Source organism: Magnolia sinica, chromosome 11 (genome assembly GCF_029962835.1).
Source record: "Magnolia sinica isolate HGM2019 chromosome 11, MsV1, whole genome shotgun sequence".
In the NCBI taxonomy this organism is placed as follows: domain Eukaryota; kingdom Viridiplantae; phylum Streptophyta; class Magnoliopsida; order Magnoliales; family Magnoliaceae; genus Magnolia; species Magnolia sinica.
This window is the reverse complement of record NC_080583.1, coordinates 72067799-72130647: the sequence shown is the minus strand read 5'-3', so window position 1 is coordinate 72130647 and position 62849 is coordinate 72067799. Positions and strand designations below refer to the sequence as shown.

At 39.7% G+C, this 62849-nt stretch overlaps 2 protein-coding genes across 2 annotated transcripts; both read right to left on the bottom strand.

Moving 5' to 3' along the window:
- Positions 1 to 8909: 8909 nt before the first annotated feature.
- On the bottom strand, positions 8910 to 21710 carry LOC131219329 (protein CANDIDATE G-PROTEIN COUPLED RECEPTOR 2-like). The gene is made up of 6 exons (XM_058214410.1): positions 21189 to 21710; positions 16276 to 16467; positions 11336 to 11498; positions 11120 to 11222; positions 10913 to 10994; positions 8910 to 9255 (listed from the first exon to the last, which is right to left on the bottom strand). Exons 1-6 carry the CDS (start codon positions 21486 to 21488, stop codon positions 9178 to 9180), a joined length of 918 nt encoding a protein of 305 aa, XP_058070393.1. The 5' UTR covers positions 21489 to 21710; the 3' UTR covers positions 8910 to 9177.
- Positions 21711 to 43009: 21299 nt separating this feature from the next.
- LOC131218168 (subtilisin-like protease SBT4.3) lies at positions 43010 to 58998 on the bottom strand. The gene is made up of 11 exons (XM_058212847.1): positions 58832 to 58998; positions 58592 to 58667; positions 52530 to 52621; positions 51257 to 51348; positions 49758 to 49995; positions 47694 to 48204; positions 47072 to 47157; positions 46062 to 46277; positions 45238 to 45349; positions 44929 to 45142; positions 43010 to 43596 (listed from the first exon to the last, which is right to left on the bottom strand). Exons 1-11 carry the CDS (start codon positions 58996 to 58998, stop codon positions 43010 to 43012), a joined length of 2391 nt encoding a protein of 796 aa, XP_058068830.1.
- Positions 58999 to 62849: the final 3851 nt, after the last annotated feature.

The following is a 62849-nucleotide window of genomic DNA, read 5'->3' as shown; positions in this document are numbered from 1 at the left end:
TTTTAGAGAAAACTATAAGGCCAGATAGGAAGGATTGGTCCCTCAGACTATCTGACGCTTTATGGACTTATAGGACTGCTTATAAGACCCCGATTGGAATGTCTCCATACAGATTGGTGTATGGAAAGGCTTGCCACTTGCCTGTGGAATTGGAACATAGAACCTGCTGGGCAATAAGGAAATTAAACTTTGATATGGATCAAGCAAGTGGACAAAGGAAATTAGAGTTGAATGAATTAGAGGAGCTGAGGAGAGACTCCTATGAAAATTCTAAAATTTACAAAGAGAGGACCAAAACTTTTCATGACAAAAATATCCTGAGGAAGAATTTTGAACCTCAGTAAAAGGTCCTATTGTACAATTCCCGTCTCCAGTTCTTTCCGAAAAAGTTAAGATCAAGATGGACAGGACCCTTCATTGTGAAGAATGTTTATACTCATTGGGCTGTTGAAATTGAGAATCCACGTAATGACAATGTGTACAAGGTTAATAGTCGGAGATTGAAGCCTTATGTGGAAAACTTTCATTTGGGAGAGGAGTCCGTCCCTCTTCATGAGCCAGAATATTTATATTGATGCTCCTAGTCTGACGGAGCATTTGTGTAGGATTTGTATCATATTCAATTTTTTTTAGTGTCACATAGCAGGTGAGTTTTTCATGGCAGATACTATCCACCATTTCTTTTATTTTTATTGTTCTCTGCATTACATTGGGGACAATGTAGATTTTAGGTTGGGGGTGTGGATAGTCATCCATGTAAATGTTTTTTTTTTTTTTTAGGTTTCAGTTTATTTTAATATTTTTTTTATTATTTTTACGTTTCAATTAAGTTTAAGTTTTTTTTTCTCTAGTTTTTTTTAGGTTTATGGAAAAAAAAATTTCAACATTTTCAAAATAATATGTTTATATACAAGAATGTAAACATGATATTATGCGAATTCCAAAGGCAAAGTTAATATTTATTCTAGGATGATAGTAGTCAGAATTCTTATAACTGAAAATTATAAACTTGAGTTCAATTATCTAATTACTAGTTTAAAGTAAGTTGTAATTTGATGTACTGAATTCATAATACACCCTATCTAACTAAGTGAGAAATATGATATGTGAACTAGATTAACAACTTTTGATTCAAACAAGGTTGAATGAACTAGTACCATTGATATATGTTTAAAAGAGAGAATATTAAAGGAAAAAAAGAGTGATAGAAAAAAGAAATTTTTATTTTAGAGCATGAATGCAATGACCATAACAATCGTGTCAGTAATCCAGAGTAAGGATACATAAGTATCCATTACTGTTACCACTACAAGTACGATACCTTATATTATGAAGCAAACCCAGTGGGAATCTTCATCTAAGGGTGGTCTATAATAATGAGGATATAATGATAAATGAATAAATAATATGAAGAAAATGAAATAACTAGAGATCTCATATTCTTGGAATGATTGAAAGGAATTATGATAGAGAACATGCATATTTCTCAAAGTCAGAGTAATGTCATGGAGCACCTAAGTATATTGGATCCTAACTATTCTAAATTTTGATTAGGTCTCTAAACTCAAGGATGTAATGGATTAGCAAATTGAGATTCTAACTAACTTCAGACTTATGTTAAGTATTGTTTTGTTTTAGAATTCATATGATGAATGTGGGCATAATTGTATAAATTTTTTAGTGTTGAAATATTTTTCTTGTTTTCAATGTTTATGGGTAATATTTTTAGAAACCCTTACAAGACTATAACTCGTCCACTAGGGAAAACCTAGGGATTTAAAGGCTTGTTACATATGCTAAATGCAATCGAGATTACCTGTGAAAGTGGTGTAGTTAGAATTTTTTTCATTTAAATCTTATTTTTTAAAAAATAATTTTTATTTTTATTTTTATTTTTATTTTTCTTCGCTTATTTTGCTCGGGACTAGCAAAATGCTGGTTGGGGGGTGTGTTGAGACTCAAATATTACATAATTTTTTCTATTTATATCTTAGTTTTATGAACATAAATCATTTTAATATTCTATTTTACTCATGTATGTGTTGCAAAGTGAATTTAAGAACTTGGATTGAAAAATAGTACTAAAAAGTAAGAATTTGATGCTCAAAAATCACCAAGGCAAGGGATGGATCTTAGGAAACTAAGATTGAAGAATTCACATGCCAAAGATCCAAGAAAACCAAGTAGGGAATGAAAAGAATCGAAGATTTGAAGTGAAGAATCCTGAAATCGTCCTGAAAAGTGTATTCTAAAGCTCTGAAGTCTATTTTGGAAAACTATGCAGTAGAAAGTCTGTTTTAAACGAATTATGCAGCGAGAAGTCTATTTTGAAAAAATACGTATATTTGAGGCATTTTCTAGGATTTTCAACTTTGTACGAAAATTAGAGTTCCCTACTTATAAATAGGGCCTCCTAGGGCATTCTAAAACATCATTAGAAGCACTCAAGAGCAATATTTAGGGTTGTTAAAGAGTTTTTACTTTTATTAAAGCTTTATGAGTTGTTTTTTTTTTTTTTTTTTTAGATCTTTTCTATTTGCATTTTTTTTCTTTCTTTCTTGTTGCTTTTTATTTCTGCAATTTAATTATGTTTTTCTAAGTTCCTTCTAACCCAATCTAGAAGGGAAGCACATGGGTTTAACATTTTTTTAGGATTATGATGATTGATTGTTTTAATGATGAGAAGAATGGTGTATGCATGTTATCTATTATTTAGGTTTTATTTTTTTATCCTCTTGTGAGATCCATATGTTTCCAGCATATGAGATCCACATTGATGGATAGGCTTACCCTATATCAATCAGATTTCCTAGATAGGAGATATTCTCAACTTGTTATATTTCTTTGATATTCATTATCCTATAGATATTGAATACTTAAAATCACTGGCGCTTGAGAATATATGTCAATGGTACAAATCCATCATTTTCTAATCTTTTATATCATTTATTAAAATATTTAAACTGTTTTATTTTTCAATTAGGCTGACCATATTGTTCAGATCCTAGTTGTGTTATCCAAGTCATTATGATTTTGGAACATTAACCTATGTGTGGAACTTTGAAGCTTGAGTGTTATTTTATTCAGTTCAATTACATCCATTCAAAAATCCCAAAATCAAATCATCAGATTAATTTTTATTACTTAGTTTGTTTTGCATTTGATTATTTTTTTCTTCTCACAATTCATCTCCCTGTGGGATCGACCCTGTATTCATGGGATACTACTTACGAACCTCTGCACTTGGAGGCAAGCAATTAGTGATTGGTGAGATCTCTCCTTTTTTTCTTTTGTTCTCTTATTGTTTATCCACTCCTGCTTGAGTGAAGAAGGTTTGATCCAAGCAGTGTGTGCTTGTGATCAGTTGTAACATTCTACTTTATAGTGGATTGTTGATCTGGATGAGGTCCCATGGTTTTTACCTCTTTGAGAGTTTTTCATGTAAAATTCTCTGGTGTCGTGTGGTTTATGCTTTGATTTATTTCATTATTATCCCATAATTCTGGTTTGTTTTGGGACACTAAATCGTAAGGTTTTGTGCAAGGCCCCCAACATCCCCATCCCCTTAGAAGCTGCTCTACATCGATCACTCCCCCTCCCCTCATATGACATGTTACGTGCGTGTTTAGGTTTTATATCTTTATTTTGAAGATCCTAGAGTCATATAGTCTTAATGTATACAACCTTTAACTACAATTTTCTATAAGATATTTAATAGTGTATCTTTGCTTATTTTATTTCAAGGCCATGTATTAATGAAAGTGGTTTCACATCGCATACTTGCTCATAATATCCTTTAATCGACTCTTATCCTTAAACATTTGTCTAACGGCAATTTCATTAGGATCATTGACCAAATTTGGATAACTCAAAAAACTTACGTTAATGAATGCAACATCATCTACATGTATATCTAATCGCAAAATTGTGGATGGCACCACCATGACATTCAATGGAGTATGACTCGATTGAGTTGGTGATTCAGGAATATTTGCATATTTTTCACTTATCGGTAAACTAAAATTCAGGTCAAAGGTTGATGACCGCTCGCAATTGTCGACTCTTGGATTATGTCTCAGTGCATCAGTTGATGGCCCAGAGATATTTGTACAGTCTTCATTATCCAATAAGAAAAAAGCCGCTCATAACTGTTGACCCTTGGATTCAGTGCATCAGTTGATGGGTTGAGGATAGGGTTGTAAATGGGCCAGCGGACCCGATGGGGTACCTAGACCCGACCCGTTTGTTAAATGATAAGGGTCTAGGTCCAAGAACATACCCAAATGTTGAACAGGTGGATCTATTTTCCTTTATATTAGACTAGACCCGACCCGACCCAACCCAAACCTGTTTAATAAATGGGCGGGTCTTGTCTATGTTGTAAGGGACCCATCCAGACTCGAACCCGTTTAGACCCGGTAAAAATGCTTACATAACTTGACAAGTAACATGGGAAAACGAGAAATCTACCCCATGTCCAGCTGAGAATATGAGGCACCATGGAATCCGAATCAACGTGCCGAAGATGGTGGGATTAGTGAATTAGGATGTATGCATATTGCATGTAAAAGGATTTTGTAAAAAGTCCTACGTTCGGATGCTAAATGGGGCCCACTGTGATGCTTGTGAGAAATCTGCCTTGTCCATCCATTTTGCCAGCTTAGTTTAGGACATGATACCCGTTAGACCTGTTTATAAGTGGGTCTGGTTGAGGATCTAGATATCCCTTAACTAGACCTATTAGACCCAACCCATTTATAAATGGGTCCGATGGGGTTGACTCAGACCTGCCCATTTAGTAAAAGGGCTTGGGTCTAAAATTTGGACCTATACCCATTTAGTAAATGGGCGGATTTGGTTTTTGGCTAAACCCGCTTCAAACCTAGCCATTTACAGCCCTAGCCGAGGGTATATGTACAATCTTTACTATCCAACAAGTGAAAAGATGATTGCTCACAATTGTCGACCTTTGGATCATGTCCTCATGCATCGATTGATGACCATGGATATTTGTATAGTCTTCACTATCCAACAAGCGAAAATACCACCACTCACAACTGTCGACTCTTGGATCATGTTTCCATGCATTGGTTGATGTCTTAGGTATATTTATACAGTCATCACTATCCAACAAGCGAAATGATAGGCACTCACAACTGTCGATCCTCGGATCATGTCTCAGAGAATGGTTGATAGGTCAAGGATAGCTGCACCGACTGGTGATAGAACGAATGCCCATCCCTAAATTAGTATCCACTGTTGCTCATTTAGATTTACAAACATGGATTCTTGTACAATAATTGGAGACCCCACTTTCTATATATATAATGGTATCTAAAAATTGAGGTTCTGATTGGAAAGAAAAAGAAAAAAAAAAAGCATATATGCCCAGGGCATCTTCGTTGTCTCTACTAATGCGTTGAGGGATTGATTTGCAACCATGTCCGATGTATACAACCTTCAATCTAACGTCATATTCCTTGGATGTAGTATTAGTAATCTTGTGCATTTTAAGTATGGGCTCCTATGTAATTTTAGTGTTCACAATGACACATTTAGATTCTCCATTTTTATACAAGAATCTCTCTTTTTCATATACAAACTCTCCATCATAATAGCATAGAATGGGTGGAAGAGCCATGATCTTCAAATTTTGACATACCTGAAAAAGAAAATGTGAGGCTAGTAGGCTTAAGGAAAATAATATTAAACACAAATTAGAAAAAAAAAGTTGGTTGCCGTTGTTAATTTTAGCGGTCACCATTGTCATGTATAATGGATCATCGTTGTCTTCTACAATAGGTCGCCATTATCATGTACTATGGATCGCCAATGTGAATTTCAGAGGGTCGTCGTTGTCATGTACAACTAGTCGTCGTTATCATGTACAACTGATCATCATTGTCATTTTCAGCGAGTCGTTGTTGTCATGTACAACCGGTCGCAGTTGTGATTTTCATCAGGTCACTGTTGTCAACTGTACAACTCCATCTTCTTACTTTGCTAATATAGGTTACACGTATGTACCTTCTTATTTCTCATGACGATATTGTACATGTAGATGAAAGGCCAACGAATAGTCAAATAGAATAGAGAAGGCCCTAACGTGCTTTTTTCCATAGCGAAATAATCCCAGATAATGGAACGTGGGCCAATGGATCGCCGGAGAATTAAATGAAAGCCGGGGATTGGAATGCTGGAGAATGTAATGGCCGGAGAGTGATGATTAGTCCCATCAAGGAAGCTTCTAATGAAGAAGGGTTTTTGTCGGTTTTCGTTTCAACAAAGAAGTCAAATTTTTTTTGAAAATGGGGTCATATGTTACGACTTAGCCCACGAAAGGAGATTCAAACAGCTTCTATGGGGCTCACCATGAGTTATGTATGAAATCCATGCCGACCATTCGGTTGGGGTTTTCGTTTCAAGCCATGAGCCCAAAAATGAGGGAATAACACATCAAAGGTGGACCATACCATAAGTAGTTTGGAATTAACACTTACCGTTATCTACTGCTTTGGGTTACGAAGGGCTTGGATCATGATGAAATCAACACTTCAAGTGAGTCAAGGACTAGCCGAATCAAATAAGCGGATTGGATTTCCCAAGGAGTAGACCAAATCGTAGTTTGATGGGACCCACTCCACAAGTTTGTAAAGTCCTTAATTTTCGTGGCACTCTAATATCGTACGGGCACTAGCCCTGCAAGAAAGGCATTTTAGCCCATGAAACACTCGCATTGGTCAAACCTTTAAGTGAAAAATATCTCAAAATCCTCGGATTAAGAAGATAAAACATGGTAACTATGCACATTCATCCGAAAAAATAGATAAATAGAAGACCCAAAATTGGTGTTTATCGAATCAATAAATAACTAAAAGATCCAAATTTAAGTTTACAACCCTCTAATCTTGGAAATTTTAAGACGTTTTTCACCCTCATTGACACCCAACAAAATAAACGGTCACATGTACAAATTGAAATTCCAACTAAAATCCCTTACTCATTCATGACGGTGCCCACCAACTAAATAGTTAATATCAATGTTTTAAATATTGATAATATCAGGTAATATATCGCACAATATATCTTGTATCCCACCTCTGTGATACGAAACATACCGATAGTGCCGATATATCCCACTTTGTTTGATATGATGAGCATTTTCGAATTTTGATTCCTTTTTTTGTTAAAATTATGTCAAATGGTTACAAATTCATTGGTTCTTAATGATTTGTGTGAAAAATCATTGAGTTGGAACTTTGACTTCGATATCCATTGGTTCTTCCTGTTTTCCATTTTTTGTCTTGAAATTTTCATTTAACCAATTGTTAATTGATACTTATTTCGAAGTGTTTACAAGTATTTGATGAAATGATCATCACGTACACTCTTATTTTGAAATTTAGGTGTAGTGATTCGATTTGGAGAAAATTTGAAATTTTTTTAAAAAAATTCTAATTTCTCCCGAATAACTTGTAATGTTGCACTCTAAACATAAAGTCAAGCATGCATGAGAGATGATCTAGTGATTTGTTAAGTCTTTACCAATTTTCAAAAAATAAAAATTATTTTTACTTTAAAATATTAAATTTTTTTTTTTTTGAAAATTTCCTTCATTTAGTTGTCAATTGAGACTAATTTTGAAGTATTCAAGAGTGTTTGATGAAATGATCATCACATGTACTCTAAATATTATGCATTCAATTTGAATTTAGTTACATTAATTTAGTCAAACACCGGAGGACCCTATTCAAAGGAAATTCAACCATTTTACCATTGTTTCCCATTGATTCTCAAAAAGTGCAATAAATTATCTGATACAAAATATATATTCCATCTGATAACTGATACGTATTTATATTCCAAGGATGCAACATATAACTCAATACCAATATTTTGAACACTGGTTAAGATATAGTCAACGTAGACTTGGGGATATGTAAGCCATATAATGGAGCCCACTATTGGGACAATCTAGATTCATGCAGCATGCCATGCATTTTCGCCGCTTTTGTGGAAATTTTACCCCAGCATCCCCTCGTGAATACTGATTTTACGAATTACTTAGAAACGACTAAAGTGCTTTGTCGGAGATGAATTGACCAACACTCGTCAGTGGGCCCCACTTGGCGTGTGCATAACAACCAACTGGTCCCTCAGGACAACGAAACCGTCAACACAAAACAATCCAAACCACCCAAAAACCTCCCAATTCATGCGTGCTCAGATGATTGGGTCAGCCTTATCTTAGGCTCATCTAATGGGTTGGATGTCATACATGAACACATTTGTGCCTCGTCAATGCTTGTCTTCACCACATTATAAAATAAATAATAATAATAATAATAATAATAAATAAATAAATAAATAAAATAGACGCAGGAATTTTGGTGATTCACCTGAGTTTAAATGGTAAAATCAGGGATGCGTCCGTAATTAATATCAGTTTTCCATTCTCATGTAAAAATCACATGCTTTATCTCTCTAGACTCTCGCCATCTTTCCCTATCATTCCAGCCACCACCAACCACACATGTAGGATATCCATTGTTCCCACTGAAAAATCAGGCCGATCCTGTCATCAAAGCCACGATGAAGGAACCAATGGACAACCAACGGCCTGACTCACAGGCTGTGTGGGCCCTTAATTGGCCAATCTGCCTGATGTCCATGTCCGGTGATCTTCCTGGCAGGGCCCACAGGAGGCACCAAAAAAATAAAAGGAGAAATTGGGATTCCATTTTCTCAACTTCTAATTATATTGTGGCTTCCTTTCCAAATTTTGGGGCTTTTTTTCCCCCGTTTTACACTCTTTTAAGTTAGTTGGCAGCTTCGAGTTGAAGCCGCTTCATCTAAATGACCCCTTATAATTCCCCCCGAGATGCACTTGCAAACACTTCCACACCAAATTGCTTCAAGACATACTTTGTTTCATTCATTAGTGATGAGAGATTATGAATAGTAGCATCATGCTTGTAAGAGGCACACATTTGGCACGAAATTTCATACAACGGATTAAAATCCAAATTCTAGTCACTACTGCAGCTTTCATTTTACAAGGGTATCAGAGAATTGACCATAACCAGAGATCACCACCAAGCAGATATTCACAAGTTGGAGGGATCATGGTCGGTATTTGACAGGGCTATGCCATGAGATACGTAATGATAATGATGACTAATCCCAATCAGCATCAAAAAAACCGGCATCTTTCATCTCAGAGTAGTATGCATTCTCCAAATGCAAATCTTCCTCCTATCACACAAAACAATCAGCATTTACCATGAAAATTTAGTGAACGTATAAATGCTGATGATTTTTTATTTTTAAAATTTTTTTCCATTCATCTGAAGAAGGGAAAATATCAGAAAATAGAATACTGCTGAGAAGTGTAGTATAGAGAGCTTGCAATACAGAAACCGTTGGGGCCAAAATGTTCATCCAGATTGGACAGAAAGCAGTAAATCCAATTAGCATAAGACGACAAAAGGTGAATTATTGCAGAAAGACTTTCTTCTATCAGCATTTGATTGACATAGCAGGAAATACATTTTGTTATTTTGTGTATGCTTGCGTATCGTTTTACATGCATCCATGAGGAGCACTATTCTATATTCCATTAGTAGTTATAAAATGTTATATCCCTTACGGCAAACACCCAAGGACTATTGGAATTCCATAACGATAACAGTGGCCCATAATGGCCACCACTGTTACCTTTATGAAATGGGGTATAACGGCTGTTATGGAGGCCATAACGGCTGTTACGGTCTCTCTTTTTTTATTGGGAAAAAAAACCCAAGAAACTTGTGTCAGCCCCGTAGTAGACCATTACGGGGCCATTACAGCCTTTATGGAGGCCATAACGGGGGCTGTAACGGCCTTTATAGGTCATTTTTTTCCGTTACGGACTTTACAACCCCATAATGTGTAACGGTTACCATCATTACCTTAACGTAACGGCCTTTATGGCACACCATGGCTAAACCTCTCTCTCTCCTCTCATCTCCTCTTTCCTTCTTTCCTCTTCTTTCCTCTTCTTCCCTCTTTTTTTATGTTTTGTTATTTTTTACACACCCACCCACCCACCACATGGGCACTCAAACCCATGACCTCATCATTGAAATGCATTCTTTCTACCACTGAGCAAGGGTTGGATCCCAAACCTCTTCTTCTCTCTTCTTTCTTCCTTCCTCCATTGATAATATTGATCAGGGCTAGACTCCTGTTTTGATTTAGCACCACCATTTTTTAGGGCTAGATTCATGTACTAGTTTTGCACCACTTAAAAAATGGTGGTGACTCATCCCCCTCACATGTGGCCCTTATGTACAGCTACCCAGACCATCCAAGTACTGGGGTCCCATTGTGGATGGAGCATACCTCTAACATCCCACTGATCAAACAATCCTAACCATCTGATTAATGGCCATCAAATGGATGGTTAGAAGTAAAATCGTGAGCAGAATCAGATAGTTAATATTATCTTCTCAATGCAATTTTTTAGTTATGCTCTCTATCCACAGGTGGATCAGCTATTTGGACAAGTTTGGATTTCCTTACAACTTATGCCATGTGTTCAATTGAAGGGTTACTAACATTTTTTAAATCGTGCAAAACTAACATAGGATTCTAGCACGACTAATTATTAATGGAAGAGAGAACTAAGGTACAAACTACAGTCGGGACAGCCATGTTCTGTCACTGAACAGAAAATAAAATTATATAATAATAATAATAATAATAATAATAATAATAATAATAATAATAAGTGTGGCCCACTAAATGAGCCTTAACAGTGGCCAGTGGCCCACACCATGATATTTAAACTATCACTGAAATCAACATCCATCCCCAGGAATCTAAATAAATAAAAGACAAAAACATAGCCATGGAAGCAAAGAGAGCTGACCTGAAAAAAATCTGCTAGGAATGTTACATAGAGAAAAGGAAGATAGAGAGAGTGATAGCAGACAGTCGTAAGGTCGTACAACCTGCATCAAAGAAAAGAAAACACTTGGAAACAATGCATAGATAATCGTCAAAATAAGACATCAAAGTTTTTGTTCCATTCTTTGTGTGTGTGTGTGTGTGTGTGTGTGTGTGACTGAATTGATACCAGAACCCGAATGCAGCTCCATTTCCCAATAGTGCACATGCAAACAGCGCTACTGCATTCATTATGAACATCATGGAGATGTAGTTGTAAAATGCCGGTCTTGCTGCAAAGGAGAAAATAATAATAAAATGACAAGGGACACAGGTAGATAGAAACAGGTATCTGGACTTAATATGATGATTAGAATTTGGATGTAGGAATGAGCAAGAGGTTTACCAGGCAACCTCTCTCGCCATTTCGTATGGTGCATGAACAAGATGAAGCCATAAACTGCAGTGAGCAATAGCTTGTGGACAACCCACAACCCCCACTTCACCCGATGTGTCGATTCATCACTGTCTATGAAGAAAGGGACCCCAAAACCAAATACGTAGATTGCCTGACAAAGGTATTGCAGATAAGACATAATATGTAAGAGAGAGGAGTACACTCGGAGATCCTTTGAAAGATATTGGAAACATAAGCATGCATGTATCAGCAGTAGGAAAGGAGAAACCATACAGTAAGGAATAGATTACAAATTTCAATTTCATAACAGGTTTTAAAATTTATGGTTATTGAAAACATTATGATCAAGGATCCCACCAGTTGCAACTGCAGCTAAACTACATCCAGCTAGCATGGTAACTGAAGCTAAGGAGATGAAAGTGAAAGTTGTTTCTTTAATAAGGCTCATTTCAGAAAACATGAGGTTCTCATTGTCTGGACACTACATCACTCTTGAAGAATTAGAATATATATATATATATATATATATATATATATATATATATATATATATATATATATATATATATATAAAATATGTACATGTGTCAAAATATGCATTGCCTTACCATGTTATTGCATTAATACTTCATATGAACTTTAACTATCTGGATTTGGAAATGAGAGATTTCGAAAAAGTTAAATATATTCTAGTTAAGGGCAGTCTTGATCGAATGACTGTAACCACAGTAGGATCAGTACCTAGGGAAGATTCCAGCTACCAAAACCCTTGGTTAAGGCACTGCCTACGTAATTTGGACACAAACATGAGTCAAACATAAGCACCCTAGAAATCAAAAAAAAAAAAAAAAAAAACTGGAGCATCTTGCTCCTCAACTACCACATTTGGTTGACAATTGTGCAATTATTATGATCGACTCTTATCCATTGCAAGTGGTGATATTCATTTCATACTTCAATCTCTTTGGGATGTCATGTGTTACCAAAATAGTAGGTTTTTTTTTTTTTTTTTTTGTTTTCCTTTTTATTATTATTATTTTTTGGGGGGGAAATAGTAGAAGTTTTTACAGCGTTGCATCTTCAAATGACATTACCAAATATTCGCATAGAAGATAATTCCGAGCCATCCACCACTTGCAAAGGAATTGGAAAGTGTTTGTGAGGACAGGGCCAAATCCACTGGTAAGATGGAAAAATAATCACCAACAAAGTGGAAGCTCAATTTCAATGGTACTTAGATAAGGAGACTGGATTTATCTAGCACTAGCAGAATGTCCCAATATGACGAGAAATATCAAAATGCTCCTTTTTCTCTTCTTTCTTTTTTTCAGGATCGGCAGATATACCCAAATGAATCAGAAATTTGGGGTTTAGAGGGTCAAGAATTTGTCATGCATCTTTATCCATGCTTGATTATGGCAATTGGTGAGAGACCAATCAAGTGAGCCAAATCACAGGAGTCTGAGCCATTACAACTACATTTCATGGTAGATAAATTAAAGAATTGGTTCCAAGGATGCTGCTACATCTTTACATATTTGTGATGCTAATGAAATTGACGACAACCTATCAAAGGAGGGTGTCTGAAGAGCTCTAGTTATTTTTGGAGCTTCATTTATATTCGTTGATGCATCTTTTGTATCTTGGTAAAATTAAGAAAATGGGCAAATACAACATAGGGCTTCTTCAGATACGAGGAATCCATGGGAAAACAATCAGTTTTCCCCTGATTTGACGTTTATGGATGCTTGAATTGCAAGGCAAATTGTGGATTCCATGTACTTAATCTTAGACTTACCTACAATTATTGCAAGATGCAAGGTGACAGTTGTCTAATGAAAAATGGTGATTCCATGTGTAATCACAAAGAAATATGGTATTGGGCATGGAGGATGGTGGAACTAAGACTAATTTATATGGTGTGTCCCTCGCTATCAAAGGCGGTCACCAAGTTGACCAGTAAATTTAAGGGATTGGGTTCTCCTTGGGAGATGTATTTACTTTTTGGAGGATGTTTGCTGTGGTAGAAAGTATTGTGCAACTCTTTTTCGAGGTTAATGAGGTTATCGCTGGAGGCTACTCTCCCATTTCTCGGTGCTTCGTAGTCTCAGGTCCTCAGGCATGGGCCCTCAATGCCACAGGAACCTATAGAAGAGTAGGTGGAAGAGTTTATTTGTTTGATCTTGGTGCTTCAAAGCTATCCCCCTACTTTTGGCAAAAGGGACTCCTGGGTGAGGAACCAGGAGAAATCTAGAAGATCCTGTCCAATCCTTTTACATAATGATTGGGGAGAGCAATGCTCCCACACAAAGTTTGTGTTGACATATGGGATGTTAACCATAGATGGAGGCAATTGCATGGCTGGTAGGTAGGAACAAGGTGCTTGCCGTCAACGACCTTCAAAAAAAGAAACCGTTTCCCAACACTTGTGTGCAGTGCCTGCAAAATGTGTAGGCAGTTGATCATCTTTTTATGCATTGTGCCTTAGCTAGAGAGATTGGGGACAAATTTTTTTTTTCATATACCAAGTTGGGTGATGCCAGCATCCATCAAGCACTTCCTCCTAGCATGGCATGGGGGCCACAATGGGCAGAAGGGGAGGAAGGTTTGATGGCACTCTTCTAGCTGGTCTATGACAATTTGGGGGGAAGGGACTAAACAATGTTTTCGGAATAGGCGCCGGAGGAGGTTTTTAGAAGAGCAAAATTGGAGGTTATGGGTTGAGCCTTGTGTAAAAAAGATCTAGTCAATTGTCCTCCGGATTCTTTACCTTGGTCCTCTATGTTGTAATTTCAGCATAGATATCTCACTTGTGTTTTCTCAATAAAAAATTTCATTGACTTTCAAGTTTCAAAAGAAAATTCCAAACAAACCACCCTTAGGGCTTGTTTGGATTCATTGAAACACAAATTGAAGAAATGCCATTTCCATGAATATGGCACGTGCATTGTTTGTTTCTATAAATTTCTTGAAAACACCATTTCCATTTTCCTCTTATTTATTTTTTTTAAATGTCCCTTTTTCATTTCCTTGCCCAGACTTGCAAAACATTATTTCTAGCAAATATAGAGAAATGAAAGAAAATGACCCATCTTTTTATAAAGTGCCCCACATGGTAGCCACATGTACCACCACCCATCTTCTAAGTGCCCCACATGCAGTGTTCGAAATATCGTTATCGCGTTACGTATTGCATCCTTGGGATACATATATGTATCGGTTATCACATGGGATATATTGTTTGTATCAGGTAATTTATCGTCCTTTTTGGAAACATGGGGAAACACTGCAAGTGCCCCACATGCATTGTTCGAAATATCGTTATCGTGTTATGTATCGCATCCTTGGGATACATATATGTCTCAGTTATCGCACGGGATATATCGTTTGTATCGGGTAATTTATCGCCCTTTTTGAGAAACATAGGGAAACATTGGGAAAATGGTTGAATTTTTCAATGAAACTTCAAGGATTGTTTAAAAAGACCTTAATACACACTTTTAAATCATAACATCTCAAAAAAAGAAATGCACATAATAGGTTTCCTTTGTATAGGTCCTAAGTTATGCGTTGTTTGACTGAACTAATGCAGTTATGATGATTTCATCAAACACTCCTAAATACTTCGAAATTATTCTCAATTGACACCTGGTTGAAGGGAATTTTAAAAATATATATATATGTATATTAATAATTTTTAATTAAAAATTAATTTTTATTTCCAAAAATTGTCAAGGACTTAACAAATCAATTAATCAATCCTCATACATGCTTGATTTCATGTTTGGAGTGCAACATTACAGGCAATTTAGGAGAAATTGGAGAAATTTCAAATTTTCCCTAATGTTCCCCAAATCGAGCCACCTACACTCGAATTTTGAAATTAGAGTGTAATAGTGTATGTGATGATCATTTCATCAAATACTCCTAAATACTTCGAAATTGGTCGCGATTGATAGTTGGTTGAAGGAAAATTTTAGAAAAAAAAAAAAGAGGAGAACATTAAGAACCAATGGATATCGAAATCAAAGCTCCAACTCTATAATTTTTCATGCAAAACATGAAGAAGCAATGGATTTGTAATAATTTGATACCGATTTAATGTGATTTCAACAACAACAAAAAAAGAAAAAAAAAAAAAAAAGGATTGAAAATTGAAAATGCTCACTGGATCGAACATGTGGAAGATATCGATACGACCTATGCATTTCGTATCGCATAGGTGGTATACAAGATATATCGTGGGATATATCGGTTGATATCATTGATATTTAAAACATTGCCCACATGTACCAATGAGCCACTTGTGCATCATGTACTACCATCCATCTTAAAGTGTCACACATGTCATTGTGTCACATGCGCAACATGTGGCATTGCGCCCCACATTTCAATATGCCACACACACAATGTGTCATGTGCCATGTGCAATGTGTCACCCTCATTTTCGAACACCCTACATGTGCCACGTGCTATTGAACCACATGTACTACATGGCCGTTGTCCATCTTAAGCACTCACATGTGTGACACGTGCCAATGTGCGAAATATTTAACATGTGCCACGCATGTGCAACATCCATTCAAGTGCCCCCACCATACACATGCCAATGGATGAGGGTGGCATATGTTGCACGTGCAGCCCCAAGTCCTCTTTTTTTTCTTTTCCGCATATCCAAACATACCCTTATGGAAATCCACCAATGAATACCATAATCATTAAAGTTATCCACGTCCAGACGTCCACACCATGGATTCATCATAACCAAACAGACCCATGGACAAAGACACTTTTGATATCATAAAGGAAAATTTCCACATTGGGCTTATAAGATATATTCTTGTTTTCAAGCAAACTATGGCAAATATGTTTATACTAAATTCCTCTAGTGCACAGAATGCTTTAATGAGCAAAAAAGTAGAGAATACCTTAAGAAGTATATCCACACCAACAATGACACCTGAGATAATAAATGTTTGTGTTAAAGCTTCCAACCCACCAGCCGGGCTTCCTTGAAGTAGAAAGGCCACCAAGCTAATTTCCAAGAATAGCATCCCAGAGGTTGTAAACAGAGAAAGGACATTCCATGATAATTCCTTCCCAGGACTGCACTGCCAAACCTAATATCCCAATCCCAGCATTATATAAAAAGAAAAAAAAGGAAAAAAGTATCAGATATAAATTGCAATTGGTATGGAAAGAAGACAAGATAATCAGAATGACAACTTCATTGTTGTCTATACGAAAGCCTAATAGTTGAGAAGTGAAACATCTTCTTTTATTTTAAAAGATAATTGAAATCTCATCAGGAAAAAAAAGAAGTAACAACTGCAGGGGGAAATGAGGATGCCATAAAGAGTGGCCCTCTAATCACTCCTCTTGTGGTAGAATCAGCAATCCCTTTGGCATCACTTGATACAAAGGAAACAATAGAATTTGATCAAGAAGCAAGGGCTCAAATCTCCAAAATCACAAATCCCACTTTCCAGGCCCTGGCTTCAAAAGAGCATACCGCCCTGGACCAAGAACTTTTTTTTGAAGCTCCTTCAGTTACCAAGGCCCTGGGAAAAAAAAATAGTAACCAGTAATTCTCACACCTTCCCAAAGCATTACAATTTTTGATTATTGGTAGTTTCATTAAGGGTCGTGGCCACTATAAACGAATATACGTAAAAATATATTTTTTTTTTTTAAAGGAAAAAAAGAAAAAAAACACCAAACTAGAACTAACCCACTGGAAGGAGAGTCGAGGTACCCCACTCCGGTGCCCAACCCAACACATACAAATTTAGCCCTGCTGAAAACATCTATCGCCCTCCCATTTTTTGTCTTTGAAACATCAAGCATTTCTTTCAAACCAAAGAGCCCATAAACCTGCTAACAAACTCATCCTCCAAATCCTTTTTCTTGGGATCCCTATATCGTCTCCATGCCAGGATAGGAGGAAGGAATCTATCAAGCTTGGAAATGCCGAGAGCGCTCCAAAAAGTTGAAAGAAGTGACACCACACCTCTCTAGCAAAAGAACAATGAATGAAAAGATGATTCACCAAAGCATGACAATTGCTGCCTCAATCAAACCGACAACAGCATCATTCCTAGAAGATGGGCAAAGCAATGTCACCTCCATTGCTCCAAAGAAAACACCAATCCCACACCACCAAAATTAAGCTTCCAAAAACTGACCATAGGAGGCTTCCAAGATTCATTAGCCTTTTGACTCTTAACCCTACACCTAATAGGCAAATTCCAGACCTGAAGTAGTCGCTTCTATCAGCCACCTTGAATTTCAGTCTAGCACAAATTGAAATCATTTCTAACAATTTCCTTGAACTTGGGTCTAGCAGATGCCCAAACAAGAAACTTATCAATAATTCTTCACTTGAGAACTTCCCAAGCCATGTTCTCGAAGATTCTATGATTACTTTACTTCCACAATCCTCAACATGATAGCACATGCAACCGTAACCCAAATAATCTTGCCTCTAGCCATGAAAGGGCCATCCAACAACCCTTTAATTAGATCCAACAAACTTTAAATAGATCAAAGAATTTATCCCACAACTTGCTAAACTATCATGGAGGAACAAATTGATCCACAGTTTCCTCCTCCCAACACAAGAAGCACACACTCAGGAACACAAAGTTTCATTCTTCCAACTTATCAGTTGTCGAATTTTTATTTGCAATGGCCGTCCAACGAAAAACTCAACCCTTGCTTACGCCACGCTTCTGTGCAGGGAGGACGCTCATCAGAACCGTGTGTCATAAACCAGAATAATGCCTACGAAGAAAGACAGCCATTGGAGGTTCCCTTTAAATTGTCTAGTCCATCTCAGTCAGATCACAGCCATTGGAGGTTCCCTTTAAATTGTCTAGTCCATCTCAGTCAGATCAATATGAACTTCCTCCAGAGTCCTCGCAAGCTCTTTGAATCAAATGGAGAAGGGATTGAACTGGCAAGGGACTCTGCACCAATCCAAATGTCCTCCCTAAAACACACTTTGTTACTAATCCCAACCCAAAAAACAAAAGCCCTTGCATGAAGCCCCTCACCTTGCCTTTAGTACTACCATTATCCCCCAGGTTGCTAATTGCTTTCCTAACCACCACTACTTGCTCAGGAGCACCCACTTGCTTCCCTCAAACTCCAACCACTCCTATAGCCCATTCTAAATATTTTTGCATATCAACAAACTTTATGCTTCTCCCCTCTACCTTCCCCTAAGAAGTTCTTCTTCTTTTTTTTTGAAGAGTGAAAATGATTTTATTAAGAAGACCCCCCAGCAAGCTCGAAAGGAAATGAATACAAAAAGAAAAGAAAGCAAAAGACCCCAATAACAGAAAGCAAACACAAACAGCAAAACGCTTCTAAGCAGATCACTCTGACAACAAAGCACACATTCCTGTCAGCACCGAATGAAAGGAATGGGTCTGATTGCGAAAGCATTTACGGTTCCTTTCACCCAAATGGACCACCAAATCTCAGCAGAGTCAGCCTCCAACTCGAAGAAAGGTGCTTGCTACCTACACCCCCGTGCCAAGCCCATAGAAGATCCCCCACAGCTCCTGTCATTATCCAAGCTGCACCTTGCGCTGCTAGGAACCAATCCTAGATTTGCTAAACAAACAGGCAAAAATTAAACAGATGGTCCACTGTTTCTGCATCACACTCGCACATGCAGCACATATTTGGAATGATCGAAGATCTTTTTTGGAGATTATCAATCGTAAGAACCCTCTTTCACCCAACCAACCATGTCAAATCTGCCACCTTCGGAGGGGCTCCACAATACCATAAGTGATAGGCGTAACTATCAGTGGAGGTGGAAGAAGAGGCCTGGAACATAGAGTAGTGGGACTTAACCCAAAACCTTCCCAAACTAAGCAATCTCCAAACCATGGAATTGGAATCCCCAGCTGCGGCTGTAGAATGCAAACTCTGAAGGAGGGCAGTATACTCCACTGTCTCATCATCTGAAAGATTTCTTCTTACAAAGGCATCCAAACTACCTTTGAGCCGCATAAGGAGTAGCAATCTACCACCTTCACATCAGCCGGTGGCGAAAGAGATGCCAAAGAAGGGAAATCTGACCTCAAAGGCCTCTCGCCACACTAGATTTCCTGTCAGCACTGCATGAAAGGAACGGGTCTGATTGTGAAAGCATTTACAGTTCCTTTCGCCCCAAATGGGCAACCAAATCTCAGCAGAGTCAGCCTCCAACTCGAAGAAAGGTGCTTGCTACCTACGCCCCCATGCCAAGCCCATAGAAGATTCCCGTATTACCCAAGCCACACCTTGCACTGCCAGGAACCAATCCCAGATTTGCTGAACAAACGGGCAGAAAAATAAACAGATGGTCCACCATTTCTGCATCAAACTTGCACATGCAGCACATATTTGGAATGATCAAAGATCTTTTTGGGAGATTATCAATCGTAAGAACCCTCTTTCGCCCAACCAACCATGTGAAAGTTGCCACTTTTGGAGGGGCTCCACAATACCAGAAGTGATAGGCGTAACTATCGGTGGAGGCAGAAGAAGAGACTTGGAACATAGAGTAGAGTGACTTAACCGAAAACCTTCCTGAACTAAGCAATCTCCAAACCATGGAATTTGAATCCCCAGCTGGGGCTGTAGACTGCAAACGCTGAAGGAGGGCGATATACTCCATTGTCTCATCATCTGAAAGATTTCTTCTTCACAAAGGCATCCAAGCTACCATCACGTCGCATAAGGAGTAGCAATCTACCACCTTCACATCAGTCGATGGCACAAGAGATGCCGAAGAAGGGAAATCTGACCTCGAAGACCTCTCGCCACACCAGATATCCTCCCAAAATCTGATATTGGAACCATCTCCAACTACAAAAGACACACCTTTCCAAAAGATTAGAGCCATCACCGATCTCCATATGAATGAAGCTCTATACAAAGTACAACTCTTAGTATGCCATCCCCCATCCTGGATCCCATACCTGGCATCAATTACCTCCTCCCAAAAACCACATGCTTCTGTGGCAAATAGCCATAGCCATTTACCCAGAAGGGCTGAATTCTTGTTTCCAGGGGCCCTTAATCCAACACCTCCTTGATCAACAGGTTTGTAGACCTCTTCCCACTTCAAAAGATGAAACTCGAAGTTGTCCCCGGCTCCCTTCCAAAGAAAGTCCCGCTTTAATTTTTCAAGTCTTGCCAGAACCTGTGGAGGACATTTGAAGAGGGAAATGAAGTACATCGGCATGTTAGTAAAGACCACCTTGATCAGCGTGAGACAACCTCCCAAAGAGAGATATCGATTCCTCCATTTCAATCTTCAAAGAACTTCTTATGTCTTTACCTTACGTTTGATGGTGCCACCAGCCCACCCCCCCCCCCCCCCCAATTGATGGTGCTCCTCTCATAAAACTCATTGAAAATCCTGAACTGAATTGTGCCTAACCACACACTTCCGGCTCATGTGGCCAGACCCAACCATCCAATTCTGCCCTGTTTTTAAACACTGGTTTCAACCAAACTCAAATACAAAATTTACACCACGTTTGGATTTTACAATACACAGAATTTCAAATGTGCTGAAAATCACATCATGTGAAAACCCGACCTTCCAGTTCTGCGCAACCAAATCGAGACCTGACCACCCAGTTCTGCCCGGTTTTTAAACACTGGTTTCAAACAAACTCAATTAAACAATTTAGGCCACGTTTGGATGTTGCAATTCACAAAATTTCGAATTAGGTGAAAAATCATATCACAAGACACTGCCCAAGCCGGAATGACATCCAATCCATAGAATCCAAATTTCCAAAATCGAACAAGAACAGGATTGGAATCGCCGTACCTGAAGGACGCACCACGCGAGATTGAGGGCGCTGACGATCCACAGGAGAGCGTAGTACGCGATCATGATGTAGGACCGGCCATGAGAGAGCTTGGAAAAGCTCTTCCTCGCCTTCGACAGCAAGAAAGCGACAAAGAGGGCCGACGGAACAATGAGGGCGAGGTTGTACCAGAGGCCATGGCAACCAAAGATCCACGACGGGGATTTTGGATTAGTATCCGCACTTTGAGAGGAAGGATCTGACGATGATGGAGCGAATGAGAGAGGAATCTCTGCGATTTGTAGCAGGTTTCTTCTCATTTTCTTCGACCGTTGGTGGAGAAAAGCATCACAGAAACCCTAGAATCTGAGATCGCAGAAGCAAAACCCTAAGAGAGAGAGAGAGAGAGAGAGAGAGAGAGAGAGAGATTTGCGGGAGAAATCGCCCGAGGAAAGCGACGTCGTTGGGGAGTTGATCCTCGTGTAGGACCGTCAAAGGGTCATGCTCGGGTCGGATCCCCCGCTACCCGATGCGATTTTCCCGTAAGTCTGCGCATACGGGAGCAGATTAGGTGAGACCTCGGACTCACCCAAGACGGTGCAGCCCTTACCGTGGGGCCCACCTTGATATATGTATTATGTATCCACGCCGTCCATCCATTTTTCCAGATAATTTTAGGGTATTATACAAAACATGAAGCAGATCTAATCATCAGGATTACTATACCATACGAAACAGTTATGATTGAACTCCCTACCATTAAAAACTTACCTTAATGCTTACGTGTTGTTTATTTACCATCTACTCTGTTTATAAGATCACATAAGTATAAATGAAAGGAAATAATAAATATCAACATGATCCAAGACTTTTATAGTCCATTAGGGCCTGTTTGGCGAGACCGACCCCACAGTATTAGGAGGGATTGGAACCACGATGTCCCGAATACGTATAACGAGCCAAACAAACCCCGTGAACTTGTCCTGAGATATAAGCAATCCCATGAATCTTAAAACAATCCACTGATATCACCATCATTACCTTAAATTTGATCGTTGGATGGATTGGATGGTAATGCCAGGCGTGCCAAACAGACCCAGTGAACTTGTCCTGGGATATAGCAATCCCATGGATCTTAAACCAATCCACTGGCACCACCATCATTACCTTAAAATCCATCCCATCCCTCCTAATCTCATAGGATTGGCCCGGCCAAGCAGGCCCTTAATGGTCAATCACCACTGTTTCCTTTGGTGTGGTCTATCTAATAATTGGATCTGCTTCATTTTTAAAATAAGTTCCTAAAATGATCTTGGAAAGACAATTGAACGGTGTGGATACCGAATAAATACATCAAGGTGGGCCCCACGGTGCGGCGGGTGAGTCCACTCACACCCCCGCTTAATACAAAGTGACCGACCGACCGACCAACTGGCATCTTTAAAAACTCTGGATTCCAGTCTACATTAGCCCTGAGAGTCCAATCCAAACTGACAAAGGGCCTCGTTAAGACCGTCCAAGCCTCAGGACAAAGGGAAAAAGCTCCATATGTGCGAAAATCTAAAATTCATTAGCACCCTTTTTCCTTTTGCTAATCAAAAGCTGTCACATGGCATATAGGGGGTTGAGGGACCATTCACACCTCGAAATTCAGTTCGAGGTGGGCACTGGAATTCAATTTCCGCAATCCCATCGAAAGTCCCATGTAATGTGTATTGTAATTGGAGCTGGTCAGATCACTAGTGGAAATGTAACTTTTACTGAGTAAACAGCCCATTAATTTATCTTGGTTTTCTTCTAAATTAAGAACTCTACCATCCTGGTTGTCAATTAGGAAGTTCTAAGTGTACCAAGACTCCCAACAACCAATTATTAAATTAGGAAGTTCCACTAAATTTTGCCCTCTAACTTCCCTTCATGTACCGAAATGACATTACGGTAATTATTCTCAACAACACAAAATCTCTTTAAAAAAAAAAAAAAAGAATCCTCTATTCTTTGTTCCAAGAGAAAGAGGGAAAAAGAAAGAGAAAGTGAGAGAGAGAGAGGAAGGGAGGGAGAAGCATTCCGGTCATCCATCCTACTCACTCAAGCCATCCATCACATCCAAATCAATCCAACCAATCCCAGGCACACATCTAATTAGCATAATTCATTACAGCGGTTCAAATCTTACCGAGTAGAGCCAATGATTAAGTTTTTTTTTTCTTGAACACACTCACACACACACCCACACACTCACACCGTAGTGGGATTTCACCACCTATGGGTACTCAAACCCTTGACCAGGTTTTGAAACTCCTGAGAGTCTACCACAGGAGCAAGTGTAAGGACCCAGCCAATGATTAAGTTATCTGATCATCTCTTCCATAAAGAATGCTTGGTCTCTTCTTCCCCCTCTCACATCTCCCTCGGTTATTTACATTGCAACTCTTTTCTTACCTTTTTTTTTAGTTGCTAGTATACTACAACGTATTCTTTCTCATATACCTTTCTACGCATTTGCTCGTGATCCCTTAGGCATATGCTCTGTCTTGATGAGAGATTAGATCTTGACGCATCAAAACACAAGATTTTCTAATCTTTTCTTTTTCACCTTTTACACATAATAATATCCTCTGTCGTGATTGATACGTGTTACTTATCTACATGACTGTAGTTGAGATAATATTAATTTTATTTTGTAAGTAATGCCGTCTCCTTGATCACGATTGTGGTCAAGCTATTGCGATCTCCTTAATTATGATCATAGTTGTGCAAAAATTCTTTTTGACTTTGGATCTTGTCCACAATCGGGTTGCGCAATAAAATATCTATAATTTTAAACTCTTGAAAATGTTCAAATCTCGCAAAGTAGAGATTGCATGCTAGTATAAGGAAAGAATTCTTCTCCATCATATAGGCCTTACTCGGAATCCTTGATCACAAGCCAACCATAAAAGCCACCTAAATTGAGGGGCTCCTTGGCCTGTTGTGATTCTACAATGTGTGTGTGTGTGTGTGTGTGTGTGTGTGAGAGAGAGAGAGAGAGAGAGGGCACCCCCATGAACACATCCATAAATTGGCAACTCCATTGGGGACTTGGTAGCCACTAACTACGCTTGACTTGAAATGTGAGATTTTTTTATTTTTGAATAATTTTGGTTTTGATTTATTTATTTTTCATAGCACACTACTTTTTAGAATTTTCCTTCAATTAAGATTTTTTTTTTTTTTTTTAAGCAACTATACCACCGGTTGTCATGTCCCAAACTCAGTGAATGAGCTTATAGAATTTTCAAGCTCCGAATCTGGTGTCGATAGCCTCCATAGTAATCGACTTCCTTAGCGCCTATACACCAAGTTCCGAAAGCAGTGTCCCACAGAGAATTTTAGGGTGAACTTTTTTTAATTGAGCATAACAATAAGAACTCCATAAGCAATTTCAGATCTCCACTATACATAGTAGTTTAGTATAGTATTGTGAAAGAAAATATATATGATAGCAAAAGAGCAAAAGTAAAGGAGTGTGCTTTAGCATCACCATTGTTGCGCTCTACAATGACCTGAAATGTAAACAAGAGAGCACGAGCTTCTAATGAAGCATAGTAGAGTGCATGTGTGCATGCACAATACTAATGTATACAACAAGTATATCAACATTTGAGTAAGCCAAAAAGGACAGAGGGCCATGATGCCAAGTCCATGCATGTAATCAGTTGTACCAATGCTATGTACATATGATATTTAAAGGCCTACATGGCCAAATGTTTTATGCAACAATGTGATGCAAATATGTCAATCCTCATATCTAATCCACATCTCATAATGGTTCCCCGCTAGAACATCATTGTAGTTTAATACATAGGCAATGCTCGTAACTCGAAACCATGCAATGGCAAAGACCTCACTACCCACCTCAACAGTGGTATGTTAATGCCCACCTAACTTTGCTAGTAGCAGACCCATTTCCAAGCTAGTCAGACTTGACCTAAATCGCCTACAACCCTTTAGGCAGGTGAGGCCAAGTAACCCTCTTCTAATCGACCCCGACACAGTGGGAGATGTAGACTACTATGGCATTTCGCACTTTGGCACTTATGAATCCACTCGGTCTAGACATTAGAGCATCCTGCCAAAGGGTTTAGGAACTTTCACCTATGGACATTCTACATGGCCTGTAAATCAAATTCAAATTCCAATGTCCATATCCGCCAACTACGATGAAACTGTAGTGGCCATAACCCTGATGTTGCTAAGGTGTCCATGCAAGTGTATCATTCATAATGTTAGAATGCATGAGTTCACACCTCCAAGTCATGCAATCTGTGCATATATGTGGGGCGACCCTATCTCATATGGGTTCCTTGAATACCCTACAGTCTTAGGGTTTTGAATGCAAGTTTTCTATGCATTAGGAAAGCTATTACTATGGCATGCGTGCCAACAATGGCCCCACAGCCGGGTGTACTTTATAATGATCAGCGTCATCATCCACTAGTCAAGCACTCATGATGTAGATGAGGTGTGAATGGTGTATAGCAACCAACAACTATGCATGTAGTATAAGTGGAGTGCCACATCATAGCTAGACCAATCGGCCTAGCAAGTCATCAAATGGAAGCTAAGTAAACTGTAACACATGGGTTAAATCATAACAGAGAGCACAAATCAAATAAAGAGGTGAGCCTACTTAGAACCAACTATAATGGGCCCCCACAAGCTTCTACGTGGGTGGGCTTCGAAGTCAATGGCCCCACACCAAATCAAGCTATGTGGACACGTTAAATCATCCATTGGAACCTCATATAGGCATACACATATGCGGAACTAAGCATGCCAATAATGATATCCAAATATGGCAAAATAGTGGGGTCCATAAGCAATTCATAGTAGGCCCAAGAAGGGCATCAAGGCGGGCCCAAAAAGGGATACAAGGGCAGTAAATCTTAGGGACAACACGTGTTGTGTGTGACCCGAATGGTGGGCCCTACTCATTGCCCCATGGATGGGCCTTGCGAACAAAACAAACCCACAAAAATGGGGTCTATAGTGGGCCCCACATTTGGACATGTTTGGGTGGCAAATAAACACTATAGTTGGCCCCCTGGATGAATGTCGTGGATAAAATACAAATATCACAATGAGGTCTATTAGATGGCAGCGTGGATAAGATACATATAGCACAGTGGGCTAACGCCACTAGCGGTGGGCCCTATCTGTTAGGACAACAAACATAGTCTGAATTGTATAAATCGGATGGACAGGTAAGATAAATCATATTAACCCCAAATTTGGTACATATATTCTTTAAAAAATGTAGGCCATTCAGAAGGGTGTCAATGTTGACCACTGTATTGGACAACAAAATTAGCTTGAATTCTATTAATCAGATGAAGGCGTTAGATGGATCGGATTGACCTCAAATTTGGTACACATACACTCTATCAGGTTTAATATTATCACGCAAATTTTAGGGTTCCCTCTAGTCGAGTTTCGGCGACCCGGGACGAGTAGATAGCATTGGCGCATGCTCTTGAGTCACATCCTGTAAACCCGAGCCGACTCAAAATGAGACCTATGTCATTTTGACCGTGCCGTCGCCGCGGTTCCGACGATGCGTCTTGTGCGTCAATACGATGCTCAGATTATAAGATCCGGCCCGTGCATTATCTAGGCCGTTGATCGCTTGATTGTGGGACCCACCTATCCCTATTGTTGTACTTCCCTAAAAACATTAATTACTATGATGTCACCCTAGGGTGACATCACCATACCATACCACCTTACCTTCCCTTTTCCCCATAAGTCAACTCATTAATTCCCATTACCTCACCATCCCTCTCTCCCATCACTCCCTTACATCATTTCTCTCTTTCACTTTTCTTCATTCCAAGCAATCCCTCCATGGAGCAACCCACGTCCATGGCTCCCATGAGAGAGCTAGTGTGGCCCACCTCCCTATCTCCCATCTCCACCATCCAATGATCATCTCCGCCATTGAAATTGTTTCTTTGGGGCTCTATCATGCATTGGCGGAAGAAGGAAGAAGAGATTTCGAGGTGGGTGCTCCTTTCTTTTCCTCTCATTTTTTTTGTGATGTGTGGCCCACTTGGATGAATCCCATCTTGAGGTATGTTTTATCCCAACTGTACAAGTCATGTGGACCCTACTTTATAGTGATGGAAACACACAAATATCAAGTTGATTTAAATATGGTGGGCCACGTTCATGTGGGACCCACCTTGGTGACACGTGGACCACCTACACGTAGGACCCACTATGATGATTGTGTTATACCTATGCTGTCCAACGTCCAAGGGACGCTGGACAGAGAGTGGCTAAAGTGGTGTGCGTGCATTGAAATGGTGGTGTACTAATAAGCAAAGGAGAGGAAGAAGAACAGTGTTTGGAGGTGGGCTGCTCATGCAGGCCCCACCTTGATGTATGTATAAAATCCACGCCGCCCATTTCACTTCTCATCTCATTTTAGGCGTTGATCCAAAAGATGAGGCTAATCTGACAATCAAGCGGGCCATACTGTAGGAAATGGAAATTTTTACCGTTGAAAACTCACCCAACGATTCTACATGCTGAAAAATACTCAATATTGGTCTTGTTTGGTCAATATTGAGCCGTGAGATGCAATGGTCAGGATAGATTTTCCTGATGAGGGCCCCACCTAAGAAATTCCCTAGAAAAAATTGGATTTAGAGAAAAAAAAAATACAAAATCATAAGGCAGCAACGCTGCTGCTGTCAGAAGACTGCATGGGCGGGCGGACGGCCTGGCTGGACCTCACGGCTCCAGCCGTGGGCCCCACGTGATGCGTTTTGAACATCGAAACCGTGCATTTGATGGGTCCCCATGGACCAGCCGTCCATCCCAAAAATCAGCCATATACGGAACTCAGGTGGGCCATACCATCTAAAATCATGTGATAACATGCCTAAAAATATAAAATCATCTGGTGGGGCCTCCTTGAGTTTTGGATGTGATTGAAACTTGGTTTGGACCCCTAACTTTATGGGACAGATATAATGGACGGAGTAGATCTGGTTAATGTGGGTCCCACCTAGGATTAAAAAAAAATATAAATATATATGCATGCATGTACATTGACGTCCAGACTCTCTGGACGTCCAACGTTAAGTAGGGAGGATCCCATTGGCCCCAATGGTGGACCCTACCATGATGTATGTTCTACATCCACGCCATTCATTTGATAGGTCCCTTTATTTGATACGTTGGTTCTAAAAATCAGTTATAAAACGTTCTCGTATGGCCCACACCATCATCTTTCATGCGGTGGTATGTCAAGCCACATGGAATCAACTGTTGGGGTCCACATGCAGCTTGGATCCACCTGAAACTCTGTTTGGACCCTTAAATTGGTGGGACACACACAATGAATGGGTTGGATTTGTGAACTACATCATGGTGGACCCCAAGATCACATAATCGTACCAAAAGTTTGGTGGACAAATAAATATTACAGTGGCTTAGTCCACGTGACTTTATAAAGAGGTTGTATGGCAAGTAAACATTGCGGTGGGCCCTTGGCCCATGTGACTTTATCAACAGATTGGATGCAAGTAAATGTTGTAGTGGGTCCAATGTCGTGTGACCCTATCAACAGGTTAAAATAATAATAATAATAATAATAATAAATAAATAAATAAATATTGTAGTGGGCCCCAGGTCTATATGACCTTATTAACAGGTTGGATGCAAATAAATATTGACCTTATCAACAGGTTGGATGCAAATAAATATTACAATGGTCTAGGTTGGATGCAAATAAATATTATAGCGGGCCCTAGGCCCATGTGACCCTATCACCAGATTAGTTTGGATGGAAAATAAACATCATGTTGGCCCCAGTTTGGATGGACAGTATGTTGGGCCCTAGGATGGGTGGAAAATAAACATTTTGGTGGGTCTTACTTAAGACCCATTTATGCATGTGTTGTGTCCACAATTGTGGACCTCCATAGCGGACTATGTGACTTATCTATGCCTTCCATCCCAATGGGACGCACCACGATGCATGTGTTTCATCCAACCGTCCAACCATTTTTGGAAAAATGATTTTAAGGTTTAGGATGAAAATAATACGATTTATTTATCAAGTGGACCATAGTGCACGGTGAGGATTGAACGGCTATCTTTGAAATCTTGAGACCTTATGATTAGATTAGATGGGAAATAAATGTTATGGCGGGCCTTGAAAATTTTAGTAGTGAAAATCATTATCACCACTTATATTTGAGTGTGGCCCATTTGATATATATGGGGCCCATTGGTGTGGCCCATTTGATGTATGTATGACCATGTTATGAGGCCTACTTTGATGTATGTTGTGGCCCATTTGTCAGGCCCACTTTGATGTATTTTTATCCACGCCATCCAGGGTAGGCACCCCATTATGATATATATCAGGGCTCAAGGGTCGAGGCCCATTAGTGCTGCCTATTTGATACAACCCACTTGATGTGTACGAGGCCCATTAGTGCGGCCCATTGATGCAAGGCCTATTGTGACATGTATTGGGCCCATGACGCGTGACCCATTTGAAGCGTATAAGACCCATGGGTAGGGCCCACATATTATGTATTTGAAGCCCATGAGCAGGGCCCACCTGAGGTTTATATATGGGCCCCATTAATGTGGCCCACTTGTATTTGAGGCCCACGGGTTGCGGCCAATGGGTCGTGGCCCATTGTGATATATACTCGGCCCATACGTCGTGGCCCATTGAGATGTGTTTCCGACCCATTTAGTGAGGCCATTGTGAAATATTCCTACTCTTGTGATGAGGCCCATTGAGATGTATTTACTGGCTCATTGATGCGGCCCACTTGTTGAATTGAGGCCCATTGGTGTGGCGTGCGGCCCAATGTATCGACCCACCGTGATGTGTAGGTCCACGTGCTGTATGTGTAAGGCCCACCTGTGATGACTATTTGAGGCCCACTTGTTGGATATTTGGGCCCATCTTATGTTTGACTCTATGTGGACCACTCCTTGGGAGCAATGTTGGTTAAATGTCCACATTGCTGGGCAGTGATGGTTGGATGTCCACATTGTGACCCTTCTTTAGGCCTTATCGGGCCCATTCTCATCATTCTCTTAGTGGGTTAACCCAAATAAGTGGGCCCCATTTACCATGGACGGATGGCTCCATGCTACCAGATTTGATAAAACCATGGTCGAGGGCTGATCTTTATATTATGATTGATCAGATGTTCATCTATGGACCCAGTCTTGTCTATGTGACCGGTCGTCGGTGTTGATTATCGAAGCTGATTGTTGGTGCTAATTATCGATGTAGATTATCGGTGTTGATTTGTCGAGGTCGATTGTATTGGCCGGTTCCGATTGTCGAGGCCGATTCTGAGTATCGAATTCGATTGCCATGGCCGATTGTCGAGACCTGCATGATGTATATGTGACCCGTAGTTGAGGGCCATTGTGATATGTATTAAGCCTATGATGCATGGTCCATTTAATGAATTCAAGACCCATGTGTAGGGCCCACATGTCCCGTGTTTGAGGCCTATGGGCAAGGCCCATTGTGATGTATTCATGGCCCATGGGCAAGGCCCATTGTGATATGTATTAGACCCATGAGCAGGGTCCACCTGTTGTGTATATGTGGCCTTTGAGTAAGACTCATTGTGTTGTATATTAGGCCCTTGTGTGAGTGAGGCCGTGGGCCCATTATATGTTTGACTCTATGTAGGCCATTCCTTGGGGGCAATGTTGGTTAAGTGTCCACATGGTCGAGGTCGATTATCGATGCTGGTTGTGGATACCAGTTATGAGTATGTGACAGCATAGCATCATGATACATGCCCATACGCATCATCTGCATGTTTGTTATGAGAGGTGGTTGATCATTGCATATGTCATTGAGCATGTTGTTATGAGACTCCTTGGTAGGTGGAGGTTATCTCACATGAGCACACGGTATGTGCGGGATTGATGCATGACGGATTGTATGACTCATGCATCTCGCATTATGATTACTATACGCCCTAGCGACATCGGTCGTAGCCTCCACAGGCATATCGTGGATGGCCAAATAGACACCGAAATGTTTGGTTCTAGCATACGGCGCCATAGATGTCCCGGTGAAAATCCCTAAACCTCCGTGGCCAGGAGACGCCCCAACGTCGAGACCGAGTGGATACATGAGCGCCCGAGTGCCAAATACCAGGAGGCCGCGTCTCCCACTGTGTCGTGGTCGGTTGGGAGGGGGTGTGGCCTTACTCGCCCGAGGGTAGGGGGCAATACTAGGCTGAGTTTGACCAGCTCGTGAATGGGTCCGCTATCGACGTGCCGGATAGGTATTGGCAGACTATTGGCCAGGCGGATAGTGAGGTTTCTTACGCTCACTTGGACTGTGCGGCTGGGAGAGCGGCAGTGCCATTTGGAGTGTACTAAACCCCGGTGATGATCCCAGAGATGAACCGTACTGATATGTGGATTTAGTGAGCAGGAGTTGCATACTCATTCATGCATTCATTCATTCACTATCTACTCGGGTTGGTGGTATGCAACTAGTTGTTACGTGTGCCTTCGCAATGGCCAGGATTTCGGTTGGGGCGCGCGACTAACCTGAGATCAGGAGTTTACCACATTGAATCTGACTATCCAAATTTAGGTATGGGACTGGTTTGGATAGAAGTCCCTTGTGATAGACCCCATAGCCTGTGATACTACGCACTACCATCCCGACTTCACACTCCAGCATGGTCATTCCATTCGCACCGCATATTGCATTACATCCGCGACATACGACATCTTGGGTTACTGTGCTTCTGCATTTATATGGTCTAGATATGGATGACGTATTTGTGAACAAATAAGGAATTATATACCCCATTGCATTCTCGGCATTTGATATTTGGCTCTTTATGACTCCTCGTTTGCGTAGCTGTTATATATTGCGTATTCTGATATTGATTGGCTCATGGACTTGCTCGTATTTCCGCTTACTCTGTTATCGTATGATCTATGATCTTGTGAGTATTTCTGTTTACTCTGATAATTCCTGCTCTTGTCAGTATTTCTGCTTACTCAGATAATTCATGATCTTGCTAGTATCTTTGCTTATTCCGATATTGTACGATTTATGGATTACCAGTACTTCCAGTTTTTATGATAATGACATTGTATTGAATACTTGGCACTTACCTTGTGCACACACTTACACCACCTCCTAAGCTTTCTATAAGCTTATGCACGATAGATGCGTGCAGGTGTTATTAGGTTGCAGCTTCGTTGAGCTTTGAGCGTGCAGTTGTATTCTGGAGCTTTGATTTCGATATATGTATTTTCCCTTTCGATTGTACTCAAATGATTATATTAGTGGATATGTGATGATGATGTTGCCTTTGTCAATTGGGTAATCTTGTGGTTATGCTTATTACGAGTTAAATGTATATACAAAAAAAAATCCTCCTTGTAGGATCCCAGGATCGGAATCTGGCAACAAAATTAGCTTGAATTCTATTAATCAGATGAAGGCGTTAGATGGATTGGATTGACCTCAAATTTGGTACACATACACTCTATCAGGTTTAATATTATCACGCAAATTTTAGGACCAAAAGCATATTTGAGGACCCCATAAATCTGATCCATTCAGAAGGGTGTTAGTGCTAACCATTGCACTGGACATAAAACTTGATTCGAATCGCATAAATTGGATAAAGGATTAGACGGATTAGATTAACCTCAAATTTGGTACACACGTGCTTTGTCATGTTTAATATCAGTAAGAAAAATTTGGAACTAAAAGAATATTTGAGGACCCCACAAATCTGGATCGTTTAGAAGGGTATTAGTGCTGACCGTTACACTAGACAACAAACCTGGTCCGAATCGCATTACTCATATAAATGGGTTAGACAAATCGGATTGAACCCAAATTTGGTAAATATATGCTCTATCAAGTCTAATATCATCGCATAAATTTTAAGACCAATTAAATATACATGAGCTCCATAAATCTTGATTATTCAAATAGGTATCAATGATGACTACCACATTGGACAACAAACCTATTCTGAATTACTTTAATTAGATGAAGGGGTTTAGATAGATAAGATTGGCCCTAAATTTGATATAAACATGATATATGAAGTATACTATCATCACACCAAATTTGTGATCAAATAGATATCTGTGGACCTCGAAAATATGGGTCATACGTTGCTGTCTAGCAGCATGTTACATTTTGTCCAGCTGCGTGAGGGCCCACACTTTAGGTCCCCAAAGAGGGACTATGTGGATATAACACACACATCATGGGGCTACTTAAGGCCTGAAACTAGGGAGAGAGAGAGAGAGAGAGAGAGAGAGAGAGAGAGAGAGAGAGAGGGCCCCAACACTAATAGGGCCCACTGGTTACACTACACACAACAAGGTGGGCTGCACCTGTTGTTCACAAGGTCCATATTGTTGGACCGTGGGATCTACCTTGGAAGACCAAAGTGAGGTATGTAGTGGCATCTAAACCCCATAATTCAGAGGTGGGGTCCACTTCCTTGCCTTCGAAATAAAACAAAAGAAAAGAATCATGCCATACCATGAGTGTACCATGAGTGTACATTAATTTAAAGCACTCACACTATTTCAAAACAAGGTACCAAAAGTCTAAAGATGGGTTCTCCTTCAAGGTTAAAAGTGGATGTTAGGCTTATGGAAGCATAAGATGCTCACAACCAACTCCTCTTTACCTCATACATGTCCTCTCTTCTTCTCTCTTTTCCTTTCTTTTCTCTCTTTTTCTTTCTTGCTTTTCTTTGGATTTCTTTGCAACTCTTGGAGAGATTGGAAATGAGAGAGAATGAAAGAAGGGAGAGAATGAGAGAAGGGAGAGAGAGTTGTAGGGTTTTTTAAAGGGCATTAGGGGTATTTTACTTAAGCATTGGGGTTAGTGATGCATGGGGGTAGAGAAAGGAAGGGTATTTTATGGATGATTTATGCATGGAGGGTTGGGACCTTGACTTTAACTTGTCCTTGCATAGGGGAATAGGAAAGAAGGGGCATTATGGTCATTTGGGATGGGTAGAATGGTAATTGGTGATGGTATTTAGGTAATTAGGGAGGGGCTTGTTGGGATGTGGAGTCACATCTGGACAGGGCTGCTCAACCAGTCGAGTACCCTGCTCGACCGGTCGAGTGGCCCAATCGACCAGTCGAGGGCTAGCTCGACTCAAAGTCCAGCGAGCATTAGTTTTTTTTTAGTTTCGAGGTGCTCGACCAATCGAGGCACATGCTCGACCAGTCGAGGTTACACAGATTCATTTTGCGGATTTGATACGGACTGCGAAAATTTGAGTCGGTTTTGTAAATGTGCAAAATGGAAGTTGCCTAAATTATAAATATGGGTCCGTAGGGCTTTTTTAGATTTATGAGAGTTATTCTAAAGTGTGGGCAAATGGTTCTCTCTATACATTTAAAGGGAAAAGGTTAGTATATTGCTTGTAATCTTGTTTTCTTCATAATGGAAGTTTGCACCTGTGGTTTTTTACCCTTGTTGGGGTTTTTCCACGTATATCTTGTCTTGTGGTTTATTTGGAATGCTTTGATTCTTCTTCTAGATTATATTTCTTTCTGTTTATCGTTTGTGGGTGAGACTAGAGATTAGATCTCGGTTCACTAGCGTTGTTGGCGTGTTGCGCAACAACTGATATTGGAGTTATTGGTTTAGTTCAAGTGGGAGCGATGACGGAAGAAGGAAAGACTAGAATTGAGAAGTTTGATGGTTCAAACTTTACTTTCTGGAAGATGCGGAAGGAGGATTATTTGTATCAGAAGGACCTCTATATTCCTCTAGGAGGAAAAGAGAAGAAACTAGAGAAGATGACAGATGATGAATAGTTTTTATTAGATCGAAAAACTTCAGTAACGATCCGACTCTCTTTGTCTAAGAGCGTGGCCTTCAATATATCCAAGGTGAAAACCATAAAAGAATTAATGAAAGCCCTAACGACGATGTGTGAAAAACCCTCAGCATCTAATAAGGTTCATCTCATGAAACAACTATTCAACATGAAGATATCAGATAGTGGAAGCGTGGCTGAACATCTAAACAAGTTCAATACAGTCACGAGCCAGTTGGAATCCGTTAGCATTATTTTTGAGGACGAGGTTAGGGCGTTATTGATCATGTCTAGTTTGCTAGACAGTTGGGATGGTTTAGTAATTGTTGTGAGCAATTCTTTAGGGTTGACAAAGCTGAAATTTGATGATGTGGTCAATCTAATTCTCAGCGAAGAATTTAAAAGAAAGGTATCAGGAGTTTCAAGGGATTCAGGGAATGCTCTAAATGTTGAAGGAAGAGGAAGATCGCTGAACAAAAGAGGCAATAAATATGGACGTTCTAAGTTGAGGAAGAAGTCCAAGGGACCGAAAGACAAAGACGGGTGTTAGCATTGTAGGAAGAAGGGGTACATGAAACATGATTGCAGGGCGCTTAAGAAACAAGAAGGAAGCACTCAAGGTAGGAAGGATTTAGTGAATCTATTTGAGGAGAGTGACACAGAGGCATTGATCTTGTCTCTTGATGCGATGAATGAGACTTAGGTCATAGACTTGGGTGCTTCATTTCATGCCACTTCATGTAAGGAAGTTCTTCGTGATTATGTGTCAGGTGACTTCGGGAGAGTCTACCTGGATGATGATGAGCCGTGCAGTATTATTGGAAAGGGAGACGTTCATATAAATAAAAAAGATAGAAAGGTTTTGAAATTGAAGGACGTCAGACATGTACTGAGTTTGAAATGAAATTTGATCTTAGTGGGGTAGTTGACCGATACCGGATATGTGACAACATTCACTTGTAATTCCTGAAAGATCACAAAAGGTGCCTTGGTAATATATCATGGTAAGAAGGAAAGTATTTTGTATGTGACATTAGGATCGTATAGTTCACTCGCGTCGCATTAACTGGAGTGAATGGGCAGTTATAGCATCAGAGGTTGGGACATATGAGTGAGAAAGGGATGAAAGTGATATTGTCAAAAAGGAAGCTACCAAGGCTGAAGTCTATTGACTTGAAATTCTGCGAGGACTGTGTGTATGGTAAGCAGAAGAGGGTAAGTTTCAAGAAAACAGGACATGCTCCAAAGACACATCTGTTGGAGCTTATACACACTGATGTGTGGGGACCGGCACAGGTATCATTTCTTGGTGGCTCACGTTATTTTTTTTATTTTATTGATGATGGTAGTAGGAAACTACAGGTCTATTTCTTAAAGCATAAATCTAATGTATTTGATGTATTTAAGAAGTGAAAAGTAATGGTAGAAAACGAGACAGGTAAAACAGTAAAATGGCTCAGATCAGATAATGGAGGAAAGTACCTTGATAAGAGGTTTGAGGAGTATTGTGCAGCAAATGGAATCAAATATCAGAAAATGACTCCAGGGACAACACAACAGAACGGTGTGGCTGTGCGCATTAACAGGACCATCCTTGAGCGCGTCAGGAGCATGAGATTACATGCAGGGTTGTCCAAGATATTTTGGGCAGATACCATGGATACTTCCGCATATCTCATCAATAGAAGTCCCTCAATACCATTGGATGGTGGGCTACCAGAAGAAACGTAGACTGAAAAAGAAGTGAACCTTGCATATCTTAGAGTGTTTGGTTGTACTTCATAAGTTCACATTGATGCAGAGCACAGAAATAAGCTAGATGCGAAGTCCAAGAAGTGCACATTTATAGGCTACGGGCAGTATGATTTTGGTTACAAGTTTTGGGATACAGAAAACAGAAAAATCATCAGAAACAAAGATGTAGTCTTTAATGAAAAATTGATGTATAAAGACTGTGCAGCAAAATAACGTCAATGAGAAAGAATTCGTAAAGTTGGAAGAGTTACCAGACACAGATGTTACAGTGCCACAGGATGATCATATACAGGAGTATTATGAGGCAGAACCACAGACACCGGTTGTGAGCAGGTTTACTCGTGAGAGGAGACCCATGGTTCGATACTCACCCTCCTTACATTATCTACTGCTGACAGATAATGGTGAACTAGAGTGTTTTAAAGAGGCATTACAATCAGATACATAGTTAAGTGAGAGCAAGCCACGGATGATGAGATGGACTCTATTGAGTCTGATCGTACATGGGAGCTAGTCACTCTACCTAAGGATAAGAAAGCTCTTCATAACAAGTGAGTTTACAAACTGAAGGAGGAGCATGATGGTTCGAAATGGTACAAGGCTAGATTGGTTGTGAAAGGGTTCCAACAAAAGGCAGGTATCGACTTCACTGAAATATTTTCACCTGTGATGAAAATGTCTACGATTCGCATGGTCTTGAGTATAGTGGCTACAAAGGACTTACATCTAGAGCAGTTAGATGTTAAGACAGCCTTTCTTCATGGGGACCTTGAAGAAGAGATATATATATATCAGCCGACAGGATACGTGGCACCAGGAAAGAAGAACAAGGTGTGTAGACTAAAGAAGAGTCTATATGGCTTGAACTAGGCCTCGAGGTAGTGGTACAAGAAGTTCGACAGTTTCATGTCAGGAAACGATTTTAGGAGATGTCAAGCAGTCCACTGTTGCTATTTGAAGAAGTTTGATACATCATACATCATCTTTCTTCTATACGTTGATGATATGCTTGTGGCCGGATCAAGCATGAAGGTCATCTCAGATCTCAAAAGATAATTGTCTAAAGAATTGCCCTGAAGGATTTAGGAGCTGCAAAACAAATCCTAAGCATGCGAATAAAGCATGACAGAGAAAACAAGAAACTAGTTTTGTCACAGGTAGAGTACATAACCAAGGTACTTGATCGATTCAGTATGGGAGGTGCTACGCTGGTTAGCACTCCATTAACCAACCACTTCAAGTTTTCTAAGGAGCAAAGTGTAAAGATGAAGAAGGAATGAGACTACATGGCTAAAGTCCCATACGCGTTAGCTATTGAGAGTCTCATGTATGCTATGGTGAGCACGAGGCCAGACATTGCTCAAGCAGTGTGAGTTGTTAGAAGGTTCATGAACAACCCCAGGAAGGAACATTGGGAAGCTGTGAAGTTGATCTTCAGATACCTGTTAGGTACTGTGGATATAGGGCTGTGTTATGGTGGATCAGAAATTAAGCTACAAGGCTATGTAGATTCAGATTCGGTAGGAAATATCGACAGCAGAAGAAGCATTACAGGTTATGTCTTTACTCTGGGTAGTGCTGCAGTCAGTTGGATCTCTTAGTTACAGAAGATAGCATCTATCAGTACAATAGAAGCAGAATATGTTACAGCTACAAAAGCGTGCAAAGAGATGGTGTGGATGCAAGGTTTCATGGAAGAATTGGGTAAGAAGCAAGCAGATTGCAAGCTGTATAGTGATAGTCAAAGTGCAATACACTTGGCTAAGATTCAGCCTTTTATTCTAGGACCAAAAATATTGACATCAGATATTACTTCATACGTTCGTTACTGGAAGATGGATCGATTGCTCTAAAGAAGATTTATATAAGTAAGAATCCTGTCGATATGCTGACTAAGGCGATCACACGGGAGAAGCTAAAACTTTGTTCAGCTTTGATTGGTCTCTAGGCTTGAAGACAGGGAGGTGGTGCATCTGGATGTAGAAGACGTAGGTTTATGGTGATGTGTCTCCAAGTAGGAGATTTTTGGGATGCTGAGTCGTATCTGGACAGGGCTGCTCGACCAGTCGAGTGCCCTGTTCGACTGGTTGAGTGGCCCACTCAACCAATTGAGGGCTGGCTCGACTCAAAGTTCAGCGAGCATCAGTTTTTTGGTTCCGAGGTGCTCGACCAGTCGAGGGTCTGCTTGACTAGTTGAGTAATCTGCTCAACCAATCGAGGTTACACATATTCGTTTTGAAGATTTGATATGGACTGCGAAAATTTGACTCAATTTCGCAAAGGTGGGAAAGGGAAGTTGCCTAAACTATCAATAGGGTCTCTAAGGCTTTTCTAGGGTTATGAGAGTTATTTTAAAGTGTGGGCAAATAGTTTTCTCTATACATCTAAAGAGAAAAAGTTAGTATATTGCTTGTAATCTCATTTTCTGTATAGCGAAAGTTTGCACCCGTGGTTTTTTAGCCTTGTTGGGATTTTTCCATGTATATCTTATCTTGTGGTCTATTTGGAATGCTTTGATTCTTCTTCTAAATTATATTTCTTTTTGTTTATCGTTTATGTGTGAGACTGGAGATTGGATCTCGGTTCACTAACGTTGTTGGCGTGCTGCGCAACAGGGCTTTGCATTAATGGTGCATGGGGGATTAGGAAATGCTATGATAGCAACCTTGGTCTTTTGCCAAGTGATAGGGGCATGAGGGGTAATTTCACATGGGTAGGGAGAATATCCCATGATTTCTCGATTTGAGTACGCCTTAGGGATCATGCTCACGCATTGAGATGCATGCCTCGCATTGATTTAAGTTTAGGTCTATATCTTCCTAACCAAGTACATCTAGGTGCGTTCTACACGACGTTGCGATCACTCATGATTCGCTCCGTTTCATCAAACATCTTGATGTATACCGTTCTGATTCTAATAACTTTACAAGCAATGTCATTGTCCATAAACACCTGTCCACCATCACACTGACTATAACCGGTGAACCAATCTTGATGAAAAATCATATGGTATGAAGCCTCTGAATCTAAAATTCACTTAACGCTGAGATAGCTAGATTTAGATGTGGTCAAGACATCACCATCCACATCGACCGTGTTGGCCTACTTAGGCACTTCATTTGGTTTTTTTTTTCCTTACGGGCTTTAGAATTTTGACAATCCTTCTTCATATGCCACTACTTCCCACAGTTCTAATACTTCATCTTCCCTTTGCCCTCAGACTTAGATCATGATCGCGAGTTTTCCTTCTTCTACTTAAAATTCTTTCCCCTAGCTACCAATGAATCCGTAGAGAAACTTGTGCCGCTGTCCTTCTTTCTCAAGTACTTCGACTGAAGGATTGAGATGATAGTCTCAACATCAATGGTCTTCCTACCATAGCACATAATGTCTACAAAGCTATTATAAGACTTTAGAAGAGAGTTCAATAGAATTAGGGCTTGGTCTTTCTCGTTAATCTTCACTTCCACATTCGTCAATTTGCGAAGTATATGATTAAACACGCTGGTGTGATCATTAAGATCCAACTCTTTTAACATATTCATATTATACAATTGCCTTTTCAGATACAGACAATTCGGCTATGATTTTGTCATGTAGAAGCTATCTAATTTCTTCCAAAGTCTTTTTGTGGTCTTTTGATCAAGGACATTATAAATGACGGCATTTGCCAAACATAATTGGAGTGAGGTTTTTGCCATTTCCTCCAATTCTTTGCACCCTTCATCGCTCATAACCGTTGGGGGTAGCAAACTATAGGTCTATTTGCTTGACCTGCTTCAAACATAGGTTTGAGACAAACAAAATGGATGGTGGATTGGGCATGGCTTGAAAAATGTGGCCCACTTAAGCAAACAGGTTGGGATCAGATTGAACCCTATGCAACCTACTCTGCTCGGTACGAGTGACAATGGGTGAAGTGGCTTAACCCACTTTTTAGGAGGGTTTTGGCTAGGTTAAATGGGCAATGAGTAAGGCTAGGTTACAATGTGACCAGTTTAAGAAAATGAGTCGCACTGGCCTTGAACCCCACCCGACCTGATTTGCCCATATGCTTAACAATGATTTGTGCTAGATGACATGACACAACACATCCCAAAATCTAGAAAAAAATTTAATAGATAATAAGTAGCAATTCATTCACATGATGTTTGTATTTACTAATTAAGTAGGGCTCCATGTACCCTCACCCTCCTATTCCATTCTTAAACCCAAAGGTGGTTGTGCTGGGTTAGGTAGGGTCAATTGAGCCCCGACAATGTTAGAATAAAAAGGATCATGGAGTGGGCTTGAGCTTGATGCGGTTCGCACACTGGTTTATGGCATGCAGGTCGGGTTTATGCTGGACTTCTTGGCCCGTTTATTTTGGAATTTTTATTCTTAGTGGAATTTCCAAGCAATACTAGGAGCTGGTTGGTCTCCTTATGGATGTTCTTTAGAATATTTTTGGAGGCATACATGGGATCTTCTATTAGTAAATAGTGGATCACTAACCTAGACATTAGTTGAGTTGCAAATCAAGATGTACAAATTTGGAGCTGTAGGGATTTAATTGGACACTATAACTTCTAATGGTTGTAACTTGTGACCAGTTATTAGAATCATGCGTATGATATGTCAACTAAAATCTTTTGATAAATCTAAAGAGATAGTTGGTTGGCATTAAGAAAAATTGTCTGGGTCAATTGTATTTTCGTTCAAAACTTACTATTTTTAGTAAGTTTTATTTTTGCTAATTTTAGGGTTTTAAGTCTAGTTGAAATCCAAAGTATTTGTTTTAGATAGAAGTTTAAGAAGGAGTCTAAGGCCACTTTTGGTTATATAATTAAGGCCATTAAACAGCACTTCTTCATTAATAATATCAATTTTATTTATTGTTTTAGACTTTTTTTTTTTCTTTGTGGATTCAAGATTACTTTGATAAAGACGATGGTGATCTCTTCTCTTTTATCCACACACCCAATTCAAAGCAAACGGTTGCGAGCAATGGCGAGCTTCTTCATCAATAATATCAATTTTATTTATTGTTTTAGAGCTTTTTTTTTTTTTGCCTTTGTGGATTCAAAATTATCTATATAAAGAAGATCTCCCCTTTTATCCACACACCCGGTTCAAAGCGAGCAAGTAATGGCCGGCTTCTTCATCAATAATATCAATTTTATTTATTGTTTTAGAGCTTTTTTTTTTTTCTTTGTGGATTCAAGATTATCTCTACAAAGAAGATGGTGATCTCTTCTCTTTTATCCACACACCCACAATGCAATAGCTCATTGACGCAGGGATAAACGTGATCAGGTCGAGCACCGTCTTCCTCAATAGGATAACTGTTCCGAATCACGGAACTTCTCTGGACTCCTCACATAGGCTTCTTGAATCCATGAGAAAGAAAAAAAGTAAAATAGAAAATAAATTCTATAAAATTTGAAATTGATTAATGAATGAAATAAATGAATTCACAACTTAGGGGTACCAAGCAATGAGAGAGAAATTAGAAGCAAACTATAACTAAAACTCCTAGAATTCATAACTTACTATAAATAGTAAACTCACTATTTATAGATGGTAGTGATGTCTACTAGTGCGCAAGGTTTTCGGCCAAAAATGGTAAGTGTCCTATTTGGCTTTACCAAACCATTCTCCTAATTATTCTAAGCTCTTTTCACGTTGGGTGCAACTCCTAAAGCCCGACAGATGAAGAGTTATAATCAAACTAAAACTTACTATTAATAGTAAAAAAGGAATTAAAATAGGGAAATGACTGTCGATCCGGGGGTATTTCGGAAATCCGGCTCATACATATTACGCCCGATAACTCATTTCGGATCGTGAGATATACCCGATCTAAGGTCTGACGGTCCGGATCACTTCTGTCGTCGACCGGGCCTGTCCGGATCACTTCTGTCGTTGACCGGGCCTTTTCTGATCCATCTTGGCCATGAAACTGTCCGTGACCCGCTCTACACCACTCATCTACCATGGTCCTTTAAAATTAGTTTAATAAATGCCACCTAATAAGCAAGGACAATATCAAGAATGATAAGAGGATGAAGATTTGCAAACTGAAATAATGCATTGGAATCAAAATTCATTTTTGGTTATCCTGGAAACTAAACTTAAACACGAAAAAACAAGAAATTCAAAAATATAAATTCTAAGCTCCTACCATCTAAGTAGAACTATTCTCTCCTTTCTGCTACTTCCTAGCATTTTCAAGCAGAAGGCGAAGGGGCTGGCGCCATAGACGGCAATGATGATCCAGATGAAGGATTGGCGTTTGAGTACACAACTATGGGACTTCTAACCCAATGTTTTTCATTGGACCAGACTAGTGAGGAAGAAGCAATCGCCCCATTTGTCAATGGCCCACCTGAGACCGTCACTGTAAAGCTGAGCTTCTCATACACTGACTTGAAATGGAGGACGCTGGGTTCGATGGTGATCTGCACTTGAGGGTGAGATTTGATTATTGCCTTGTACATGGAATTGGGCAAGCCAACGTTCGTCACGGTTCGTAAGAACGTTTTTGTGAAATTGTTTGGTTCTGAAATCGAAGCCACCATCGACGGATAGTTGAGATCTCTGGAAGATCCAATAGTGGCATTGGTGCAGTTGGTTTTAACTCCTGTTACGAGACTAAGCTCCTCTGCACTGTAGCCTTCGCTGCATAGCATTTGAATGTAATCAGCTTCAAAGGCATCATACACCAGACCAGGATGTACGGCCTTCAATGGATCGATGTTGCCCGCACCATAACCAAATTCGTAATCTGGACTGTTGGACCCATCAATGGGAGAAGCTATAGATGAAAAAAAAAAGAAAAGAAAAAAAAACATAATCACAAATTAGTCATGATATAAATGATAAGTTCAAATTAGTGATATGACAGATGATAAGCTCAAATTGGACACATGAACCATTCATCTAGGTGCCAAAGAGATTGTCAATCTGATGATCAAGATCCTCTGATTAATGAGTTTTTTTTTTTTTTAATGGTCCGTGTCGGATAATTTTCAAAATAATCTGATCAAAGAGTTTTTTTTCTCCCAAAAATTTGACACATTCATCAGGTGGGTGCCACATAGATTGTTGATCAGATGATCAAGATTGTCTGATCAAGGAGAATATATATTTTTTTTCTAAAAATTGACTAGTGCCACGGAGATTTTCAAAATCATCTGATCAAAGAGTTTTTCTTCTAAAAAATGGACACATTCATCAGGTGGATGCATGACACTAGATTGGTGATCAGATGATCAAGATTGTCTGATCAATGGGATTTTTTTCTCTCTAAAAATGGACTATTCAAGTGCCACATAGATTTTCAAAATAATCTGATCAAAGAGTTTTTTTTTTTTTTCTAAAAATTGGACACATTCATCAGGTGGGTGCCACATGGATTGTTGATCAGATGATCAAGATTGTCTCATCAATGTGATTTTATTTCTTCATCTGATCAAAGAGTTTTTTATTTTCTTCTTCTTCTAAAAATTGGACACATTCATCAGGTGGGTGCCACTAGATTGTTGATCAGATGATCAAGATTGTCTGATCAATGAGATTTTTTTCTCTAAAAATGGACTATTCAAGTGCCACAGAGATTTTCAAAATCATCTGATCAAAGAGTTTGTCTTTTTCTTCTAAAAACACATTCATCAGGTGGGTGCCACATGGATTGTTGATCAGATGATCAAGATTGTCTCATCAATGAGATTTTTCTTCTTCTGAAAAATGGACGATTCGAGTGCCAAATAGAGATTTTCAAAATCATCTGATCAAAGAGTTTTTCTTCTTCTTCTAAAAATTGGACACATTCATCAGGTGGGTGTCACATAGATTGTTGATCAGATGATCAAGATTGTCTGATCAATGAGAATTTTTTTCTTAAAAATGAACACATTTCATAAAAGGCCAATCAAATTATCAAGATCATCTGAGTCCACATAGATGATGAAGATCATTGATCATTGATCAATGATTTTTTATTTTTATTTTTTCTTCTTCTTCTAAAATATGGACATAAACCATCCATTGGGTGGACGCAGCGTGAATGGCCAATCAAAAGATCACGATCATCTGATCAATGAGATTTTTATAATATTGATGATCATGGTGAACTAAGTAAGATTACCTGTGGTCATAATAGCAGATTTAATGGCCGCCGGAGACCATGACGGGTGAAATGATTTAACATAGGCGGCCACACCGGTTACATGGGGACAAGCCATCGACGTTCCAGAATCGATGTTATACTTCGATGACCGTTTATCACCCAGCAACATCGAAATCGAGGCTTTCGGTGACCATGCGGCCAAGATATCGACTCCTGGAGCACTTATATCAGGCTGCATACACATAGACCACACATGATCGTCTACTCTATGTAGATAACTTCTGTATATTACAGAAAAAAAAATACACTAAATACGAATGTAATTACCTTAAGAATATCTCTTGTAACAGTGTTGGGTCCTCTGGAAGAGAATGAAGCAACTTTAGGAGCCTTTGGATCGAAAACAGCTTGGCTTTTGTGGATCCTAGCCACTGGATTTCTGCTCAAACACATCAACATCAGATTATAAGAAACAATATCATCCATTCCTTAAATCAGCCCAGGCTGCTAATTGGACTTGCATGGGTCAGGTCGACGTGGACATGAGCGAGACTGTTTATTTTTCGCACTTGTGATTTGGATGTGAAAACGAGGAAAAATACACCAAACTTGAAAATTCTTAATAATCTAATAAATAAATAAATAAATATGCGTATGTCTCAAAATCAGTCTGATGGGCTGCACAAAGTCTAACAGTACATGACCCGCTGAGCTAAAAACAGCTTGAGCTCTGCATCAATAGAAAACATTTTGCTTGCTAAGCCCAAATGAGCAATCAAGGCATATACCATGAAATGCCACAGGTAGGTGCAATATCCAAGTCGTTCATCTGGTGGGTCTGACCATCAACATTTTCTCACACAATTCTCAATCTGGTAAACTCATCAGGTGGGCCACAATGTTAGAAACAGGTAGAATAATTAGAGAACTTCAACTAAGTTTTCCATCCTTTCATTTATTTAAGAAACTGTGGCCCACCTGACTAGCCAAATCGATCGAATCGTCATATTGGCACATGTTGTTACATGTACATGAGCATCATCATCCACAAGTGTGTGGACTTAGCAAAGCTTGAAAACATTGATCATTTCTAGGGTTGGGCCTGGGCCTAGCCCATTGATCTATTCACTTTCCATTGGATCAATCCTCACCTGGTCTTGTTCAGGTACCTCAAAAGGTCCCTACCCTTGGTGCTTCCAAGAACAAGACTTGGGATATTGTAAGAGAATGCAGTATCGTTTCGGATGTCGTTTATCATAACCATTCCTCGAGCAGTTGTTGGAATTTCTTGTTCGAACCGGCCTTCGCAGCAGAGGATCTTCCTTTCTACGAAGCTTGCATTCTTCGAGGGGCCAAGCGAGCAAATCCTAGAGATAGAAAAGGAAAAAAGATAAAAATAATTTAAAAGAAAACTTGAAATGAACATTTGAATACTAGGCCAGAGGACTAGGCCTAAATTTAAGACCTTTTCTAAAGGGGTCAGGCTTGGGTTATGTCTAAGAGTCCATCAGCCCCACCCATGCCCAATCTATCTTGGCTGAAGCAGATCCAAGTCTTAGGTGGCCCATACCACAGTACACAGTCTTGATTGAATCCTCAACATTAAAAACTTCATGGGGCCACAACTAGAATATTTATTTGCCATCCAACCCATTGATAAGGTCACAAAGACGTGGATGAAGAGACCACACAAATATCAGGTTGATCCAAAACTTTTGTGGCCCACGAGAGAAGTTTTTAATGGTTGTTTACCACTATTTCCTGCATTATAGTCCTCTTGAGATTTGGATATACTTCAATCTTTTTTTCTGTCCTACCCTAAAATAAGCTTTCAAAACGGATGAACAGTGTGGCACATACATTACAATGGCCCCACAGTAAGGGATCCTACCCACCTCAGTGGATGGGGGGATCCACCGAAGAAACACCGGACTTGGGCTGTATTTTACTTTGCTGGCCAGGCCTGGATATCCTTCAGCCTGGCTCAACCCGCGGGTCAAGTTGACAGCCCTAAGTGTGTGTGTGTGTATTGTGTGGCCCGGCCAATAGATATGAGTCATAGTATCATATTAAATCCCATCAATCGTATCACTTTTTCAAGAAATAAGGTGCACAAGTAAAGATTTATTTATTGATAGGGAATGGTTAGGAAAAACATTACTTGCGACCAAAGATATCCGTTTGAGTTGGGACCAAAAGGAGAGGAGAGAACTTTTTCTGGGTAGCAAAAGTATTCAGAGAAATTCCCTAATACATGTAAACTAGAAGGGGTTAGAGATTTCTAAAACATTTATATACGATATTAAAATATATACATGCATGTGTACATGTAAACTATGTAACTATAGATAGCAGTGACGAAATGGTTGCTAAGGTAAGTTACTTTAGATAAGATACTTATGCCACGAGTAGCTTATTTTGGTTTATATTATTTAGTATGATAAGTACGTTTGGTGAACAATGTACCAATCAGTCAAAAAGTAGACCTTAGATCCATCGTCCATCATGTGAGGCCAACCTTTGATCTGGACCGTTTATCATGTTGGCCTCGCCTTTGATGTGGGTCATGCAAGGCCTACTTCAAATGTGGGCATTCATCATTACGGACAATGATGTTTACCAAACTTACTTAACTGAAAAAAGTAATGACTTAACATAAGTAAAAAAGCAACTTATTTGGTACCATCCAAACGGGCTGTATTATTCAATGACTCTAATCAAATTGCATAACAATTCTTCAAATAAAAAACCATAAATCCATGTACAAAAACTCGCTTACTTACCACAAGGGTCCTTTGATTGCCGAGTGTCAGCTTGGTTGTGAACCGTCGATCGATCGTGCTCGCCGCAACAGTCAACATCCACGGCGCAATGTTGGTTGCAGTCCCCATGGTGGGCCCATTGTTCCCAACAGATGCTGAGACAAGGATTCCATTCTTCATGGCATGGAAAGATCCAATGGCCTGAGAGTCCATAAAATAATCAAATGCAAAAGATTTCCCAAGAGACATGGACAAGATGTCGACGCCATCGTGGATCGCATCGTCGAAAGCGGCCAAGATGTCATGATCCATGCACCCAAACGACCAGCACACCTTGTAGATAGCGATCCTTGTGGATGGCACTGCACCCCGGGCTATCCCTTTAGCCAGGTGAAATAGGCTTGCATTTTTCACTTCGCGCCCTGCGACCGTCGATGATGTGTGTGTCCCATGTCCTTCTACGTCACGAGGAGATGGTTCCTCCCGATCGTAATCATTGAAGACGTTGTAGAAGCGCGCGCCGATAACCTTACTGTGATTTTTCATGTAATAATCAGTGTCCATGATAAACTATTAAAAGACTCACCGACTCGGACCGACTCATCTCCAGTTGAGTCAAAGACTCACCCAAGTCACGAGGTGAATTGGCCTGACTCAACTGAGTTGACAATGAAAAATGATGGGCCTGGACCATGGGGCAAGCCCCATCTAAAGTTGGGTCTGGCTGATGGGCCCACCAGACCTAATGCCACTCTTGAAATAAAATGTTGCAAAGGAGAGAAGTTTACTTGTTGCAAGTAATGTTCTGGCAAGATTCCTTCCATTTACTTTACTTGGTGGAGGCCAATTCATTCTTCTTTAAAGCGGTTGGATTTCGCCAGATTTTAAAGTCTGATTATCGCTGATTGATTATTTTCGATTATAAGGAAATATCGTCAATTATCTCCAATTATCATCTATTAATTATTTCAAATTATTAGAGCATATAGCCAATTATATCCTATTTTCGGAGAATATAGCTAATTATCTCTTATTATCAGAAAATATCATCAATTATATCCTATCATCAGAATACACACACACACACACACACACACACACACACACACACACACACGGAAACGCTCACCTACATACGAACTTTTTTAGAACCCATCATACGTGATGTGGATCCAAAATCTGAACCGTTCATGTGAAGCAGCACCTCGTGAAACCCCCAAGACCAAGTTTTACTTTGATCTAAAACTTTGATGGGCCATGAAAAATGAAAACAGTTTCCTCCCTTGATTTGCATTTCTCTTTGCTATGGCCCACCAGAATTTTAGATCAGGGTGAAAATTTGTCATAGGGGTTTTCATAGGATTCCGCATCACATGGACCGTTCAGATTAGACACCCATGACACATGTGCAAAGGTGCGCACGTGCATAGGTGCGCTGGGGAGCATGACTCTCTCTCTCTCTCTCTCTCTCTCTCTCTCTCTCTCTCTCTCTCTCTCTCTCTATATATATATATATACACACAGGTCAAGCCCTATCTAAAGTCAAGTCTGGCGGGTGGGGTTGATTAATTATTTCAAATTATCATAGTATATAGCCGATTATATATATATATATATATATATATATATTCAGAGAATATAGCTAATTATATATCTCCTGTTATCAGAAAATATCATCAATTATCTCCTATTATCAAAAAATATCATCCAACTCAACTAAGTTGACAATGAAAAATGACAGTCAAGCCCTATCTAAAGTTGAGTCCGGACCCAATGCCACCCTGGAAATAAAATGTTGCAAAAGGAGAGAAGTTTACTTGTTGAAGTCATGTTCCGGCAATATCCCTTCCATTTATTTGGTGGGGCCCAATTCATTCTTCTTTAAAGATGTCGGCCAAATTTTAAAGTCTGATTATTTCTGATTATCGCTAATTGATTATTTTTTATTATTAAAGAATATTAATGTTGATTATTTCCGATATTCGCCAATTAATTACTTCGGATTATAAAGTCGAGTCCGGCTGGTGGGGCCGCCGGACCCAATGCCACCCTTGAAATAAAATGTTGCAAAAGAGAGAAGTTTACTTGTTACAAGTTATGTTCTGGCAAGATCCCTTCCATTTACTTGGTGGGGGCCCAATTCCTACGTCTCTAAAGCTGTCGGATTCCGGCCAGATTCCAGTGTCTAATACACCGACAATGACGTCGCTCTCGAGATCCGGCCATCTTTTAACAGAAGTGGGAAAGCCCAAAAAATTCCATGATCTTGTGGTGTGGAGCTTGTGGGCTTTGCTTGGAAACACTGATACTATTCCCTCCATGCCTGCACGTTTGTTTAGAACACCATGCACCAAAGTTAGTTTAAACATAAACAAGTGAATGAATAGTTAAAGTGGCACTTGTGTGAGATCTGGACCGTTCACAAGTAGGCCAATATTCATATTTACGTGGGATAAAAAAATTTCGGGCAAGTAGGTTCAGCCAGTGGGCTGTTTTAGCTTTAGAAAAGATAATCACTGTGACTATCACAAGCGGGCCAATATTCATATTTACGCTTGAAGGTTTTAAGTGCAATTTTACAATGTTTCGATTGGTGTGGCCCATATAATTTTTTATTATTTTTATTGTAATCGTGCTGATCTTTTGTGCGTTCATGCGTAATAGAAAAAAGAGCTATCACCTGATAGATGGAGTGGATTTCACATGTAGAAAGTGGGGCCTGGCCCCAAAGAGCTTAAATCAGTCCATGAATGTGTACGAGTGGGTAGACACCGGAAGCGGATTGGCTGGTGTACCTCAAACCACCGATCTGGCTGGTGTGTTGATGTCACCAAGTTATGTGGGTCCCATGATGAGGTATGTGTTATATCCAAACCATCCTTCCATTTGGCGAGCTCATCATAAGGCTTGATCCAAAATAAGACAGATCCAAAGATCAAGTGGGCCACACTGCTAAAAGAAGTGGGGGAATGAATGTCTACCATTGAAACCATTTTGGGGGTCACAGAAGTTTTGGATCAATATTGCATTTTTTTTTTCCTCTTCATCCAGTTCCGTGTGACCTTATGAACAGATTGAATGGAAAATAAATGTCATTGTGGCCCTACTAATGTTTTAACAGTGAGAATTATTGTGCCACTGCTATTTTTGGTGTGGTCCACTGAGATTTGGATATGACTCATTTTTAGGCTCATTCTCTAAAATGATATCTCCTAATGGATGAACGGTGTGGATATAATATATACATTATTGTAGGGCCCATGTAACTTTGATCTCGTTTGAACCTTTAGCAGCTAGGCGGTGGTGTGTGGTACACCAGCCAACAGACACCAAATCCAAACCATCACAGGTTATTGAATTGAACAAGTGTTTCTTTTAACCATCGATTGGTTTTATAGACGTGGGGCCAACTGATGGACGGGTTGATCTGGTGCAAAAAAAAAAAAAGTACTCTTGATTTCATTAAGCATCCTTCCGGATTGATTTTCTAGAGGTTGGCACGTACAAGTCAGGACCCACAAAATGAACGGTCCAGATCAAAAGATTGATAAATCTACTCTAGTTAATTGCCATTTTTTATTTACCAGATAGCTTTTGTTGCTCCTGTTCGGTGAGCCTCGCTGCAAATCCATTGAAGCTCTTTTTAAAGCTGTAGACGATGTAATCTCTCGCTGAGCTGCTCCAAACATACGTAGAAAACAGTTTTCCATTGGTAAGAAATTCAAAACAGAATATATATATATATGGGACATGGTACTATGAGGTCGACCTCATGGGAGCTTCCCATGAGGTTGAACTGTGTGGGCCCAGTCAACCTCATGAGAACTTCTCATGAGGTCGAACTGTGTGGGCCCAACCATGATGTGTTGAACATCTACCCCATCAGTTAGATGCACCATTAGAAGGTGGACCACTGGTTTAAAAATCAAGTCTGAAAAACAAGTTGGGGTGCACTGTAGAGGTGGGTTCCATGTACTCATGGCCATCAGATGTGTCGCCCCATCACTAGTGATAGGTTGACGTCCTACCTTGATTTGCATGGGTCCACCATCTAGGATAAGCTTAACATACAAATCCACGTAAGTGGCACACCGTGATGTTTTAATGACATCCAATTCATCCATGATATTAACTCCTCCAGTCTCCTTGGATCCCAAAACTCTGTTTGATCCAAAACTCAAGTGGTCCACACCATGTAAAGTCATGCCTAAAATCTATAAATCACATTTTTGTGGCTCAGCTGACTTTGAAATGGCCTGATTTTTGGTGTCTATTCATCCTGGTTTGATGCATCTTCTGTACGATATATAAGTTTTTAATGGTGGACATACCCATCCCAACTGTTTCCTGTGGTGTGGTCCACCTGATTTTTTTACTGGCCTCATTTTTTGCTAGGGGGATCACATGATGGACAGATTGGATAGCATTAAAACATTATTGTGGATCGCCACACATCGATTTGTATGTTTCTATAGAAACGTTTGCATTGGCTCCGGCCTATAAACGTGTGAACCAGATGGCCCGGTTTCATAACATGGGGCATATATGGTTTGTGATGACCAAACATACTCCATATGCTCAACAATTACCTTGAGCCGATGATCACAACCATCCAATTAATATGGCCTGAAAAACCAATGGCATGACTGAAATTCACAGTGGCCATGTGTAATTTGCGGTTGTCACCTCCGATCTAGCCGTCCATATATTTCAAGTTGGGCCCCACCATGGTTGTGATCATCCTGTCATGGTGACCTTGAGGCCCAGGATCACTGCCTACCCAATTTTCCACCGTTGATTGAAAGTGGCCCACTTTAGCTTTGCATGGGAATTTAAAAGTAATACGTAAAAAAGTACCCGCTTTCAAGGACTTGTTCCAAAATGGAATGGTGGAGAGTCTCGACCGGAAATTCATTCTTTGGTAGATCTCCCAAGTACACGATATAAACCTACACCCAAAAAAAAAAAAAAAAAAAAAAAAAAAACAATAGTAATATCAAAACAATCCAAGAACAAGGAAACTAAAGACTAGCATCTGTCTATTGATCTATGTGGGTCCCACAGTCTACAGTTGATCTGATGATCCTCACCACAAAGGAGGAATGCATTGGAAATCATCTGATCATTGAGACCCTTGTATTTGTGGCATACAAATAGACGGTTAAGAGAGAAGGGTACATTAATTCCTCATTTGATCTACATTCAATATTGTAAAGAAGACTATCCATCTACATGGGTCCCATAGTTGACTATTGATATGATGATCCACACCATAAATGTGAGATGTCCTCGAAATCAACTGACATCATGTCCCTTCTACTAGTGGCCAACAAATAGGTGGCTACGATAGAAGGTCCGTTGTTTCCTCAATGGTCCACATTCAATGAAAAGCATAGTTTAAAAACTTGAAGAAACTCAATTCAACTCGTCCCAGCTGACCCCAACTTAAGAAGATTTCATCAAAACTCAAAAAAAGATAAAAGCACAAATTAATAAATACTTTTTAAAACTTGACAAAACTCAACTTCACTCATAACAATTTTTGATATTATTTATATATTTTTGTACTTTTTAAATATTAAATAATATAAAAAAATATATAGAAATTAAACTAGTACCAGTTTTGGAGAAACTCAGCTGAGTTTATGAGTCATCTCAACTCAACTGGATTTATGAGCCGGCTCGAGTTTTTATAGTCGAAAATGAAAGGAATATGGATCCTTTAATTACTTGCCACAAAGAAAGATTTCATGTTTACATTATAACTATTTCACGTTATCACTGACACTGTTTATGTGATAATGTAGTAAAAAATTTTATTTGTGGTAATTAGAGAATGCTGAGACATCCAATTCATGATGAGTCAATCATATCAATAGTTTGGAGATAGGACATAGATATGGAAGTCGTAATTGAAACAAGCAAAACATTAATTTCAGGGCGGTGCGAAAATGTGACCACTTGATTATTTGGGTTCATATAAAATGAAGGTATAGAATACCAATTCAACCAAAACATGATTTGGTTCACTTAAAAAATAAAATGTACATGACCAAATTCAACCAAAACATCATTTGGGGTAGCACCAAACACCACTCAATAATGTGAATTAGTTCGTACTAAAACATGATTTGGGTAGTGCCAAACACTACTTAATGTAAATTAGTTCCTACTAAAACACAATCCGGGGTAGTGCCAAACACCACTATACCTTCCTTTCTTCTTGAGCACCCACATTGGGTAAGCTGCAGGTAATAAAGAAGAGGGCCAAAATTGGCATTAGGCAAGAACGGTAACACATCATCTTAGCATCCATGGAAATTGTAGTTTGTAAGGAAAAAGAGAATATATATATATATATATATATATATATATTCTTCTTCTTCTTCTTCTTCTAAGTTCGTTGTATAGTGTTCGTTGTATACTATAACTCTACTACTTAACGTCATTTGGATGTTACTTTGTCTAACTAAAAATTTAGAACGTGTGGGAAATGCTTATTCCTCTACTCTACTTGTGGGGCCCGTTGTGTTTTGCGTACTGAATCTAACCCGTCCAGAAGGGTTGCCCCACCAAGAAAATGGAACCTCCAAAATATATAGGCGATCCAACCACCACGTTGACCTCAGCATGAATTTGGAAGTTTTTGGGCGTTTGTCACTTGTTTTCTATGGTGTTTCCTATCTAATCATTGATCAGGCCTTATTTTTGGGGCATCCAAACATCATGCTGGGAATCACTTGATGTACGGATTGGATCGCATATAGACAATATGGTTGGCCCCACACTGACAGTTGAATAACATATAGATGGAGGTGACTATATATACACGCTTGCTAATAAAGTTTACGCGCAGGAGTATTTGCTACAAGCTCAAAGAGGGTGGGATCCCTGACCGTGGGGTCCACTGTAGTTTATATGTCTTATATCCACGCCGTTAATCTGTTTTGAAAACTCATTTTAGTGCATGATGTCAAAAATGAAATAGATCCAAATATCAGGTAGACCATGATACAGGAAACAAAGGTAATTGACTATTAAAAACTTCTTATGGGCCACAAAAGTTTTTTATCAAGCATATATTTGTTTAGTCTCTTCATCCAGGTATTTTTAACCTTATCAACAGGTTAGATGGAAAATAAACATTCCGTTAGCTCCCATTGAGTTTTTAACGATGGTGATTCAATCAATACGGTTTCCTATGGTATGGTCCACATAAGATTTGGATCTTCTTTATTTTTTGTATCATGCACTAAAATGATCTTTAAAAATGGATAAACGGTGTGGATGTAAGTAAAATACATCAAAGTGGGCCCTACGCTCAGGGATCTCACCCACCTCAGTGTATCCGGGGATCTACCCAAAAGAATCCGGTCTCTTCTCTACGGATTAGGTTTCGGTATTGAGATCTTTATCCATGCCGTTCATCCTTTTTGGATCATTATTTTAAATTATGATTTTAAAAATGAGGCAGATCCAAAACTCAGGTGAACCACACTAAAGGAAAAAGAGAAATTTACGACTGTGGGCCCCACATTTTATCCATTGGATATTCTTGAAACAATACAACCTTAACATACGCACTTAGACCTCTTCCTACGGACGACAAATTCCAGGACGAAAACCCCTCCTTTTCAAGGAAACGGATTGGGTACGCCTGCTGCCACCCGCCAATGGCGGATCGCCAGTGGTATGTGGGCCCACCATGATGTTTGCTTTTCATCCATGCCGTCTACATATTTTTCCAGATCATTTTATGGTATGAGACCAAAAATGAGGTATATCCAAGTCTCAAGTATACCACATTACAGGAAACAGTGTTGAATGAGTGTCAACCATTAGAAACTCAGGTGTGGAGCCCACTGTGATGTTTGTGAGAAATCCTCCCCGTCTAAGTTCATTCATAGGGTCACAAAGACTTGGATGAAGAGGAAAAACAAATTTCATAATGATCCAAAACTTCTGTAACCCTGAAAGGGCTTCAATGGTAGATGTTCAATTCCCCACTGCCTTTTACAGTGTGGTCCACTTGATAGTTAGATCTATCTTATTTTTTTGTCTCAAGCCTTAATATGAGCTCGCCAAATAGATGGTCGGTTTGGATATAACACAGGCCTCATGATGGGACCCACAAAAGTAACATATTAAAAAGAAAAAAGAAAAAAAATAACACAGACTGCCACGGCACTACCGCCAGTTCGGCGGCAGTGACGCGGCGGTCTGGCATTTTTTTTTTTTTTTTTTGTGAGAACTTTTTTTCCCTTACATTTTTCTCTAATACATAATTATATAAATATGTATATATAAGTATATAAAAATATTTTTTTATCTTTTAATTCATTTCTTTGTCCATGTATTCAACAAACATATCTCCTAAACTAGAATGCTTTGGTTTTTTTTTTTACACACGCACACACACCCCCACACACTCACACTAGTGGAATTTCACCACCTATGGATACTTGAACGCTTGACCTGGTGTTGAAACTCCTAAAAGTCTACCACCCGAGCAAGAGTAAGGATCCAAACTAGAATGATTTGCTTAACGTACCATATATAATTTTGGGGTAGGAGAAGCTAATTTAGCGGGGCAAGCATGAGATTCAGTGGGGCAAACATGAAAATGAGCAGGGTAAACATGAAATTCAACGGGGCAAACATAAAAATGAGAGGGCAAGCATGAAAATTAGCAGGGCAAATATGAAAATGAGCAGGCCAAATATGAAAATGAGCGAGGTAAGCATGAAAAAGAGCGGGACAAACATGAAAAAGAGCGAGGTAAACTAGAAAATCAGCGGGAGAAACATGAAAAGCAGTGGGGCAAACTAGAAAAACAGTGGAGCAAACTAAAATATGAGCGGGACAAACTAGAAAATCAGCGGGGGAAACATGTAAATAATCAGGGGAAACATGAAAAGCAGCGGGGTAAACTGAAATATGAGCGGGGCAAACTAGAAAATCAGCGGGGAAAACATGAAAAGTAGCAGGGCAAACTAGAAAATCAGCGGGGGAAACATAAAAAGCAGTGGAGCAAACTGAAATATGAGCGGGACAAACTAGAAAATTAGCGGGGGAAACATGAAAATCAGCGGGGGAAACATAAAAAGCAGTGGGGCAAACTAGAAAAATAGCGGGGCAAACTGAAATATGAGCGGGGCAAACTAGAAAATCAGTGGCGGAAACATGAAAATCAGCGGCGGAAACATGAAAAGCAGCGGTGCAAACTTGAAAAATCAGCGGGGGAAACATGAAAAGCAGCGGTGCAAACTAGAAAATCGGCTTGGAAACATGAAAAGCAGTGAGGCAAACTAGAAAAACAGTGAGGCAAACTGAAATATGAGCGGGGCAAACTAGAAAATCAACGGAGGAAACATGAAAATAAGCAGGGGAAACATGAAAATCAGTGGGGGAAACATGAAAAGCAGCGGGGCAAACTAGAAAATCAGCGGGGGAAACATGAAAAGCAGCGGGGCAAACTGAAATATGAGTGGGGCAAACTAGAAAAACAGCGGGGCAAACTAGAAAATCAACGGGGGAAACATGAAAAGCAGCGGGGTAAACTAGAAAATCAGTGGGGAAAACATAAAAAGCGGCGGGGCAAACTAGAAAAACAGCGGGGCAAATTGAAATATGAGTAGGGCAAACTAGAAAATCAGCGGGGGAAACATGAAAAGAAGCGGGGCAAACTAGAAAATCAGTGGGGAAAACATGAAAAGCGGCGGGGCAAACTAGAAAAATAGCGGGGTAAACTGAAATATGAGCGGGGCAAACTAGAAAATCAGTGAGGGAAACATGAAAATCAGCGGGGGAAACATGAAAAGCAGCGGGGCAAACTAGAAAAAAAGTGGGGCAAACTGAAATATGAGTAGGGCAAACTAGAAAATCAGCGGAGAAAACATGAAAATCAGCGGGGGAAACATGAAAAGCAGCGAGACAAACTAGAAAATCAGCGGGGGAAACATGAAAAGCAGTGGGGCAAACTAGAAAAATAGCGGGGCAAACTAAAATATAAGCGGAAAAAATATGAAAATCAGTGGGGGAAACATGAAAAGCAGCGGGGCAAACTGAAATATGAGTGAGGTAAATTAGAAATTTAGCGGAAAAACATGAAAATCAACGGAGAAAACATGAAAAGCAGCGAGGCAAACTAGAAAAATCAGAGGGGGAAACATGAAAATCAGTGGGGGAAATATGAAAAGCAGCGGAGCAAACTAGAAAATCAGCGGGGAAAACATGAAAAGAAGCGGGGTAAACTAAAATATGATTTGGATTATCTGTATACCAAGAGTCATACTAGGAGGCCCTTATTTCTCTTTTTAAGATTTTACAAACACCTATATGCAACTGTTGGAAAGAAACCTCATTTTTCATGACATGCTCTCTTTAGTCTTTTTCTTCCCTCGTCAATATAACAAATCCATGATACACAAACTCAATTGCAACAAGCTACCTGCTGACAAGTTCATAAAACCATGATCCCTATATCTTGGAATGCTAGCATAGAAAGCCTATTGTAGAACATCAATCCAAGCTGCAAATATGGACTCTTTTAATTGGGCCCACTTGAGGATTTACCAATTTTTTCAAAAGGAATCATAAGGTCCATGCCCAACTATGTAAGTTTGATGGATCTAACTGTGACAGCACCCCAATCCCACGGGCCGAAGCAACCACTCTCCCTACCTACAATATTCCACTTATACAAACCAACCAGCTGCCTATACCACTGACTCAAGCAGGCCACACCTTCCCATCTAGCCCTCCCAACTTCTAACCATAGACCATAGTCTATTGTTATGATCTCACATCCAAGATCCTAAACCAACCTTAGAGATAACACCTCTAAGGGAAGGCCCACCACAACAACACATAGGCAGCATCCACTAGAAGAAGTAGAGAAGATAGACTTAAGCAGAGACTGAAACAGAGGACGAAGGAGGCAGCAACTTCTCAACAGCAAGCTTTATTTTTCCAGCACCATATGAGAGAGGCATCCTATACCAAGACCAGGAAAGCCAGTCAGGAGGATCACCTACTACGGCCTCCCCAAGCCCAAAAAATAGGAAAACAACCTGTACACTACACATGAGAGGATCTAACAGAGCCTAGCCATCAACATTTAACTTCACTGTAGGCTCCCCATTGAAAGGACCGAGAACCAGCAATTTTCCCAGCATGCCTCCATCAAGAAAATCCATCTGTCACTAAAACCAAATCGTCTCATCACCTTCTTAAGAAAAACCCAATCCACCCTATCATAGGCTTTCTCAAGGTCAAGCTTGAGAATGAGATTGCCGCCTCTAGCTTTCCTGTCAATGTTGCGCATTGCCTCAAGCACCATGCAACATTCTCTGTAATAAACCTGCCATTCATAAAATCCCCTTGCTCCATGGAAATAAGTCTAGGGAGGAGCTTACTCAAGCGGGAAGCTAGGATCTTTGAGAAGATTTTGTAAATAACATTGCAAAGGCTAATCGGCCGGTAGTCTACAAACCCTTTAGCGGTTGGATTCTTTGGGAGAAGACTGATCAACGATGTCGTAAACGTTCTATGCATCTGACCTCCTTCCACGAAGAAACACACTGCCTTATGAATATCATCCCCAACCACTTTCTCATGTTTCCCCCGCAGATTTACTAGTTTCCCCCACTCATTTTCTAGTTTGCCTCACTCATACTTCAGTTTTCCCCGCTGTTTTTCTAGTTTGCTCCGTTCATACTTCAGTTTGCTCCGCTGTTTTTCTAGTTTGTCCCGCTCATACTTCAATTTGCCCTGCTGATTTTCTAGTTTGCCTCGCTGATTTTCTAGTTTGGCCCGCTGATTTTCTAGTTTGCCCGTTGATTTTCTAGTTTCCCCCATTGATTTTCTAGTTTGCCCCGCTAATTTTCTAGTTTGCCCCGCTGATTTTCCAGTTTGCCCTGCTGATTTTCTAGTTTGTCTCGCTGATTTTTTAGTTTCCCCCACTCAATTTCATGTTTGCCCCGCTGATTTTCATATTTTCTCCGCTGATTTTCTAGTTTGCCCCGCTGATTTTCTAGTTTGCCTCGCTAATTTCATAGTTTGCCCTGCTGATTTTCTAGTTTGCCCTGCTGATTTCATAGTTTGCCCCGCTGATTTTCTAGTTTGCTCCGCTGATTTTCATGTTTGCCCCACTGATTTTTTTTGTTTGCCTCGCTGATTTTCTAATTTGCCTCACTAATTTTCTAGTTTGCCCCGCTGATTTTCTAGTTTTCCCCGATCAATTTCATGTTTGCTCCTCTGAATTTCTAGTTTGCCCTGCTCAATTTCATGTACGACTGAAAGTTGGGCGGGTTCAACCCGACCGACCCGTGACTGACCCGACATTGGGTTAGGCTTGGGCAGGATATATCAGGTCTAATCTCAAGCTTGGGCTATATAAACACCAACCCGATAAAACTTAAGTTAGGCTTGGGTTGCCTGACCCAACCCGAACCCAATCAATATATTAGTTACTTATAAATTATAATTGAGTGTGGATTGTTTGTGTAGAAGGTACACTAGTGATGCTGGGTCTCATTTGTCCACGTCATTTCTAAGGACTCAAGCTAACAAGATATGTCGGATTTCTCTCTCCCAAATAGATTGCGTACTGTGCTACATGACTTTTTAAAGGAGTAGTCCTATATTTTAGCTTGGTTTTTTAAAGAAAAAAAATGAAGTTCTTTATGATGAATAATCACGTATATAATTAATAATATCATAGATAAAAAAATAAGCCCCATATTGAAATATAATAAACTAATGTAATAATGAAAATATTAGCACGTATAAACCCGACCAACCCAATCAACCCATCGAGCCCTCTTGGGTTGGGCTTGGGTTGAGAATTCCCAATCCAAGATTGGGTTGGGTTGGGTCAAGTTTTAGGTATAAGAACCTTGGGTTGGGTTAGGGTTGAGCACCAACCTGAACCAACCGGCCCGACTTTCAGCCCTAACTTCATGTTTGCCCTGCTCAATTTCATGTTTTACCGGCTAAATTTCTAGTTTTCCTCACTCAATTTCATGTTTGCCTCGCTCAATTTCATGTTTGCCCCACTGAATTTCCAATTTGACCGCGAAGTGATTAAAATTGATCACGAACTGAATGAAATGGATTTTTGACCATCGACCCAATGGAATCTTGGAAAATAAGTAGGTTGGTTGGCTAAATTAGCTTCTCCTACCCTAAAATCATATGTGGTACGTTAAGTAAATCATTCTAGTTTAGGAGATATGCTTGTTAAATAAATAGACAAAGAAATGAATTGAAAGATAGAAAAATATTTTTATATACTTATATATACATATTTACTTAATTATGTATTAGAGAAAAATGTAAGGGAGAAAAAGTTCTCCATGTAAAAATAAAAAAAAATTCGGACTGTCGCGGCACTACCACCGGTTCGGCGGCACCGCCGCCGAACCTGCCCCCGAACCGGCGATAGTGCTGTGGCAGTCTGTTGATATATATATATATATATATATATATATATATATATATATATATATATATATATATATTTGCGATAGCATAGTCCAGCGAAACTTTTTGCTATGTTATATCCAAACCGTCCATCTATTTGGCGAGCTCATATTAAAGCTTGAGACGAAAAATAAGATAGATCTAACCATCAAGTGGACCATACTGTAAAAGGCAGTGGGGAGTTGAACGTCTACCATTGAAACCCTTTTAGGAGTTACAGAAGTTTTGGATTATTATGAAATTTGTTTTATCTCTTCATACAGACCTTTGTGACCTTATGAATAGATTGGATGGAAAATAAATGTCATGGTGGGCCCTACAAAATTTTTAACGGTGAAAATCAATTTTCCCGCTGCTCTTTGTGGTGTAGTCCAGTTGATCTTTGGATATGAATTTTTTTTTTTTTTTTGGGATAATGCTCCGAAATAATCTCTAAATATGGATGAACGTTGTGGATATAATAAATACATAGCTGTGGGGCCATGTAACTTTGATCTCTTTTGAGCCGTTCGTACAACTCTCGGTTGGAGGAGCGTCGGGGATCGTCTTCGAAAGGAAGGAAAGGGTATTTTCGTCTTGAAATTCTAACCCCGTACGAGGAGGTCGAAGTGCGTATTCTAAGTTTGTATTGTTTAAAAAAACCGTTGGATAAAAGGTGGGTCCACAGTCATAAATTTCTCAAGGAAAAAAGTGTTGATTGAACACCTACCGTTGAAAAGTTCCCGTGGCCGATTGTAATGTTTATTTACCATCAAACCTGTTGCTTAAGTAACAAAGTAACAAAGACTTGGATGAGTGGAAAACAAAAATATCAGCTTGATCCAAAATTTTAGTGGCCCTCAATAAGTTTTTAATGGTAAGCGTTCAATCACTACTTTTTCCTGTTGTGTGGTCCACATGAGATTTGTAATGTGCCTCTGTTTTAGAATGAAATCATAAAATGAGTTGAAAAAATGGATGGATGGCATGGATAAAACACATTCATCATTGTGGGGCCCACAGAACTGATCAGTACGGATAACTACTGAATCCGAGTCACCTTAACCTGAATTGAGACACGAATCATGGAGTCTTCCTAATTCTACATACGCGGAGCCCCAACAATCCACATGCAGTCACACGTGCAAACAAGTAACACGTGTGTGAGATCTGACCCTTAAACCGGGTTCGGGAGAGTACTGTTTAGATCTTTCTGCACTAAGATTATCTTGACCGTCATTTTACTTGGTATATTGTGGCCCAACTGACAGTGAAGCGGCCTGGTTTTTAACGTAGAAGATCTAGGTACTGTTCTAACCAGATGGAGAGCTAGGATCGTTCGCACGTATATAACATCAAAACGTCTGGGTGCGTGTGGATGGACAGGTTTCCACGCGCGAGGATTTAGTAGACCTTTTTAAGTTACGTTTCTTGACGGGGACTCGAATTGCGCAACGGAGGGAAAAGTCAAATATAGCGTGATTCAAAACTTTTGTAACCCTAAGTTGTTTTCAACGGTGGGCGTTCAATCAGCATTGTTTCCTATTGTGTGGTCCACCTGATATTTGGATCTGCCTATTTTTGGGGCCAATGTCTAAAATAAACTGGAAAAATGAAGGACGGCGTGGATCAAACACATACATTATGGTAGGCCCACAGAAAACTTTTCCAGTAGCTCACATTATTCTTCTCGGTATGCTACACCATGCAGTC

What these genes read in the sequence shown, in the direction of transcription:
- LOC131219329 (XM_058214410.1), bottom strand. Translation starts at nt 21,488, where the DNA reads ATGAGAAGAAACCTGCTACAAATCGCAGAGATTCCTCTCTCATTCGCT. An exon ending in TCGCGTGGTGCGTCCTTCAG is followed by an intron (nt 16,468 to 21,188) that starts GTACGGCGATTC and finishes TTGGGATATTAG; the next exon opens with GTTTGGCAGTGCAGTCCTGG. An exon ending in GTGTGGATATACTTCTTAAG is followed by an intron (nt 11,499 to 16,275) that starts GTATTCTCTACT and finishes TACCTTTGTCAG; the next exon opens with GCAATCTACGTATTTGGTTT.
- LOC131218168 (XM_058212847.1), bottom strand. Translation starts at nt 58,998, where the DNA reads ATGCGCAACATTGACAGGAAAGCTAGAGGCGGCAATCTCATTCTCAAG. An exon ending in GGAGCAACAAAAGCTATCTG is followed by an intron (nt 49,996 to 51,256) that starts GTAAATAAAAAA and finishes ACAAACGTGCAG; the next exon opens with GCATGGAGGGAATAGTATCA. An exon ending in CAGAACATAACTTGTAACAA is followed by an intron (nt 48,205 to 49,757) that starts GTAAACTTCTCT and finishes GAAAAATCACAG; the next exon opens with TAAGGTTATCGGCGCGCGCT.